Source organism: Lemur catta, chromosome 2 (genome assembly GCF_020740605.2).
Source record: "Lemur catta isolate mLemCat1 chromosome 2, mLemCat1.pri, whole genome shotgun sequence".
Classification (NCBI taxonomy): domain Eukaryota; kingdom Metazoa; phylum Chordata; class Mammalia; order Primates; family Lemuridae; genus Lemur; species Lemur catta.
This window is the reverse complement of record NC_059129.1, coordinates 33,850,370-33,921,510: the sequence shown is the minus strand read 5'-3', so window position 1 is coordinate 33,921,510 and position 71,141 is coordinate 33,850,370. Positions and strand designations below refer to the sequence as shown.

The window sequence follows — 71,141 nt, the reverse complement described above, 5'->3', positions numbered from 1 at the left end:
ATAGCCATCACAGCACGTGGTTAAACAGCAAGTCTGCAACGACTACCATGTGAAACCACAGGCCTGGGACACTGCAACCTGTGCTCCGGGATTTGGCGGGAGCCTGGGGCACAGAGAGGGGGCCTCGGGTGGGGCCTGGGACGTGGCAAGTACCTTGTCCAGGCCTTGGAGTATCTGCTCCATCTCAGCCTTGGTGAGGAGCCCCGCCTTCTCCAGGCCCCTGCTGTAGGCCTTGCTGCCCTGCACGTCCGCCTCCCACAGGTGCCGGTCGTAGGCGATAGACGCGTTGAACTTCTCCATGATGGGGTCCACTGCGCCCACAAACCGGCCACCCCACAGCTTCCCACTCTGCCGGGAGAGCAGCAGCAGTTAGTCTCCTCCCACACCCCAGAACAGTGCCTCTCACAAAGGGCCCTCAGGAAGGTGGACGGCAGTGGAGACCACTGAGTAGGATTATTCTAACTGGACAGACAAGGAAACTGAGGCTCAGAGGGTCAGGAACCTGCTCAGAGCCACCCCAGGAGTGAGTATGGGAATGTGGCTGGACACCGAGGTTAGGGTTCTTTCCCACCATGTGGCATGACTCCAGGGAGATGGTGGCAGGGTACAAGGCACCCCTGGGACTGCCACTGACCAAACTGAGAAGCTGCCCCAGAACACAGAGTTTGAATCCAGCTCTGATGCGCCAGTGATAATGGTAATGACACTGGCTAACGTGCACCACATTCTCACTGAGTGCCAGGTGCTGTTCTGACTGCTTAGCGTGTGCCTGTTATGAGCGTTCAGTTAGAAACATTTGTAAAGTGCACACATAGCACAGTGCCCGGGGCTCAGAAGGATTCAGGAAACACCAGCTGTTACTAAGGGAAGGGCTGAGGGCTGCCGGCCCAGGGTGTGTTTCAGCTCCGCTCCTGGTTCCTGTGTGCACCACAGGGACCTCCACAGTGCTCTGGCCCCGGACTGTGAGCTGACCCCTCAGCGCCCAACAGCCCCAGCTGCCAAAGGACTCTGCCCTGCAGAGGCAGCCTCCGCCCCCCTCAGCCTTTTGAGCTGGGCCTGCCCCTTACCCCTCAGCTGCCCCGCCAAGCCTAGATCTCCAGCGAAGCATCACGTGGGGCCCTGGTCCTGACCACTGGGGCCAGAGGGCCAATGCCAGCCGGTCAGAATCCGGAGCCAACCTGCCCCCAAGCCCCAGCAGGCACTGGGCCTCCCTGCCTGGGTTGTTAGTAACAACAACAACTACTTAACAAGCGGGGCTGCAGCCAAACCAATTAGTACCAACCTACAGGATGGCCGGGGGCAAGCTGAGGTCACCTGCAGCACTGGTCCACCTGAAGGCAGACCACTCTGCTCTGGGACCAAGCTCCTACCCTACTGGCAGGCGTAAAAGGACCCCAGAAGGAGGTCACAGTGAGGTGGAGGCTGAATGTGGAACAGAAGCCACCGCTCCAAGCCAGGCACGTCTGGGCCGGAATGATCCCCTCAGGCAAGGAGGCAGAGGCACTGAGTTGGGCTGGGTTGAATGAGCAACGGCCAAGCTAGAATGTGCGAGGGAAATAATACAGTATTGTTACGTTAGCCACCATTTACTGAGCACCTACTGCTGCTTGGCCCTGTGCTAGGGATTCTACACGTGCTATCACACCCTCCTGTGGGGGTGTGGTAGGGGCACTGTTACCCTTATTTCACAAGTGAGGAAAGAGATTCAGAGAGTTCAAGTGACTTTGGTGCTGAAACCAAGTCTGTTTGGCTCCAAAGTCCAGCTCTGCCCGCAGCCCTCCACCATGACCCAGAAGCTAGCAGGGAGGCATTCTCGTCCCACTCATTCGCAGGAACTGAGAGAGGAAGTGACTTGCCAGCTTCTGAGGGCCAGAAGGGACTGGAACCCAGACCGCCTGCTTCCCAGGCCCAGGGTCCCCTTCATCACCATGAAGCAAACAGCCCCTTTTACCTGAAGGGTTCAAAGCAATGACCTCATGTCCAGTACCTTACAGAGGGAGGCAGACAGCTATTATTACCCCCATCTGCTAGATACATCAACCGAGGCCCAAGGAAGGGAACCTCTGTCTTGGACTCCCGCCACTCAGTGGTCAGGAAGAGAAGCCAGGAGTCCCCGGCCCTAAGGAGCAGAGCCCAGTGAGACCCGAAGGGGCCAGGTACTGGGGCCACTGGATCACAGGGAGATGTCCCCACCTCCTGACTCCACATGCCAGCGTGGAGGACAAGGATACTTTGGGGGCTGAGCCCTTTTCTATACACAGGGACAACTGCTGGGCGGGAGAAGGGATGTGGTGCGGGGTGGGGGCTGACAGGAGGACACGTGCGAGAAGGAACGAAGAGGTGAGGGCCTGAAGGCGCAGGCAGCACCTGTCCCGGCCAGTCAGGCGGCACTGTCGGGTCAGGTCAGGGCCACCCTTCCCCAGTAGTGTGGGCCGGTGGGTCTGCCCCACGGGCCGCCTGGGGACACCTGTGAATCCGGGTAGCGATCTCTGCCGGCGCTAGCAGGTGCGCCGGGGGGTGCCGGCCGCCCAGAGCCAGCAGGACAGTTACCAAGAGGGACACTCCGCCGGGAGATCCGGTGCGCAGGTCGCTGCCTCGGCCGGCGCCCGGGGCGCCCCTCCCCCCTCGCTCGGAGCCTCGGAGGACCGGCGTCCCCCACTCACCTCCGATGCCATGTTGGGCGGTTCCTCGTCGTCCCGGAGCCTCAGTCCTCCCGGTCTGGAAGACAAGACAGGACTGACACCTCCTTGGCCCGCGGGGTCCCCCGGGGCGGGCGTCTCCGAGCTCGGGCCCCCGCGCCCCGCCGCGCGCAGCCCTCGGGGAGGCGGACGTGGGCAGCGCCCAGCGCGCGCCACGGTCCCCGGCGTCCCCGGCGTCCCCGCCCGTCCCCGCCCGTCCGGCCGCCGCGCACTCACCACCGCCCGGCCACGCCGTCCGTCTTCACCCGCCACCTGCTGGGGCCTTTCTGGCCCGGATGGCGACAGCGGCGGCCCGGCCCCGGCCCCGCCTCCCGCGGCGGCCGCACCAATCCGCGGCGGCCCTTGCAGGTGGGCGTCGCCTGCGCCCTCCAACCGCGGCTGCGGGCGGGGCCCCCTGGCGCACCCTCCGGCCAAGCGGCCCGAACCGCGACGCGGCTGAGGGTGGCGCCCGCGTCGGCACTCGCTCGGGTCCGCAGACGCGCCGGCCGCCCAAGACGCGGGCCCAGGTAGAACGAGTGCCATCAGGCCCAAGCCCGGCGAGTCCACAGGATACGTAAAGGGAAGTGGCACGTGCACTCATTCGTTCGTTCAGCATTTGGCCCCTGTGTGTTGCTGGGTACTCAGGAATGTTACCTCACGTTTGCAGAATGCCAGTGGCTTTCACACTCGGTCTCCCAGGAAGGGATGCCAAGCCTCAGACATTAGCTCATAGATCCCAGGGACTTGCCATTACACTTTGTCATTTTTCAGGAACAATGGCTTATGACTGGCCTCACAGTCTTTCTTGTCCTCACTGTGGCCTGCTGCAGCCCCGTTCTGGGGCTTGTGTGGCAGTGCCAGGTGCAGCGTTAGACACTGAGCAAAAAGCAATGCGCATGGGAAATGACGACGGCCTTCAAAGTCCCCACAAAGTGTGGACGAACCGTGCCGGAAGCACAGAAGCAGGCGTCTGTCCTGGGTACTCAGGGAAGATGTCCTTGATAAGATTGGTTAGCTGATTACTCAACAAAAATGATGGGCTGGACTCTGGGCGCTGGAGTACAGCCGCAAGCTTCTGCCCTGAAGGGGCTTCGAGTGAAGATGTCTCCTGAGTTGAGTCTTAGAAGACGGGGAGAGTTTGCCCAGCCCAGAAGGGAAGAAGAACACCGAGGGCAGAGGGAGCAGCCTGGGTGAGAGGCTGTGAATGGCCTGCAGGGAGAACAGGAAATCATCAAAGTGGCTATAATGAAGGGTCAGGGGCCAGGCAGGAGAGGTGGGCATAGGCTGGGGCAAGATCGTGAAGGGCTTTGAACGTCCAGGGAGGCAGTTTGTTCTTGGTCCTATAGGTCATAGGGAGCCAATTGATTTTAAAATCAGGGGAGCCAAATTTATTTCTTAGAAAGAGAAATCTGGCAATATTACTGAGGATGGAATGGAGGGGAGAAGAAGAGACCAGGGGCTGGGATGCCCTGAGAGTTGAAGATTTTTAGCCCTTGCCCAACTCAAGAGTGGAATTTATTGGAGTTTCCAGCATGTATCAGGCTGTTTCAAGCCTTCTTAAATGCTCTTCCCTGTGCCTGAGATGCCCTTCTCTCAGTCCTGCCACCTCCCATTAGCCAAGCATCATCAATGTCAGGTTGACTCCCGGCTGATCCCAGTGTCCAACTCTGGGCTCTCATGTGGTCCTGGGGCATAGCAGCATCCAGCAATCTTTTCTTAAATTGAGAGCACCATCGTAGTTGCTTCTAGGTCTTCTCCCCAACCTGAGTGCATATGCTTCTTGGGAGCAAACTTTATCCACTACATCTCTGTCACCTGACCCCAGCCCTCTCCTATCTTCTGCCACAGAAGCCCCAGAACTGGGCTGCAGCAGGCCGCAGTGAGGACAAGAAAGACTGTGAGGCCAGTCATAAGCCATTGTTCCTGAAAAATGACAAAGTGTAATGGCAAGTCCCTGGGATCTATGAGCTAATGTCTGAGGCTTGGCATCCCTTCCTGGGAGACCGAGTGTGAAAGCCACTGCCATTCTGCAAACATGAGGTCACATTCCTGAATACCCAGCAACATACAGGGGCCAAATGCTTTGGCAAATAAATTGAGGCTAGGATGGGAGCTGGGGAAGGTGTTTGAGAGCAGGGCTGTGACCACAATACCTAACATGGGTGACTCACCAGGTGCCAGACTCTGTGCTAAAGACTTCACAAAATTAATCTCATTTCATCCTCACCACAGGCTTGTTTACAGATGAAGAAACAGAAGCTTCAAGGGATTAGGGGTTAGAGGACATGCCCATGGGCTCCCAGGTAGAAGGGGACAGTCAGTCTGGCTGCCCGCCTGACAGAAGAGAGACCGTCCAGTCCAGGTGTGTTTGCAGCAAATAGCAAGCTTGGCCTTTGTGGAGGCCACTCCGTAGCCATAGGGAATGGAACTCAGGAAGAGGAGGAAGACAGGGAGGCAGCATAAAGGCTTGTGAAGGAAAACAAAACAAAACAAAAAAACCAAACAAGTCAAAGAAGTCTGCAGCTGAGTCCCGGACAGCAGACACTAAAGTGGACATGACCCATGATTTTGAGGAAGCATCCTTGGCATTACAGAGTCATGGGAGCAAAGAGCCAGGTTCTCTCTAAAAAAGCTGAGATAAAACCCTATGGAGGTTTCCCTGCCTCCCTGAGGAGGCAGGAGTGTGCCTGCCATTGGTTAGTCTGTTACTAGTGCAGGGAAGATGGGTAAGAAGAACAGGTCATCTCTAACCACCAGGAAACCACCCTCTGCTACCTGTAGTCCATAAATAGGTTGGAAAAGGGCTCTGAAGAGTGACTACCCCAGACCTTTGAGAGGGAACATTCAGCCCATACTACCATCTAGCAGGTCCTTCCCCAAGTGGGAGGTCTGGGTGGACTATTCCTCCCAATGCGAGCACCACTGGAAGGAAGACGGGGCTTTGGGTCACTGTGGAGAACAGCTGCATATTCCTCATTCTCAGGGGCCTCTTTCATCACCGTCAGACTCAAATCCCCTACAGGATTCCAGGATAGGACTGTAGGGACTTGGGGATGGGGTGAGCCAATTCCCAGGAAATTGCTAGGATTGTTTCGATCCTGTAATGCAGTGGAAATAGTGGGTGGGATTGGATCAAATTTTCAAGCCTTGTTAAATGAAAGGTGCTCAAATTCATTGCCAGGAGACCCAGGCTACAAAAAATGCTAAAGATGTTCTTTAATATGAAAGGAAATGACATCAGATGGAAGTTTGGGTCTACAGAAAGGAACAAAGAGCACCAGAAATGGTAACTATGTATAGAAGACATTTTTCTCTCTTCTTAATTTCTTTTTTAAAAGACAGATGCCTATACAAAGTAAAAATAATAACAATGTATTTTTAGTTTTATAACAAAGTGAAGGAGAGGCTAATGAAATTATACTATTGCAAGTTTTTTACATTAGACATGGAGAGGTGTTCCTAGTTAAGTGTATCCTAGTTAAACTAGGATAAGTTAAGAATTCATATTGTAACCCTTAGAGCAACCAACTTTAAAAAAGAGGTACATCTAAAATACTAATAGAGAAGAAAAAATGGAATGCTAAAATATAGTCAATCCAAAAGATGTCAGGAACAAAGCACAGACAGAAAAAAATAGCAAGATGATAGATGTTAACAACTATATCAAGGATTACATTAAGTGTAAATGGGTTAAATACTCCAATTAAAGGCAGATATTGTCAGAATATATTTTTAAAAAACCAAGATCCAACTATATGCTGTCTACAAAAAAAAAATCCATTTAAAATGTAAAGACACAGACAAGTTAAAACTAAAGAGATAGAGGAAGATGGTGGAGTGGGTGTCACCAGAAATCTGTCTCTCCACCTAGACGACAATTATACTAGCAGAATGTAACTTTTGTCTGATGTAACTCTTTTGGTACTCTACAGTCGAAGGATTGAAACGTCTAGGGTAAGGCTTGGATGATAAGTCCAATTAATTTCCATCCACTTTAGCTCTCAGCACTGTAGCAGCTACCCATGCCCAATCTTCATCCCCATGGCAAGTAACCATGTGAGGGTTCCTGTGGGCTAAAAGAACCTTGTCCTCCAAACATGGGGAAATGTGCTCTGATTACTGATTGCTGCTTCTGATCAAAAAGGTGCAAAGAGGCAGGCCATTGTTGTACCCTTCTTCCCATCCTTGCAACTCCTCCCCATCTGGCTTAAGGAAATGCCAGGGTATTTAAAGTGCCAGTGTCCTTTTTTAATCCCCTTTTGAGAGCTAGACATTAAAGATGGAGACATCTAAAAGCAACTACATATTGGAAAAATTAGAAAGTGACCATGCAGGCTCAGGTGAAAGCTCAGGCTCAGAAAAGATCTGAGAAGACCTTAAGTTTACACCTCAGGCTGATCCTTGTCACAGAGATAGCCTACAACAATTTTAAAAAAATAAAATCAATTTTTAAGGCCGGGCGCGGTGGCTCATGCCTGTAATCCTAGCACTCTGGGAGGCCGAGGTGGGTGGATCGCTCGAGGTCAGGAGTTTGAGACCAACCTGAGCAAGAGCGATACCCCGTCTCTACTAAAAATAGAAAGAAGTTATATGGACATCTAAAAATATATATAGAAAAAAAAATTAGCCAGGCATGGTGGCACATGCCTGTAGTCCCAGCTACTCGGGAGGCTGAGGCAGAAGGATTGCTTGAGCCCAGGAGTTTGAGGTTGCTGTGAGCTAGGCTGACGTTGTGACGCCATGGCACTCTGGCCAGGGTGACAGAGCGAGACTCTGTCTCAAAAAAAAAAAAAAAAAAAATTCAATTTTTAAAAACAATGTCAAGATATAAGCTTGTGCTAAAAAAAGAAAAGTTAAAAAGTTAAAAACCAGCAAACTCTGGACATGGGGAAAATTTTCTTTCTAGAAACACTATGTTATTAAATTCAAATGTCCAGTTTTTATTAATAACAACAACAAAAATCACAAGGTATACAAAGAAACAGAAAAGTTGACTCATTTAAAAGGAAAAAATAAATCAATAGAAACTGTCCATGAAAAAATAACTGATGACAGATCTACTAGACAAAGAGTTTAAAACAACTATCTTAAAGATGCTCAAAAGACTAAAGGAAGATATGGAGAAAGTTAAGAGAATTATGTATGAACAAAGTGGAAATATCAATAAAGAGATAGAAAACCTAAACAGAAATCAAGAAGGCCAGGCGCGGTGGCTCACGCCTGTAATCCTAGCCCTCTGGGAGGCCGAGGCGGGCGGATCGTTTGAGCTCAGGAGTTCGAGACCAGCCTGAGCAAGAGCGAGAACCCGTCTCTACTAAAAAAATAGAAAGAAATTATCTGGCCAACTAAAATATATATAGAAAAAATTAGCCGGGCATAATGGCACATGCCTGTAGTCCCAGCTACCTGGGAGGCTGAGGCAGTAGGATCGCTTAAGCCCAGGAGTTTGAGGTTGCTGTGAGCTAGGCAGATGCCACGGCACTCACTCTAGCCCGGGCAACAAAGCGAGACTCTGTCTTAAAAAAAAAAGAAAAGAAATCAAGAAGAAATTCTGCAGCTGAAAAATACAATAACTAAAATGAAAAATTCACTAGCAGAGTTCAAAGGCAAATTTGAGCAGGCAGAAGAATCAGCAAGCTTGAAAAGAGGATAATGGAAGTTAATGAGTCTGAGGAACAGAAAGAAAAAAGATTGAAGAAAAGTGAATAGAGCCTAAGAGACCTCTGGGAAGCCATCATGCAGACTAACATACACACTGTGGGAGTCCAAAGGAGAAGAGAAACAGAAAGGGGCTTGGAGAATATCTGAAGAAATAATAGCTGAAAACTTCCCAAATTTTATGAAAGACATGAATATAAAAATCCAAAAGCTCAACAAACCGCTAGTAACATGAACTCAGAAACCCATACCAACACTCATTATGATTAAACTTTTGAAAGCCAAATATGTTCTGGGTAACAGTTAAAATATTATAGAAAATTAAAAAAAAAAGATAAATTTTTTTTTTTTTTTTTTTTTTTTGAGACAGAGTCTCACTCTGTTGCCCAGGCTAGAGTGAGTGCCGTGGCATCAGCCTAGCTCACAGCAACCTCAAACTCCTGGGCTTAAGCGATCCTCCTGCCTCAGCCTCCCCAGTAGCTGGGACTACAGGCATGCGCCACCATGCCCGGCTAATTTTTTCTATATATATATATTTTTTTTTTAGTTGGCCAGATAATTTCTTTCTATTTTTAGTAGAGACGGGGTCTCACTCTTGCTCAGGCTGGTCTCAAACTCCTGACCTCGAGCGATCCACCCGCCTCGGCCTCCCAGAGTGCTAGGATTACAGGCGTGAGCCACCACGCCCGGCCAAGATAAACTTTTGAAAGCCAAAGAGACAATCTTGAAAGAAGCAAGAGAAACACAACTCGTCACATACAAGGGATCTTCAATAAGATGAAAATCAGCAAGTTTCTCATTATAAACAATGGAGACCAGAAGGCTGATATATTCAAAGCACTAAAAGAAAAAAAAATGTCAACCAAGTATCCTATATCCAGCAAAACTGTCCTTAAAAAGTGAGGGGGAAATTAAAATATTCCAGATAAACAAAATCTGAGGGATTTTGTTACCACTAGACCTGCCCTGCAAGAAATGCTCAAAGGAGTTCTGCAGGGTGAAATGAAAGGACACTGGACAGTAACTCTAAGCCATATGAAAAAATGAAGATCTCAATAAAGATAAATACATGGGCAATTATAAAAGCTAGTAGTATTTTAACATTTGTAACTTAACTTTTTGTTTTCTACATGATTTAAGAGACCAATATATTTTTTAAAAATCAATTATTAGTCTAAAACCTAGTACTATTGTAACTGGTTTGTAATTCCACATTTTGTTTTCCACATAATTTAAGAAACTAATGCATTTAAAACAATTATTGTTTCATATTTTGGGGCACACAATATATAAAGATATAATTTTGTGACATCAACAACTAAAGGAGTTGGGGAAAGAGCTGTAATAAACACTTTTTGTGTTATTGAAGTGAAACTGCCACAAATTCAAATTAGACTGTTATTACTTTTGGATGTTAATATGGTAACCACTAAGAAAATAGCTATAGACTATACACAAAATGAAATGGGAAAGGAATTTAAACATTTCACTACAAAAAAAAATCAACTAAACGCAGAAGACAGTAACACAGGAAATGAGGAGGGAAAACTATAAGACATATAGAAAACAAACAGCAAAATGACAGGAGTAAATCCCTCCTTATCAGTAATTACTTTAAATGTAAATAGATTAAACTTTCCAGTCAAAAAACAGATAATGGCTGAATGGATAAATACATGGATCCAAATATATGCTGTCTGGCTGGGTGAGGTGGCTTACGCCAGTAATCCTAGCCCTCTGGGAGGCCGAGGCGGGTGGATCACTCGAGGTCAGGAGTTCGAGACCAGCCTGAGTGAGACCCCGTCTCTACTAAAAATAGAAATAAAAAAAATTATCTGGACAACTAAAAATATATATAGAAAAAATTAGCCGGGCATGGTGGCGCATGCCTGTAGTCCCAGCTACTCTGGAGGCTGAGGCAGTAGGATCGCTTGAGCCCAGGAGTCTGAGGTTGCTGTGAGCGAGGCTGACGCCATGGCACTCACTCTAGCCCCGGCAACAAAGTGAGACTCTGTCTCAAACAAAACAAAACAAAACAAATATATGCTGTCTGTAGCTCCAAAGACACAAATAGATTGAAAGTGAAGTGAAGGAAATTCTGACATACGCTATAACAGGAATGAACCTTGAGAATGATAGGTTAAATGAAATAAGCCAGACACAAAAAGGCAACTACTGTATGACCCCATTTATATTAGATACTTAGAGTAGTAAAATTCATAGAGACAGAAAGTAGAATGGTGGTTGCCAGGGGCTGGGGATAGGGAGTAATGGAGAGTTATTGTTTAATGAGTGTTGAGCTTCAGTTTTACAAGATGGAAAGAATTATAGAGATGGATGGTGATGATGGTTGCACATTATGAGTATTTAATACCACTGAACTATACTGTTTTTTTTTTTGAGACAGAGTCTCGCTCTGTTGCCTGGGCTAGAGTGAGTGCCGTGGTGTCAGCCTAGCTCACAGCAACCTCAAACTCCTGGGCTTAAGAGATCCTACTGCCTCAGCCTCCCCAGTAGCTGGGACTACAGGCATGAGCCACCATGCCCGGCTAATTTTTTCTATATATATATTTTAGTTGGCCAGATAATTTCTTTCTATTTTTTTTTTTTTTTAGTAGAGACGGGGTCTCACTCTTGCTCAGGCTGGTCTCGAACTCTTGACCTTGAGCAATCCACCTGCCTCGGCCTCCCAGAGTGCTAGGATTACAGGCGTGAGCCACCACGCCCGGCCTGAACTATACATTTTGAAATGTTTCAGATGGTGAATTTTATGTTATGTGCATGTTATTACAATAAAAAATGGAAAAAGAAGTAAACAATGAAAATATATATACCATATAAACACTAATCATAAGATCTGGAGTGCCTAATTCATATCAGACAAAGTAAACTTTAAGGCAAGAAATATTACCAGAGATAAAGAGGATCATTATATAATAAAGGGTCAATTTATCATCAAGAGCTAACAATTCTGGCCAGGTGAGGTGGCTCACGCCTGTCATCCTAGCACTCTGGGAGGCCGAGGCGGGTGGATCACTCGAGGTCGGGAGTTCAAGACCAGCCTGAGCAAGAGTGAGACCCCCTCTCTACTGAAAATAGAAAGAAATTATATGGCCAACTAAAATATATATAGAAAAAAATTAGCCAGGCATGGTGGCTCATGCCTGTAGTCCCAGCTACTCGGGAGGCTGAGGCAGTAGGATCACTTAAGCCCAGGAGTTTGAGGTTCCTGTGAGCTAGGCTGACACCATGGCACTCACTCTAGCCAGGGCAACAAAGCGACACTCTGTCTCAAAAAAAAAAAGAGCTAACAATTCTAAGTGTATAGGCTCCTAATAACATAGCTTAGCAGCAGTCCTCAAACTTTTTGTCACCAGGGACTGGTTTCATGGAAAACAATTTTTCCATGACCAGGGGTGAGGGGTTGGAGTGTTGGGGGTGGGGTGGAGGGGGTGGTGCAGAGCTCCGGCAGTGATTTGCCGCCCATTTCCTAACAGGCCACCGACCTGTGCCAGGTCACAGTTCTGGGGGTTGGGGACCACAGAAAAGTATATGGGAGAATGTGCATAGGTTATATGCAAACAGTATGCCATTTTATATCAGGGACTTGAACATCTGCAGATTTTGGCATTCACAAGAGGACCTGGAACCAACCCTCATGGATACCAAGAGATGACCGTAAATTACTGATGCCTTGCAAGCAGCAGAATGATGATATTTTTTTACATTTAAAAAAGACCCTTAAAAGATATTACAATATATGCATACCATGGAACATAACTCAGCCATAAAAAGAAATGAACCATTGATATGTGCAATAACTTGGATGAACGTCCACGAAATTATGCTGAATGAAAAAAAGCTAATCCCCAAAAGTTACATATTAAATAATTCCACTGACACATTTTTGAAATAACAAAATTTTATAAATGGAGGACAGAATAACAGTTGTCAGTAATTAGGGATGGGAGAGATTTTTATGAAAAAACAACATGAGGGATCCTGTTGCATTGGAACTATTAAGTATCTTGACTGTGGTGGTGAATAGATGAACCTACACAGATGATTAAATTATTGAGCTTCATGCACACACAAACACACACAAATGAGCATAAGTAAAATGGGGAAATCTGAATAAGATAGGTAGATTGTATCAATGTCAATATACTGGTTGTTATATTATACTATATTTTTGCAAAATGTTACCATTGGGGAAACTGAGTAAAGTATAAAGGGATGTCTCTATATTATTTCCTACAATTGCATGTGACTCTAAAATTATTTCAAGAAAAATTCAATAAAAAATATATTATGACCAGGTGCAGTGTCTCAGGCCAGTAATCGTAGCAACTCAGGAGGCTGAGGTGGGAGGATCACTTGAGGCCAGGAGTTCAAGGACAGCCAAGGTAACATAGCAAGACTCCATCTCGTAAAAAAATTAGTCAGGCATGATGGCCTGTGCCTGTGGTCCCAACTACTTGGGAAGCTGAGCGGGGAGGATCGCTTGAGCCCAGGAGTTGGGAGGCTGGAGTGAGCTACGACCACACCACTGCACTCCAGCCTGGGTGACAGAGTGAGACCGTGTCTCAAAAGAAATTAAAAACCACTGACAATCCCATTGTTAAAACCCCAATGAACCTAGATATATGTGTGTATCAGTTTTACTGAAATATAATTGATGTACAATACAAAATTTAAAGTGTATAATGATAAACTTTGACATATACATGCATGCATGTAACCACACCATAATCAAAATAGTGAGTTTATCCATCATACCCAAACTATCTTTGTGTCTCTTTATAATCCTTTCCTCCTGCCTCTCCCCATCCATTGCCAAGAAAACATCAATCTATTTTTTATAACCCTAGAGTAGTTTATATATTTTCTATCCAACATCATTTGTGGAAAATGCCATCCTTTCTTCACTTTATTACCTTTGCAAGTTTATCAAAAACATCTGAGAATAAATAGAGTTTTCTTCTTCTTTTCCAAATTAAATGTCTTATTTTTTTAACCTCATTGCACTAGCTAAATGTCTTTTTTTTGTGTGTGTGACAGAGTTTCACACTGTTGCCCAGGCTAGAGTGCCATGGCGTCAGCCTAGCTCACAGCAACCTCAAACTCCTGGGCTCAAGTGATCCTACTGCCTCAGCCTCCCAAGTAGCTGGGACTATAGGCACACACCACCATGCCCGACTAATTTTTTCTATATATATTTTTAGTTGTCCAGCTAATTTCTTTCTATTTTTAGTAGAGACGAGGTCTCGCTCTTGCTCAGGCTGGTCTCGAACTCCTGAACTCAAACAATCCACCCACCTCGGCCTTCCAGAGTGCTAGGGTTACAGGCGTGAGCCACCGCATCCGGTCAAGCTAAATATCTTGTACAATGTTGAACAGAAGGGATGAGAGCAGTCTTTAATTCACCAGTGTTTTCTTCCACAATGTTTAATCTGTTATCAATCTAATTTACTATATCAGAACTTGTAGTTTTCAACTCTACAGGCTTGATTTGGCTCATTTTTAAATCTTCAATGTCTCTATTTAACTTTTTTTAATTGCACAAGGTGATAATTTTATTTTCATTTTCATAATATTTTAACTAATTATTGTTATTGTATAGAAATGCTATTGTATACAGGCATACCTCAAAGATATTGTGGGTTCAGTTCCAGACCACCACAATAAAGTGAATATCTCAATAAGTGAGTCACACAAATTTCTTGGTTTCCCAGTATACATGAAAGTTGTTTACACTACACTGTAGTCCATTAGGTGTGGCAATTGCATTATGTCTAAAAAAAGTACATACTTTAAAAATAATTTATTGTTTAAAAATGCTAACAATCATCTGAGCATTCAGCAAGTTATAATCTTTTTGCTGGTGGGGGTTGATGGCTGGGGACTGATCGAGGTGGTGGCCGCTAAAGCTTGGGGCGGCTGTAGAAATTTCTTAAAATAAGACAACAATGAACATTGCCACATTGATTGACTCTTCCTTTTATGAAAGATTTCTCTGGAATATGTGATGCTGTTTGATAGCATTTTACCCATCATAGAACTTCTTTCAAAATTGGTGTCAGTCCTCTCAAACACTGCCACTGCTTCATCAACTAAATTTATGTGATATTCCAAATTCTTTGTAGTCATTTAAACAATATTCACAGCATCTTCAGGAGTAGATTCCATCTCAAGAAACCACTTTCTTTGTCCATCCATAAGAAGCAATTTCTTACCTGTTAAAGTTTTATCATGAGATTGCAGCAATGTAGTCCCATCAGCCAGCTCCTCTTCTAAGTTTCTTGCTATTTCCCTCACATCTGCAGTTCTTTCCTTTAGTGAAGTCTTGAACCCCTCAGTGTCATCCATAACAGTTGGAATCAACTTCTTCCAAACTCCTGCTAATGTTGATATTTTGATCTCCTCCCATAAATCATGAATATCCTTAATGGAATGTAGAATGGTGAATCCTTCCTGGAAGGTTTTCAATTTACTTTGCCCAGATCCATCAGTAGAATCACTATCTGTGGCAGCTATAGCCTTATGAAATGTATATTTTTTCAGAGACAGGGTCTTGCTCTGTCACCCAGGCTGGAGTGCAGTGGCACAATCATAGCTCACTGCAGCCTCAAACTCCTGGACTCAAGCAGTCCTCCTGCCCTAGCCTCACAAAGTGCTGGGGTTACAGGCATGAGCCACGGTACCTGACCAACACCCCTGGCTTTGAGACGCCTCTCCATCTCATTAGTCATTCCCTTCTCTGCCCCATCGCGTCTAAACACAGTGCATTTTAGTTATTTATGTCCAGAGCTGGTTCCCCAGCTAGGATGTCAGCTATCCAGGGCAGAGGGTGTGTATTACTCAGCACCCAGTGGGCCATCACTACATGTTTGTTGAGTGAATAACACGATGAACACCTTTAAGGGCTTCTTTGTGGGGCCTGCTCTCCTCAAGGGAAGAACAGGAGACTCTCCAACTTTTTGGCTTTTTGATTACTTGTTGCTTTTTAAAATAAATTAGTTTCTTTCAAAAATATTTTTGTAACTTAAAATAACATCTTCATTGAAAAACATTTTAAATACATAATGTATAAAGTTGAATGTCAAAAATCCCCCTACTTCTCTTCCAATCCATTTCTCAGAGGCAACCACCAGTAAACAATGTTTAACAGCTTTATTAATATGTAATTCATATACCATACAATTCACCACTTAAAGTGTACAATTCGATATGTTTTAGTATATTCATAGGGTTGCAATCACCACTATCTAATTTTAGGACATTTTCATTTCTCCAAAAAGAAACTCAGTACCTATTAGCAGTCACTCTCCACCTTCCCCCAGCGCCCCCATCCCTCTCCTAACCCTAAGAACCACTAATCTATTTTCTATACCCACTGATTTGCCTCTTCTTGGACATTTCATATAAAATGAATCATACAATATATGTTTTTTTTTATGTCTGGCTTCTTTCACTTATCATAATGTTTTAAGGGTCACCCATGTTGTAGCATACATCAGTACTTCATTCCTTTTATTGCTAAATATTCCATTGTATGAATAAAGCACATTTTATTTATCCAATCATCAGTCACTATTTAATATGCCTCTTGTATTTGTTCAGGTTGCTTGGGGTTCAATCCCCACTCAACAAGTTCTTAGATGAGTGACTTCTAGTAAATCATAATCTCCCCAAGCCTGCCTCAGTTCCCTCAAATGTACAATGTGAATAACAATGGAATCTACCACATAGAGTGTCATGGTTGTACTGCTATAGCAATTAAAATTTGTTGAGCAACTTACCATGTGCCAGGTACTTTATGAGGATTACCTTAACACATTTAAGATTTACACATTAGGGAACTGAGGTTAGGAGAAGTAATCTCCCCAAGGTCAAACAGCCCTTAAGAAGGTGATGGAGGTAAATGGATCACAGGCTGTCTGACTGCAACGCTTGCACCATTAACTGCTAATATCACAGAATAACAAAGTGTTTAGTAAGGGCCTTGTGAAAAGAATGGGCTTAGTAAATAACCGATAGAACATGGAGTACAAAAAGCAAAAAAATTAGCAAATGACTCATCATACAAAGACAACTGCCACAGATAATATTTTGGCACATTTCCTTCCAGTCTTTAACAAATACTTCCAAATACCAAAAAGTATAGAAGATAATAGACATCAATCCCACCTGCCTCCCAGGCCTGTTTTTTAAAAGACATAAAATGTAGTAAATCAGGTGGTTCAACCTCCTATACCCTTAGGTATATTTTCCTATGCATTAATTTTCTCTAGGTCACACCACATCATTTTGTGTCTTTTAAAAATCCTATCTTGGCCGGGCGCGGTGGCTCACGCCTGTAATCCTAGCACTCTGGGAGGCCAAGGCGGGTGGATCACTCGAGGTCAGGAGTTTGAGACCAGCCTGAGCAAGACCTTGTCTCTACTAAAAATAGAAATAAATTATCTGGACAACTAAAAATACATGTAGAAAAAATTAGCCGGGCATGGTGGTGCATGCCTGTAGTCCCAGCTACTCGGAGGCTGAGGCAGTAGGATCGCTTAAGCCCAGGAGTTTGAGGTTGCTGTGAGCTAGGCTGACGCCACGGCACTCTAGCCCGGACAAAGTGAGACTCTGTCTCCAAAAAAAAAAAAAAAAAATCCTATCTTGAGGCTGGGTGTGGCAGCTCATGCCTGTAATCCAAGCACTTTGGGAGGCTGAGGTGGGAGGATCACTTGAGGCCAGGAGTTCAAGGACAGCCTAGGTAACATAGGGAGACATCTCTACACAAAATTAAAGAATTAGTTGGGCATGGTGGTGGCAGTGTGCCCCTGTAGTCCTTGCTGCTAGGGAGGCTGAAACAGAAGGATCCCTTGAGCACAGGAGTTTGAGGTTGCAGTGAGCTATCATGACGCCACTGCACTCTTGCCTGGATGACAGAGTGAGCCCTGTCTGAAAAAACAAAACAAACAAACAAAACAACCCTATCTTGAGTAATTCCCCAGCATAGCAAATACGCTGCATTTCTCATGGCTGCATCCATTACACTGTACGGTTGAAAACTGACTATCAGTTCCCCATTGTTGGGCACTTGGGCTATTTCCCAGCAAAAACATCACTATACGAGGATCTTTCTTCAGGCATTTGATAATTCCCTTTGGTCAAATTCCCAGAAAGGCCCCAAGGTCAGACAGTGAGCCTGTATTTAAAGCTCTTTATACTTTTTTTTTTTTTTTTTGCCAAACAGCTCTCAAGGAAGAATGGGAACATGGAAAAGGGGGCTGAGATCTTTTTTTAACCTTTTAACGACGACTTCTTCAATTATAACACACGTACAGAAGAGTGCACATAAGCGTACAGCTCACTGACTTTCATGAAACTTGCAAACAGCCGCCGATCACCGAGATCACGGACCGAACGTTTCCAGCGGTCCAGACGCCGCTTCACCCTCCCTGCTCTTCAAGAGTGGGGCTTTAACGCCGCCAAGGCCTAGTAAAATCACGTCTTCGGAATCTTAGCTTATCCACACTTTGATAAAACCTGGACTGCGAAATCAGGAGGTGAGTTCTGTCTGCAAACGCTCAACAGTCTGAAGTCCGGCTGCGCGAAGCTCACGGGGACCCAGGACCCGCCCGCGCGGACGCCCCGGGCCGCCGAACTCCCGGCGTGCAGCGCGGCGATCCCGGCGTGCACCGCGGCGCGCGGAGCCGGCGACCGGGCGGCGGGAGCGGACGGCTGCGGCTTCGCCGGCGGCTGGGGTCGTCAAGGCGGGGACGACATGGAAGTGTAAGCGGCCCGGGCGCGTTCCCGGCTTTGGGCCGAGAGGCGTGGAGACCGGGCGACCCCTCGTAGCTCCCTGGTCGCGGTGGGTGGGCAAGGCGACGGCCCAGTCTGAGAGGGTCTGGAGGGCCGCGGAAGGAAGGGGCCCTAGCTCTGCCCTTCCGAACCTTAGCTCCCCGCCACTGCCGCGGGCCTGGGACGCGGGGCTGCCTGTGAACGCGCCTCCCCTGCCCTCCCTCTTTCATGCCGTAGCGTTCCTGGGTCACAGTGGGGAGGGGAGCCTGGCCTGGTGTCCGACCAGGACTTAGGGACGGATGAGGGCCGGGATAGAACTGTACTTGCAGGGATAGAACTGACTTCCGAGCTGCTGTCCGAGCTTGATGGGGAGCAGTTAGCTCTGTGAGGGAAGGGGCGGGTTTTCTGGGATGAAGTAAATGAATGAACCAGGACTGCGAAAGGAGAAACATCATTGGGCTCCTGGATGTGTGTGTGTGTGGAAGGGGGTTAAAGCCGTTCTATTGGGAGGCTGAGGCAGGAGCATCGCTTGAGCCCAGGAGAGTTCGAGGTTGCAGTGAGTTATGATCAGGCCACTGCACTCTAGCCTGGGTGACAGAGAAAGACTCTGTTTCCAAAACAAAACAAAACAAAAAAAAAACCGCCATTCTGTTTAACTCCATACGGTCCTCTCGATGTTTGCTCATTGTGCCGCGTGCAGATGGTAGTTTTTGCATCCACTTTGTATGCTTTTTTGTTTTTGAGACAGGGTTTTCGTCTGTTTTCTGAGCAAGAGTGCGGTGGCCTTATCATAGCTCACTCCAACCTCAAACTTCTGGGCTCAAGCAGCCCTCTTTCCTTAGCCTCCCAAGTAGTTGGGACTACAGGCCTGCACCACCACACCTGGCTAATTTTTTTATTTTTAGAGAGCGGGTCTTGCTGTATTGCTCACGCTGGTCTCCAAACTCCTGGCCTCAAGCAGTCCTTCTGCCTTGGCCCCCAAAGTGCTAGGATTAGAGGTGTGAGCCACCGCACCTGGCATGCATGTGGGTTTTTACATGATTGACACTAACTTGTAGGCATTACCTATCTTGTGTTCTCTGGGACACTGATTATTTAATACATTCTTGCTTATGTTCTTTTGCCTAATGTTTAATGGTTGTATGTACTACTATTCTACAGATTTTTTTGACTTAACAGAATATGTATATGTAACTGAAATGAAAAGCTCATGAAGTAATACCTTTATGCAGTACACTCTGATATTGTCTATTCTGTTTTACTAAAAAGAATATTGACACACTAAATTAATTTTGTAATCCACTGATGGGGTTTAATCTGCAAATCAAAAAACACTTGTATTAATATATGTATTACTCTAGCCCAAGCCATCATCATCAATTTTTCTCCTTTCACTAGAGCATTTCCTGTTGGCACACAAACCTGCTTTAATTTAATCCATCTTAAAAAAAAATGAAGAAGAATCTGTACAAACTGGCCTTGCTGGTTTCTGCACTCAGTCTGTTAGTATTAGATCACACTCTTTTTGTCCAGTCATATTTCTAAGTGGTTGTCCATGCTTCAGTCATGCCTATCCAATGAAGTCTCCGTAAAAGGCCCAAGAGAACTGAGTCCAGAGAGCTTCTGGGTAGCTGAACACCTGGAAGGTGTTGTGCCAGGGAGGGCATGGAAGCTCTGTGTCCCTTCCCCCGTACCTTGCCCTATGCATCTCTTCATTTGTATCCTTTGTAATATCCTTTATAATAAACCAGCAAGTGTGTTTCCCTGAGTATTGTGAGCCACTCTAGCAAATTAATCAAGCCTAACGAGGGGGTCTTGGGAACCCCAACTTGAAGCCAGTCAGTGAGAAGTTCTGGAGGCCTGGGTTTAACTAATGGTATCTGAAGTGGGGGCCGTCTTGTGTGACTGAGCCCTCAACCTGTGGTATCTGACACTATCTCAAGGTAGATAGTGTCAGAATGAATGGGATTAGAAAATGCCCAGCTGGTATCAGCTACAGAATTGATTACTTGCTTGTTGGTGGGGGAAAATCCCTATACGTTTGGTCATAGAAGTCTTCTGTGTTGATTGTTGTAGGGGCGAGCAGAGGAAAAACAGTTTGTTTTTCAACCAACTTATAATATGTAATACAGTGTAAATACTATGTAAATAGTTGTTATACTGTGTTATTTAGGGAATATTGACAAAAAAAGAAAACAGTCCGTACGTGTTCAGTACAGAGGCAACCATCAATAGGTGTTATACACATTAACAACAATGTAACATTTTCTTGGATTTTTTTTCTTTATATTTTCTTTCGGAAGTTGGTTGAACCCAAGGACGTGGAACCTGAGGATACAGAAGGCTGATTGTATAAATTAATCAGCTATCATCCTAATTGCTGGGCATATAGATTTTCTGATTTTCCTAAGTGAAATGGTTTGCGTCAAGGGTTTTTACTCCTGTTAACAACCCATCCACTTCTCCCAAGGAGTTAGCGATGTATTGAAACCAATCAAGAATTTTGCAGCTAGCAATTTGTGGGAAAATGAGGATTTCTGAGGTAGACATGTGATTTGAGAGTGGATGGACCCCCGGAGTGGAAGGTCTGGAGGCCTAACTTCTAGTTCCTGCCTGGTCTCCAACATGAGGTCTGACCTCTGGCAATCTGGTCCTTAGGATGTTTAACAGAACCCTGAGTCTCTGAAAGGGCAAACACAGTTGATCCTTCAACAACATGGGTTTAAACTTCAAGAGTCCACTTATACATGGATATTTTTCAGTAAATGCAGTCGGCCTTCTGTGTCTGTGGGTTTCACATCCACAACCAAACACGCAGATTGAAAATACAGTACTCGAGGGATGTGAAATCTGCATATATGGAGGGCCACTTTTCATAGTTGCAGGCTCCACACAGCTGACGGGGAGACTCGAGCATGTAGGGATTTTGGTATATTGGGTGGAGGCAGTGCTGGAACCAATCCCCCTCAAATACAGAGGGATGACTATGCTGTACCTCTATCAGGTACTCCTAGAACCTGAAGTGAGGAGGCATGGATGAAAAACTCCTCTAAGTTTTTACTACCTTTTCTCTTCAGTTATCAAGAAAATACCTACTAAGTGAATAATGCATGTGGACATACACCAGAAATTTCTTAAAGGGGAGGAATATTTATACTTTATTTGATTGACTTACAGAACTTAAAAACTTCTTGACCATCATTTGGGAATTTATTTTCTTCAAGTAAAAGGACACAAAATATTCATAGCAAAATTAAGTGTTTCTATATAGAAGGAAAAGGGACACTGTTGTCTGTACCATCTTTTTGAGGCAGTGTCAGGGGATTCCTTTCATTTTACAGCTGGAAATAAATACTGAGATTTAGAAAATTATGTACTAGGTACTATAAAATCCAGTAACAAGACTGGGAAGAGGATACTTGTTTCCTAGCTCCCAAGAGAATGATACAGGTTATATTGTTCATTGACTTCAAAGGCTGCCCAGTTTTCTTGTTACCAGAGTTTAGTTTTTCAGAACATTATTTGAATTGATAGCGTAGGTTGAACATAGGAGAATTTGAGCAATTCCATTTGTTATTGCTTTCCTAAAAGTTAACTGTGTGGCAATTAATAGACGGTGTTTGTGTGGGCCTTTTTGTGTATGCATGTGCGTCTGAGGTAAGCCAGTCAATAGATCATTTTGTTCTGTTTATTCAGAATTTGGTTTTCCAAATTTGGGTTTCCACAATAGTTGTTTATGTCCATTAAATTGACTCAGCAAGTTAAGCAAATTTTACAGGTTAAATTTCAAATAGTCAACGTCAATCAGCTAATTCATTACTTAAGGAAATTAAGTAATTGCCTGCCTGTAGTATAGATTCAGTCTATAAAATTCACTTGGACTATTTAAACACCTGTAAATAAAATCATTACTGCACTATTCTAACTCCTACAGGAGAATATGAAGTTTTGTGTAGGTGGGCAATTTCTTAAAAGTCTGATTGCATTTGAATGTATTATATTAAAGTGTTAGGTAAAGAGCAGGCGGTTCCTGCTCTGTAGAGAGAAACAGCTTTTAAATGTACAATTGACAGATGTGTCAACTGACAGATTGCAGTAGCTCTAAAAACACTGAAGGAAAATGTATTTTATGTCCTCAATTATATCTTATAGTAATATCTTCTTTTTTTAACCTCATGGAATTGTTTATTTTAGTTTTACATTTCCATTTTCCTCAACTTTTTAGCTTGAGAAATTTCAAACCTTTGGAACAGTTGCAAAAAGAGCACCACAAATACCTGTATACCCTTTACCTAGCGTCACCATTTGTTAACATTTTGGTTTAGATATTTGCCTTATTTATTTTGTACATGCATGAGCTTTCTCTCCACACACACATACGCATACATTTTAATGAACCATTAGGGAGTTGTAGTTATCATGTCATTTCATGCCTTCTTGAAAAAGGAACATTCTCTTTTATATCTACAATACCAGTATCACACCTAGGAAACTTAGCACCGATATAACCATTATTAAAATACAGTCTATATTCAAACTTCTTCAGTCGTCCCAATATTCTTTTAGCTGGGTTTTTCCCCACAGTTTTGGATCCAGTGAAGAATTGCACAGTGCATTTAGTTGCCAATTTTCTTTAATCTCCTTTACTCTTAGCCTCCTTTTGTGACATTGGCATTGTGACAGATGACATTGATATTTGAAGAATCTAGGCCAGTTGTTTTGAAGAATGTTCCTCAATTTGGAATTGTCTGTTTCCCCATGACTGAATTCAAATTAAACATTTTTTAGCAGGGTTGCTAGGAGGGATGTCTTTCTCAGTGCATCACATCATCATTATTGATGCTGTTAAATTAGATAACTTGATTAAGTTGATGTCTGTCTGATCTCACCATATCCTGTTCCCAACAACCTGTCATTAGTGGTGATTACAGTAACTTCTTGAGGATAAAAACTGCCTTTCAAGGCCGGGCACGGTGGCTCACGCCTGTAATCCTAGCCTTCTGGGAGGCCGAGGCGGGTGGATCGCTCGAGGTCAGGAGTTCGAGACCAGCCTGAGCCAGACCTCGTCTCTACTAAAAGTAGAAAGAAATTATCTGGCCAACTAAAAATATATATAGAAAAAAATTAGCCGGGCATGGTGGCGCATGCCTGTAGTCCCAGCTACTGGGGAGGCTGAGGCAGTAGGATCGCTTAAGCCCAGGAGTTTGAGGTTGCTGTGAGCTAGGCTGACGCCACGGCACTCACTCTAGCCTGGGAAACAAAGTGAGACTCTGTCTCAAAAAAAAAAAAAAAAAAACCTGCCTTTTAAAAAATTTCCCAGTACATACAACTCATTTAGGACTTCATAAAAGGTAGATACTGGCTGATCTGAGTGCAGTGGTGTTTACAACTAATTGATCACAGCCAGTTACACAGATTCCTTTGTTCCTTCTCCACTCCCACTGCTTCACTTGACTAGCCTTTAAAAAAAAAGGTAGATACTGTACTTATTGACATTATCGAATAAAGAAAGGCCCTAGAATATATTAATAGGTTAGTATTTGTGTTTAGATGAGTAAAAAAAAATTCATCTTTCTAGTAAAAGAAAACCAATGAATAAATCAGCTTCTGCCAGCCAGAGCCCTCAAGATACAGCACCTGTTTAAACCTCCGTTGTTCTTCTGATCCCCAAACACAGATTCATTAAAATATACATGAAACAGAGTTTTCTTCTTTTGTATGCTGGTTCTAGAAAAGGCAGGTAATCTTTGGATTCTTGCATTAACAATATCAACTTGAGTGTGGGGTAATAACTTGGAAGGGCCAAGGACAAGGACAGATTTCCCTGGGTGTGGAATATTCTGAATGACAGAGAAGGTGCCATGATTTGGAGATGAAGTTGTAACATTGGCACCTGGGATGGATCCTTTGGCTCTGAAGAAAAATAATATTTGTATTTTTTCCCTAGTCAACCCTTCCTGGAAGGGATGTCTTAGTGCCTCATATTTTAAAGACCACAGGGAGTTGTAAACTCAATTTCAGGCAAAGATAGGAGGAAGCCTTGTGGGCTGACTTCCTAATTAAGTAAACAAAGATGACATGTGGTTTGATTTGTCATTTTCAATTTTATTTTATTTTTTTGAGACAGTCTTGCTCTGTCGCCTGGACTAGAGTGCTGTGGCATCAGCCTGGCTCACAGCAACCTCAAACTCCTAGGCCCAAGCGATCCTCCTGCCTCAGCCTCCCAAGTAGCTGGGACTACAGGCATGTGCCACCATGCCTGGCTAATTTTTTCTATTTTTAGTAGAGACGGGGTCTCGCTCTTGCTCAGGCTGGTCTCGAACTCCTGATCTCAAGCGATCCTCCCACCTTGGCCTCCCAGAGTGCTAGGATTACAAGCTTGAGCCACCTGGCCCATTTCAATTTTAAATGAACTGTATCAGATACGCTAATTCTGCATTGTCCTTCCTATGTTAGGTTCTGTTAAAATCTATTCTTTGTGACCTGAGTGCACTTGTAATTGTTCGGGCAAAGCAGCATTTTTGTGAAATCGTAGCTATTTGTTGAATCACTAGTAACATTTGGTAAGTTTCAGAAGCTTATTTGATTGTAGTGCTGACATCACTGTGCTGATGTGCTGAAGACCTATGACCTAGGTCCATCTCTGGGTTAACCACCTGCTGGTTTTGCTTTGTTTATTGACTGGGGAAATCACCCATTTCTTTGGCCTATGTTTTTCAAATTTGGTATCATCAAGCGCCACTCCTGCTTTAAGAACATACAGTAATCTTCGTTCCTCATTATGTCAAGTTCAAACTCCTCTCCCTGAATTTTTAGGATTGTGCATTATTGGTTTCCATTCATCCAATCCAGTCTCATTTTTCAGAATTCCACCTCAGGCTTTTTACTGTGTGATGTGGGGCAAGTTATTTGATCTCTCAGCCTTACTTTTATCATTTATAAAGTAGCAATCATACTAACAGCTCCTACATCACACGGTTTTTAAAGAGGAATGAGATTAATATATGTAAAAAATAATAAACTTCATTTATGGAGATCTTAAGTACCAAGACCTATGCTAAACTTTTAAAATTTGTTGTCTTAATTCATTGTAACAGTTATATGAGCTGTGGAGAGGCTGTGGTAGGGATAGTAGCACAGGTGTTAGTAATGACAATGGCATTTAATGAGCACTTACGGTGTTACAGGTACTCTACATGTTTCAATTTAATCCTGTAAATGATCTTACAAGGTTGATACTGTAAATTGCCATTTTACAGATAAGGAAATTTAAGCATGGGGAAGTTAAATAACTTGCCCAAATTCACACAGCTAGTGTATGGTGGAGCTGGGTTTAGAATCCAGGCTACACTTGTAGATTCTAGTTTATCCCCATTTTTTGTTTTAGAGGCGTAAGCTGAGGGAGTAATTGACTCACACACCTTGGGCTGGGCACAGTAGCTCAGGCCTGTAATCCCAGCATTTAGGGAGGCGGAGCCTGGAGGATCTGGAGGATCCCTTGAGCCCAGGAGTTTGAGACCAACCTAGGCAACATGGCGAGACTTCGTCTCTACAAAAAAAAAAAAAAATATCTTGAGCATGGTGGTGCAAATGTAGTCCCATAGTCCCAGCTACTCAGGAGGTTGAGGTGGGAGGATCGAATGAGCCCAGGAGTTTGAGGTTACAGTAAACTATGATCGTGCCACTGCACTCTAGACTGGGCAACAGAGTAAGAACCTGTCTCTAACAAACAAAAAACCCTCACATACCTTATAAGTGGCAGAATATGAACCCAAATCTGTCTGATTTCTAAACTGTGTTCTTAATTGTCATACTGCCTCCCCATTGCTAAAAGCAATAAATACTTTCTGATGTGATACTGTAGAATCGATCGATTATGATTTAATATAAATCACATTGCTGTGTCCTTTCACACATGATATACAAGGGCTGTCCAGAAAGTATCCAGCCATTGTTAGTATAACATTATGCTGATAATATATATTATATTGTAATATATTGTCTTGATTGTTACACCAAGCTTTTGACCACTGCTTAACACATGAACTCTACCTGTTGAGTTGATATAGAAGATGAACACCTTTGGAGTTTTGTGGATATTTGGCAGGATTCTTGGCCATTGTTGGAATTCCCAGTGGTGATGTTAGTGTTAAGTAAACCATATTTGTTGATTCAGTAGGAGGACTTGGCTGCCCAAGATGTCAGTAGCTTATGGGAGACAGATGGTAATGGGGAGAGGACATGGATATAAGAAGGGACAGCACTTTGTTTCTCCAATTATTTCTACAATCTCATTCTGTTTATTGGCTCTTCCACTTTGTGGTTTTGTCCCCATGTTCTCCCTGTAACTAACTTCTCCCAGATGTCTGACTTCTCTTAACTTCTACCTACGTAGGCTTGGGATAACTATACCATTTTAATCACCTACCTGGTGATGGGTGTGTGGTATGCTTTGGCTGTAAAAAGCAAAGTCTGCTCTCAGATTGCCCACAGCTAGCTGAACCATGTAAGACTTAGGACATTTCTCGGTTTTAATATACAGTCCCCAAATTCCTGACCTGGACTACTAGATCTTGACAGGAATTATTTTATGGATATTTAATACCTAGAAAGAGATGGAAGAGTCTGGACTGATGATAGCTTACTCTTCTTTTGCAGGAAGGATGCTAATTCTGCACTGCTCAGTAACTACGAGGTAAGTAGCTTTGAAGTTGGCTGTTGTATTTTCCTCTCTGATAGTTTGCCCTTTGCTTCTGAGGAGTGTTGAATTAATTTTGGTTAGAAATGACTGAACTCATGTGGATTTCCACTTTAAAATAGGACAGATGGCACCATCTGGTGGACCTTGGACTATTCTAAGCTTGGTAAATTATTCAGAGTACTTCAGGGAAGCTGGGAAGACTTTAGTTTGTAGTAGGCAATCTTCCCTAAATCCTAAAGATTCTAGATCATCATTTGGGATGCCTTCATGGGATGGAAGCATCTGTTTTAGAGCCATTTCTGTCTTTAAAATTTCCTATTAAAATACTTGTATCTTTTCCTAATCACCACCCTTTACCTATAAAATGCTTTTATACTTTATTATTTTGATCCTCAGATAGTCTTGTGGGTATTAACATCCTCATTTTGAAAGTGAGAGTTTTGTTGACTCGCCATTATGAATAATTTAATAGGAATTAACAGATTGATACTTTTGAGGGTTTGGGGGTGGGGTTGCTGGGGAAATGGAAAGAAGGAAGGAGGTTGGTGAGAGAGGAGGTATGTCAGTATATTTGTCTATCTCTTATTTTGCCTGGGTCCTGTTAGGTACCAGCAAAGCCATCTGATAAGTTAACTCCAGATGTAGAAAGAATAATTTATACATTGACTGTCAATTTTCCGTATGCCAGAATCTAAATTCACAAATACTTAGAGGAGGTCTGGGTCTCCATTGTGTGTTATATAGAAGGTAGTAGAATAAACACAGTTGGTCATGTTCCTTCCTTCCTAAAGTTTCATTATAAGTGGTTGCTGCTCATAATAGGAAAGAAATGGTTTTTGGGCAAACCTTTGGCTTTTAGGAACCTCCTTGTCCAGTTTGGACTTTGCTAGGTGTTTGGGTATTTTATCCATTGGGGAAGCATTGCATTCATTGGGTCTCATGCCACTGTTTCTAAAAGGAACAGCAAATGGGTTTTGGATTGTATCTAGTAGCAGTGTGTGAGCCTATATTTCCTTCAATTCTCTTGGTAGATTCTCTAGAACAAGAACAAGATTCCTCCCTCTGTACCCCCAGCACTAATACACATATGACTTTTGCTTTCAGGGAGAAGTTGGCTTTCTTTCTTTTTTCTTTAATATATTTTTTGTTTGGTGGTTTTGTTATTTTGTTTGTTTTGAGACGGTCTCATTCTGTTGCCTTGGCTAGAGTGCAGTGGCATGATCATAGCTCACTGCAACCTCAGACACCTGAGCTCAAGCGATCCTCCTGCCTCAGCCTCCTGAGTAGCTGGGACTATAGGCACCACTATGCCTGGCTAATTTTTTAATTTTTTTGTAGAGATAGCATCTCGATATGTTTGTTACTCAGGCTAATCTCAAACTCCTGACCTCAAGCCATTCAGCCTCTTCGACCTCCCAAAGTGCTAGGATTACAAACGTGAGCTCACACCTGAGCCAACACTCTTGGCCAGGAAAGTTTCCTTCTAAAGATCTGTAGTACTTTTGCTTTCTTTCTTTCTTTTTTTTTTAATGAGACAGGGTCTCACTGTGTCACCCAGGCTGGAGTGCAATGACATGATTGTAGCTCACTGTAACCTTGAACTCCTGGGTTCAAGTAATCTTCCTGGTGCAGCCTCCCAAATAGCTGGGACCACAGGTATACACCACCACACCCGGCTAGTTTTTTTATTTTTTGTAGAGATGGGGGTTTCACTATGTAGCCCAGGCTGGTCTGAAACTCCTGGCCTCAAGTGATCCCCCGCCTCAGTCTCCCAAAGTGCTAGGATTACATACGTGAGCCACTGTGCCCAGTCTCCTTTCTTTTTTTTGTGAACTGTATTTTATCACTTGCCTTATAGTATTTCTTTTCCAGAAAGAAATTATACTAGATTTTCATATTAGAGAAGCAGAATCGTCTTTAAAAAATATTTATTTTAGGAAAATTTACTGTCAAATACTCAGTATATTTTTCATACCAGAGGAGATTAGTGGTAACGGTATATATTGGTAGGAAACATTTGAAATATTTTAAGTAAATTAATAAATTGGATTATTTTATTTAAATAAAAGAACATTTTTTAAATGTCACATGCTTTGGGGGCTCATTTGCCCAAATCCAAGAGTTGGAAGGTGAATTTGTGGGAAGAAAGTAGGTACTACACTTTTCCTATGTATCCTTCAAAACCATTGATCTTGGAATAGATACATTTCTCAAACTTATTCATAAAAATTTTTTCTGTATCTCTTCCTAGGTGTTCCAATTACTAACTGACCTGAAGGAGCAGCGTAAAGAAAGTGGAAAGAATAAATACAGTTCTGGGCAACAGAACTTGAATACTATCACCTATGAAGTAAGCCTGGGCTTCTGGCGAGCCTACCTAAACTACCAGCAAGAAATGTTGGTTTATTTTGCCGATGACTGGCCACCAAAATCAAGATTGCCTCTTACCTAATTTGGATAGTTTAATTGTAACCCAGTTTTTATTCTGTTTATAAAAGTGGGAGGAGCTTAGCCAACTGAAAGGGTTAGCCAGCTATAAAGTTAGAAGGAATACTGCCCTCACTTCTAAAAGCCAGTTGCAAGTTTGGGAATCCGCACCCTGAACCACCCTCAGGTTTGATAATTCACTAGAAGGATTCACAGAATTCACTGAAAACTGTTACAGTCACGGTTATAGTTTATTGCAGGGAAGGGATACAGATTAAGATTAGCCAAGAGGGCAGGGTGTGGTGGCTCACGCCTGTAATCCTAGCACTTTGGGAAGCCAAGGCAGGAGGATTGCTTAAGGTCAGGAGTTCAAGACCAGCTCTGAGTAAAAGCGAGACACTGTCTTTACAAAAAATAGAAAAATTAGCCTGAGTTGGTGGTGCACACCTGTAGTCCCAGCTACTGGGGAGGCTGAGGCAGGAGGATTGCTTGAGCCCAGGAGTATGATGTTGTAGTGAGCTATGATGACACCACTACACTCTAGCTCAGGCAACAGAGCAAGATTCTGTCTGGAAAAAAAAAAATAGTCAAAGGACAAAGCAAATAGGGCAGAGTCCAGGAGAAATACCAAATGCAGAGCTTCCATTTTTCTCTCCCATGGAGTCAGTACACATTACTCTTCTGAAATTGATGTGTGACGGTACTCGTGGAATATTGCCAACCAGGGAAACTCAGCTGAGCCTCAGTATCCAGAGTTCTTACCCATGACCAGCTGCTAACCTGAAACTGTGGATGGGGCCAGCTCTACCCTGCCTTACATTGTTAAGATTATCCAGTGTGACCGGAGGCCTCAGCCAAAGATATTCCTCTTCAGCATAGCATTCCAAGGGCCTGGAGATTACCTCCCAGAAGCCAAGGGCAAAGGCCAAACATTTTTGGGGGGCAAGGCCAAATTCTTTATTACAGAAAAAGTAATAACTTTTATCGTAGAAAACATAGAAAGTACCAAAAGTATAAAGAAGAAAGCAAAACTAATTCGTAATCTTAATATCTAGTTGACATTTTGCTGTGTTCTTTCCCAACCTTATGCTTTGTCCTTTAAAAAGAAAGTTTAAGCCATTATATGTGTTATATGTGATGTTTGATTTTTATGTCATTTTAATTTAATGCTTTCTTGCTGTTTCCTTTCAGTTCTGATTTTTTGCCTCTATAGAGGATTTGGTTTTAATTGTCTTTATCTTTTTAAAGACATTATTAAACTTAAGTTATCATAATCCCTTTTATGGAAAGTAAGGGATTTAGCATTTTTGTCACCATTCTTCCCCATACAATTTTGTTCATTTAATCATGTGTTTAAAACCCGATTATTTCTTTATTCATTCATGTTCTTTTATATTATTTAGTTCATCTCTTTCAAAGAAGAAAATATTTGTTGGTAATTAGTTTTGCAACCAAATTTCAAACTATCACGTACTTTTAACTCTATACACTTAATTAGTTTAAGCTCACTGCCACCCTATTCTTTCTTAAATTCTTTTAATTCATAGTACCTCAAGCAAAGTTATTGTGGTTTTAAATATTTTGAGATATTTTATACCTGAGGATATATATTTCTAGTGTTCTATTTATTTTATTTATTTTTTAATTTTTTTAGAGACAGGTTCTTGCTCCGTCCCCCAGGCTGGTGGAGAGCAATGGTACGATCATAGCTCACTGCAACTTCGAACTCCTGGGCTCACACAATTCTCCCACCTCAGCTTCCCAAGTAGCTAGGACTACAGGCACATTCCACTATGCCCAGCTAATTTTAAATTTTTTATAGAGATGGAGTCTCACTATGTTGCCCAGGCTGGTCTCAAACTCCAGACTTCAAGCATCCTCCCGCCTCAGCCTCCCAAAATGCTGGGATTAGAGGCGTGAGCCACTGCACCTGGCCTTCAGTGTTCTTAATGTGAATGACAATTTGTCTGAAATGGAGTTACAGAGTTTTATTCTGTAGGGCTCTATAGATGTTTCATTGTCTATTAGTATTTGTTAGTATGATGAGTCTGAGACCAACCTGATGTTTGCACTTTTGAGAGACTCTTAATTTAGATGCTTAAGGTTACTGTTTATTTTTCAGATTTGAAATTCCTCCCAAATTATATCTAAGTGAGGTTCCCTCTTAAAAAAAAAATAAAAACATTTTATTTTGAAATAATTGTCCTCTTACAGAAGAGTTGTAAAGACAGTGCTGGGAGTTCCCATGTACCCTTCCCACAGTTTTCTTTAATGTTAACATCTTATATAACCTTTGTATAATTATCAAAACTAAGAAATTAACATTGGTACATACTGTACTAAAGATTTTATTTGAATATCTCATTACTGTCCTGTTTCTGTTCCAAGGTCCAATCTAGGATACCATTTTGTATTTAGTTAACGTCTCCTTAATATCCCTCAATGTATGACATTTCTTTACTCTTTCCTTGTCTTCCATGACCTTGAGACTTCTGAAGAGTACTGGTCAGGTAGTTTGTAGAAAATGTCCCTTGATTTGCATTTATCTCATGTCTTCTTGTGATTAGACAGGATTGATGGCTTTTAGGGAAGAATACCACCGAGGTGATCTGCCCTTATTGTGTGGTATCAGAGGGTACACGATATCAACATGTCTTAATAACTGACGATGTTTACTTTGATCGTTTGGTTAAGATAGTATCTGCTTGGTTTCTCCACTGTGAAGTTACTGTTTTTTCCATTTTCATGTCCTATTATTTAATAATTAGAAAGGATTCACCAAGTCCAACCCACATTAAAAGGGAAGGGGGGCCCATCTCTTGAAGGAAGGGATATCAAAGAATTTCTTGACATAGGTTTAATTCACATAGTAATTAAAAAATATTTTGGAGGCCAGGCACCATGGCTCATGCCTATAATCCCAGCACTTTGGGAAACCAAGACAGAAGGATTGCTTGAGGCCAGGAGTTTGAGACCATCCTGGGCAACGTAACAAGATCCTGTCTCTACAAAAAATTAGCTGTGTGTGGTGGCTCATGCCTGTAGTCCCAGCTAGTCAGGAGGCTGAGCCAGGAGGATCATGTGAGCCCAGAAGTTGGTGGTTGTGGTGAGCTGTGATTGCACCACTGCACTCCAGCCCAGGCAACAAAGCAAAACCCTGTCTCAAAAAAAAAAAAAAAGAAAATTGAGGGGGGAGATGCTTTGAGGCCATGCAAATCTCCCACTTCTAAAGCTATTTATATATCCAGTTGTATATATCCATTATAGACTCATGGCTATTTTAGTCTTTGAGTTTCCTCTCTTTAAAATAATTGTTTGAAATTTAATAACAAAATTGTCAGAGTAAAGAGTTTTTTTTTTTTTTTTAAGATGAAAAATTTTCTTCTAAAATTTCATTATTCTTCCTGTTCTAGCTACTGATTTTCAGGAATTCCTATTAGATGAAGATTGGTTCTCCTGAAGGCATTTGTTTTATAGAGTGTTTTTAAAAACAAAATTTTAGAATACAAAATTAAAGCCATTGCCATCCCTTTTTCTCATTCAGGTTTCTTAGTCTTATGCTTGCCTTTTCCTTTATTTTTTTGTTTTAGACATTAAAATACATATCAAAAACACCATGCAGGCACCAGAGTCCTGAGATTGTCAGAGAATTTCTCACAGCAATGAAAAGCCACAAGTTGACCAAGTAAGTAAAGATTATCTTAAGTAGGAAGACAGTGACAAGTGAAAATGATAGCTTAGAAAAGCCATCCTCAGCAACTATGTAATTTATATTTAGTTGGATTTTATGTTTCTAATTAATACACAGTGCTCTTTTAAAGAAAGATTATGGTATTGTATGGCCGGGCACGGTGGCTCACGCCTGTAATCCTAGCATTCTGGGAGGCCCAGGCGGGAGGATTGTTTGAGCTCAGGAGTTCGAGACCAGCCTGAGCAAGAGCGAGACCCCATCTCTACTAAAAATAGAAAAAGAAATTATACGGACAGCTAAAAACATATATATAGAAAAAAATTAGCCAGGCATGGTGGCGCATGCCTGTAGTCCCAGCTACTCGGGAGGCTGAGGCAGTAGGATTGCTCGAGCCCAGGAGTTTGAGGTTGCTGTGAGCTAGGCTGACGCCATGGCACTCACTCTAGCCCGGGCAACAGAGTGAGACTCTGTCTCAAAAAAAAAAAAAAAGATTATGGTATTGTAGATGAGACAACTGAGAGTTAGACATAGAGACCCTTCTAGAGTGAGGAACAGAACTTAGTGGGCTTTTTCTTTATCCCAGAGTCTTTTCTTGGAGTTATAGTTCATATGATCTATCCCATCACCCCTTCTCAGCATCCAGACCAAACTGGATGAAAAGTACGGTTCATAGATAAGGTACTTTTTATAAAGTTGATCATTGATGTCATTTGACATTTGTGTTTGCCTAAGACAAAAGTGGCTTGATAATATTCTGTTTTTTAGTGCACAATTACATTTCCTGGTAACTTTCTAGAATGAATTCAACTTGTAAAAAGTAAAAACATCATAGATCAAGAGTTTACGTGAGAACCTAGCCCAAGTCTTTTAGAATCAATACCAGAGCTGATAAATTCCAAAAGCTGTTGTCATTTTGTTCAGGATAATCAATAATTTTCTTTTGGAAGAACCATTTGGTTTTATTTCAGGTACACAGTTGCTACACAATCAGTAAACTTAATGTACCTCTCCGCCGGCCCCTTTTCTCCAAATGAACTCTGAAAACAAACATCTTCCGCTTGCGTGCCCGTGTGTACACACGTGTGTGTGTGTGTGTGTGTGTGTGTGTATGACATTTTGTTTTTAGTTGTGGTAAAATACACATAAAATTTACCATCTTACCCATTTTTAATTATACTTTTTTCAACATCATTCTGGCTTTTATAGTTCCTTTGCCTTTTTATATAAATATTTGAATTAGCTTCTTGATATCTGGAACAAATCCTATTGGGATTATGATTGGGATTGCATTACATCTCTAGGTCCGTTTTGGGGGAGAATTGACATTTTAAGAATATTGAGTCTTCCGATCCTTGAAAACTGTAGCATACGGGTCCTACACGATTTATTTTATTTTATTTATTTTTTATTCTTTTTTTGTCTGCATGATTTTTTTTAGGTTTATACCTAAGTATTTCATAATTTTTTGGTGCTGTTGTAAATGGTACTGATTTCCAGTTGTTCATTGCTAATATGGAGAAATACAGCTGACTTGTTTGTATGGATCTTATGCCCTCCAACCTTGCTAAATTGACTTATTAGTTGTAGAAGCCTTTTTAGTATATTCCTTGGGGTGTTCTGTATAGACAGTCTTTAGTGTTTGCATACAGAGTTTTATTTCTTTCTAATCTGGATGCCTTTTTTTCTTTTTCTTACCTTATCACACTGGCTAGGGCCCTCCAGGATGATGTTGAATAGGAGTAATGAGAGCAGGCATCCTTGCCTTATTCCTGGTCTTAGAGGAAAGCATTCAGTTTTCACCATTAAATATGATGCTAGTTTAGGTTTTTCATGGATGACCTTTACCAGGCTTAGGGATTTCAAATTGCTAAGATTGGATGTTGAATTTTGTCAGTTGCTTTTTCTGTATACGTTGAGATGTTTATATGGTTCTTGTTCGTTTGTTTTGTTTTGTTTTGTTTGTTTGTTTTGAGACAGAGTCTGGCTCTATCGCCCCAGGTAGAGTACAGTGGCATAATTGTAGCTCACTGCAACCTCAAACTTCTGGGCTCCTCCTGGGTGCTCCTCCTGCCTCAGCCTCCAGAGTAGCTGAGACTACAGGTGCACACCATCACATCTGACTAATTTTTCTATTTTGTGTAGAGCTGGAGTCTTGCTCTTGCCCAGGTTGGTCTCAAACTACTGGCTTCAAGCAATCCTCCCGCCTTGGCCCCTCAAAGTGCTGGGATTATAGGCGTGAGCCACTGCTCCCAGCTTGGTTCTTGTTCTTTAGTCTACAGAGTTGTATAGCTTTTTGGCTATATCTTTTCGTATATTTTTATTTTTAGTGGTTGCCATAGGGATAACAATATACATAACTAACCATTTATAGTCCAGAGTTACTATTTTACCACGTAAGTAAAATATACATAGGTCCCTTTACTTTCTTTTGTTATAGTTGTCATATTTATGACATGCAATCTACATACATTGAAAATACAATTTGTTGGCTGGGCGCAGTGGCTCACGCCTGTAATCCTAGCACTCTGGGAGGCCGAGGCGGGTGGATTGCTCGAGGTCAGGAGTTCGAGACCAGCCTGAGCAAGAGCGAGACCCCGTCTCTACTAAAAATAGAAAGAAATTATATGGCCAACTAAAAATCCATATAGAAAAAATTAGCTGGGCATGGTGGCGCATGCCTGTAGTCCCAGCTACTTGGGAGGCTGAGGCAGTAGGATCGCTTAAGCCGAGGAGTCTGAGGTTGCTGTGAGCTAGGCTGACGCCACGGCACTCACTCTAGCCTGGGCAACAGAGCGAGACTCTCTCAAAAAAAAGAAAAAAAAGAAAATACAATTTGTTTTCTAACATTTACTTTCTATACTTTTACATATTTTCAAGAACTTAAGAGAACAAAAGCATATTTCATGTTTACACAGGATGTTACCATTTCTTTTGCTCTTTATTCCTGAAGTTGCCTGTTTCCCTCTTATCATTTACTTGACCTGAGGAACTTCCTTTAGCACCTCTCTTAGAACAGGTCCACTGGCTACAGATGCTCTTGTTTTCATTCAACTGTTAATGCCATATTGTCTTTCATTCCTGAAGGATAATTTCACTAGGTTGAGTGGTCTTTTCTTTCAGCACTTTCAAGATGTCATTTCGGTGTCTTTCTGGCTAATCATGGTTTCTGATCACTCAAATTCATAATGTGTAATATTCCTCTGGCTTTTTTCAAGATTTTTCTTCTCTTTGGTCTTCAAAATTTGATTAGGATATGTTTAGGTTGTTTGTTTTTTAATTTATCTTTGATGAGCTGCTTAATTATATAAATTTAGTTTCTTACTAAATTTGTGAAGTGTTCAACTATTCATTCTTGAAATATTTTTTCTGTCCCAATCTCTTTCTCTTCTCTTTCTTGAACTCTAAAACCACAACTATGAGACCTTTGATGCTGTCCTACAGATCTCCAAGGCTTTGTGCCTTTTTTTCCCTTGTTCAAATGGGATAATTTCTATTGATCTGTCTGTAAGTTCACAGATTATTCTGTCATCTCCATTCTGTTATTGAGCCTACCAATGTAGTTTTCATGGCAGATATTTTTCAATTCTAAAATTCCCATTTGTTTTTTGTAACTTCTATTTCTTTCCTGAGAACTTCTATTATTCCATTCATTTCAGGAATGTTTACTTTTACTCTATGTTGTTATAATAACTAAAGTCTTTGATAATTCCAACATCTGGGTCATCACAGGCTTGGCATCTGTTGATTATCTTTTCCCTTGAGAATGAGTCACATTTTCCTGGTTGAAATAATTTTAGATTGTATCCTGTGCATTTTGAATATTACATTGTTTAGACTCTGGTTCCTGTTTAAAGTCTCTGGTTAATGTTGCTTTTTTTTGGTTTTACCAGGCAATCAGCCCAGTTAGGTTCAGACCTCAACTCAGTCTTACCTTCCAGGGACAAGGATTTCACTGTCAGTTTAGTTTTTAAAACCTTGCCTTATGGCTTTGGGTCTTTTCTGCATATGATGCTTGAGTGGTGGTTTAACTTACTTCTCACTCTCTTTACTGCCTTGAGTCTGTTTGATGTTTACTGTTTTGGGGCCATTCTGCACATAGATACCTCAGGGTGAGCCTAGGATTTGCGTTGACTGGTACTCAAATTTAGAGGAGTCCCCTTTTCTAGCTCTGCTCTCTGGGATTACCCCACACTCTCTGGCCCACATGGGACCCGTTTTTGGCCCTCTAGGTACAAGTACTGGGTTTTTCTCAAAAGTTTTAACTGCCTGTGTGTGTGGTGGTTACGGAGCTGCCCTTGGGGCAAAGCAGGGAGAGAAAAAAAGGGATATTTTGGTACTCTTTGGACCAGAAGGCTCCCTTCCTGGCTACACCTGCTGCTAGTCTCCGCTGGGAGCGGCACTTGAGCTATGAGCTTCACCTGGTTCTCCAGGTTTCAGGGGCCTGCTTTCTCATCTGGCCAGGAAGATGGGGTTTCCGTTGGGGTTTAGCCGCACGGAGCCACCGCCACAACTCTGCAGAGAGCTCGCCCCGAGCTCAAGGTCCTGAGAGAAAAGCGGTGAAAAAAATCCCAAGAAACTCACAACCATCCTTCATCCCAGCTGACTCTTCAAGTTTTGTTCTCCCTCCTCAGTCCACCTACTTTTTTTACTTTTCAGAGGCCTCAGTTATTGCTTCTGTATTTTGTCCAGAGATTTTTCATTGTAATTAGTGGAGAGATAGGATTCAGTGGATTTACTCCCAACTTGTCTGCAACAGAAGTCCTAATGGCTGATTTTTTTCTTTAAGACAGGATCTTGCTGTGTTGCCTGCAACAGGGCTAGAGAGCAGTGGTGTCGTCGTAGCTCATTGCAGCCTCAGCCTCCTGTCAAGCTGGGTGTACAGGCTCACACCCCGACGCCTGGCTAATTTTTCTGTGGGACAGGGGTCTCTCTATATTGCCCAGTCTGATCTTGAACCCCTGGCCCCAGGCAATCCTCCTTCCTCTCCTTGGCCTCCCAAAGTGCTAGGATTACAGGTGTGAGCCACCATGCCCACCCCTTAATGGTTGATTCTTAAGGCCTCTTTTCAGCTATTTGTCTGGGCTGGTGTATTGCTTCCTAATCCCTATATCTTTTTCACTACAAATATGGACCTAGCTATTACTGTTCAAGAAACCTATTATACAAATAGGAATTGTCTTGCAAGCTGATTCATAATGGCCATAATCTATATAATTTTAAAGCAGACTATAATGTTCAGAGAAGTATGAATTTCAGCCCCCCTTTTCCATTTGTGATCCTCAAATTGAGGATTCATAAAGTCCTCTGGGACCTTTTAATCTCTCTACTTTTCATTTTTTTTACTTCTAAAATCATTTATTTTGCAACTTTATTGAGGTATAATTTATGTACCATAAAATTGACTTATTTATTAATTTATTAAATTCAGAATATTATGGGGGTGTGCCCCCATTTTGGTTATGTATATTGCCTTTGCACCACCCAAGCCAGAGCTACAAGCCTGCTCATCCCCTAGACAGCGAGCTCCGCACCCATTAGTTGTGAATTTACCCATTCTCTCTAGCCCCCTCCCACCTACCTGGCACCCAGTGAATATTACTTCCATGTGTGCACCTAAGTGTTGATCAGTTAGTACCAATTTGATGGTGAGTACATGTGGTGCTTGTTTTTCCATTCTTGTGATACTTTAATTTGAAGAATCTAGCTTCATCCAGGATAATACAAGAGGTGTTAATTCACCATTGTTTTTTATGATTGAGTAGTAGTCCATGGTATACATATACCACATTTTATTAATCCACTCATGTATTGATGGGCACTTGGGATGTTTCCACAGCTTTGCAGTTGTGAATTGTGCTGCTATAAACATTCAAGTGCAGATGTCTTTATTATAAAATGACTTTTTTTTCTTTGGGTAGGTGCCTAGTAGTGGGATTGCTGGATCAAATGCTAGTTCTGTTTTTAGTTCTTTGAGGTATCTCCATATTACTTTCCATAGGTTGTACTAATTTGCATTAAATGGTTGGATTCATGACTCTGCCAGGAGTAAAAACTGCAGGCAGTGTTCTACAACAGTCAGTAGAGGGAGCTGGCAGGCTTCTTTCACTGTGGCTGAGGTCTGGCGCTCTGGGAGTTAGCAGCCCATGTCCTCAGTGCCTGGTGACTCAGGGCGCTGCTTGCCAAATACCATCAAGACCTGGACCATTTTGTGCTAACCAGTGCAGTTTAAGACAGGAATCACATTTATAAAAGGAACTACTGGAGTGCTCTTTAATCCTTGTATTTGAATATCCCCAATAGAATTTTTCTCTACCATTCTCCCAGGCAGAGGAGTTTCAAGAGAATAGCCCTTAAACTGGTCCAGTTCTATCAGTGCAAATTGGACCTCCATTCATTTGCTTAACTACCTCCACTACTAGAATCTTTAAGGGTAGGGGAGGAATCATGTCTTGTTTGACTTCATACCCTTATTCAGCAGAATGGTAATGTTGGGACTCAATGCTAAGACACTTGGACACTGTGTCCCATGTCATTTTTACTATAGCATGTTACTTCCCCCAAAGCATTTGGTTCTTTAATCATTCTGATTTTTGCTTGAAGCACTTAGTTCTCAAGGAACTACAGCCTGACTGGTAGCCCCAGCTCTCATCCTGAGATATCCTCCCTAAGATATACAGTGGTGCCTTCAAGGCTCAGCTTAGGTGGGTTTGTAAATAACTTGAAGTCCCTGATGGAATTCTTCTGTGTACAGACTGCTCTTGGCGTTTGATGCCGTATTTAGGACATGTGCCTCTGGGACCAGCAAAGCTCAGTAGATGGATGGGTTGTCAGGTTTCTCTAGTATCTGGAGTCTGCTTACCGTGTCTCCCCAGAGTTCTCCACTTGTTTGTCCCATGAACTTCTGGATGACAGTGCTAGGTCCCTAGCTCTTTCTTTAGTGTATCCTTCATTACATTTATGTCATGCTAGCTTTGCCTCAGTTGTTGGGGTGCGAAGATGAACACAGTGTAAGTGCTACGGTAGCAGGGACATGGTGCAGAGACACCGAAGCACCAGAAAACACTGTGTGCTAAGCAAGGCCCAGAATCAGGAAGTAGCCTGGTGCTTTTCTGTATAGCATTTGCAGTTCGGTTTGAGATATGGGTGCTTAGGGAAAGTAGAGTCACCTGAAGCTAGAGAGACTGACAAAAACCAGCTTTCAAAGGGTTCTGGGGGCTGAACTAAAGAAATTGAAGTTCAGACCAAAACCTGCGAGGACAGTGGGAGGATTACAAGCAGGATAATGAGATGACCGGACTTCCATCTTTTAAAAAATACTTTATTTGTAAGAGTGAAGGTAGACTGAAAAGGTGGCAGGCCTCCAGGGGGTGGGGGGAAATTATCTTCTAACCAAGAGGTTGAAATGGCCCCTAGAAATGGTGAGGAAGGGACAGAGATCTTGGAAGAAATATAACCAGTGATACCTGGTGACTGACTATGGGCAGTGGGTGAGAGGGAGGAGTCAAGGGGACCCTCAGCTTTCTGGCCTGGGTGTTTGGCTCTTCACCAAGGTGAGAAGTACAGAGAAAAGTGCTGGTTTCTTGGGAAGGACAGTCACATCACTCTGGGGTGTGTTGAGTTTGAAGTGTATCTGAGATGTCGAGGTGGAGATACCTAGTAGGCATTTGACTACAAAGGTCTGGGGTGCAGCTCACATAGCACAAAAACATGGATTTCTTGGTTAAAGCCTATAGTAACAATTGAGATTGTGAGGTTTGGATGAGAAACTCAGTCAAAGGGTCAGAGGATGAAAGATGGCACCATGGGAATGCAAGAGGCAAGCAGAAGGAAAAAAACTGAGATGGAAAAGGAATAATCAGAGAGATAAGAGAACTGAGAAGAATGGGGTGTGGAAGCCACGAGGGCAGACAGTGTTAAGGAGGGCGTGATCAGCAGTGTCAGATGCCACAGAGACGGTAGAATCGGACAGAGAAGCATCCACTAGTTTCCATGTGGAGGGCACTGGGCCCTTCAGCAAGAACGGCTTTGTTGGTCACTTGGGGCGGGAGTTGAGAAGCCAGGGGAAAAGGCAGAGACAATGAGACAAGCTTGGTCGTGACGCCTGCAGGGAGTGTTTGTGTCCCCACCACACCCCCCAGACTGGAGCACACACAGTGTGGGAGGGTCTGTGTTTTACTTAGTCCCCTCCTCACCAGATAGCCCTCTTCACACGGAGACCCCCCAGTGCTAACTTCACTTCTGCTTCACCGACAAAACTCTTCTCCCTTCAAACCCTCTCAAATTTGCTTTTTCTGCCCTCATGGCTGTGGTCTCAGTGGAACGTGAGTCCCTTCACTGGAACTTTGGACCACGGTTCCTGAGGGTCTTTCCTTTTCCTTCTGTAGTTTCAGCCTGTCCACGTGCTTGTCTCCCCAGCTGGCAGATGCTCTTCACTCTCCCTCTGGAGCCTGTTTCCTCCACCGTCACCCGCAGTCCAGCTGTCAGCACCACTGTCGTCCCACTGAACTGCCTGCACAGGCCACCAGTGAACTCTTCTGTGGCAAATCCAGTGACTTCTACACTATCAGCCTACTTTTCTTCCCTTCCCTCCCCCCAAATCTTTTATGCTTTTTATGTCGTAGCCAGTGCAACAAGACAAGACCTCTGTCCTGGAATTTCTCCTCTCTTAGTTTCCCTAACACTATTCTCCAGGTTTTCTTTTTCTCTCTTTGCTCCTTCTCCTCCTCTGCCTTTTCTCCTGGCCCCTTAAGTGGAGGTGCCTGTGGTGCTCTGTCCTGGGTCTTCAGGTACTCTGCAGTTGGTCTCTGGGTTACAGTACTCCCTCCATGGTTTCACATGGGTCCTTACAAGTAAATCTAGCTCTGTTTTCTTCTGTAGTTCTAGACCAAATTAGAACTCAAACTTTTTAACAGAAACCTCTTTGTAGTTACAAAAGTACTGCAAACTGAGATTTGATTTTGAACAATGTATTTTTTCTAAACGCTCAGGCTAATGTCGACACTGTCTGTTCCTTCACTCCACTTCCCTCCCACCCAAATTAGGCAGTTGTCAGGTCCCGTCGACTTTACCTGAGGGTGGCTGGGAGCATTTCACATGCCCAGGCTCTTATCGCCATCCCTGCCGCCGCTGCCCAAGTTCACAACCTCTTTTTCTCTCACCCAGGAGTAGCACAGTGCTTTCCTCACTTTCCTGCATTTTCTCAGATCTTCCAGAATTGCTAGCCGTACCAGCCAGAGCTTCCACTCTTTTCCTTGGTTGCTCTTTCTACAGAGTAACATCCAGCCTCTTGATGGGGCCCTTTACTCTTGTCCCAGATGGCTCTGCCACCTCTCATCCCACACCTCTCTATTTCCTGAAACTCCACGAACTTCTGTTCCTGCAGGTGTTTACTTGTGTTGTGCGTGCCTTACTGCCCATTCCTCCCATTCCTTTTCCCTAGAAAATCCTTCGTGGCCCAGAACAAGGGTCATCTCAATGAAGTCTGCCTTTTCAAGTCTAGAGTAAACGTTTGGGGGATTATGAGACGTAGAATTTGTCTGCAACTGCCTTAGCAATGACTACTGTTTACGAAGAAACTGCTGTGGGCCAGACATCACGATGAACGCTTCCCCTCCCTTACCACGTGTATACCAGCAGCAGATGGTCAAGAACATGAGCTGCCATGCGGAGCTCCAGCTCGGCCATTTTCTAGCTTTGTTAGCTTGGACAAGTTATTTACTGTCCCAGCATCAGCTCAGTCTGGGGGTTAAATATGCTTTCCACGTGGAAGGCATGTAATATTGAATAAATGGTAGCTTCTGCCACTATAAATAGTAGATTTTCATCCCTCGTAATCCCCTCATAAGATAGTAAGTACTATTATTATTCCTGTTTTGCAGGTGATGAAACTGAGGCTTAGGGAGACTGGGTACTGCTTCCCCAAACACAAGGCTGTGGGAATGGTGGCTTATTTATCTTTTTATTCCAGAATGCCTTTAAACTTACTGAACTGAATTGAAAGATGGATCTGGAGCTCCAGAGTAAGACTGAGAGAGAAATTTAGAATTTGTCACCTGCACGGGGGTAATGATTGGAGTCATTCTCTTACCTTTGAAGTCCTGTCATCTTTTAGGGTCCACACATTTCAACCACCCTCTCAGCAATGAGCTATATGTTTCTTTGTGGCAGATAATTATGTTTAACTGTTACTTAAATCTTTTGTTGTGAAAATCTGCATGTATTTGTCTTCCTTCCCCAGCTGATCGAAAGCTTTTTGAGGCTGGGGACTGGACCTTGTGCTTCCGTGTATTAACCTCTGCCCCTTTAGTCCGTTTCGTTTACTGAGATAACAAGTCAAACTTGGGTAACATTTAATCTTAATCTCAGAGAAGAATTCACCCATTTCTAAGCAATGACCAACCAACCAAGGTGATTTTGTTAATCTTTACTTTCTGTAAGTTAGATTGAGAAAACATTATTTTCTTCATATTTCCCAAACAAAACGTACTGTGTCAATGTCAAATAAGTTGTTTAAAACTGCACCTCTACTGCTGCTCCAGTTCTTACAATCATGCCTCTATACCCTTTAGGATTCTGGTACACATCTGTACCCTTGGGTAAGAGTCACTGACATACATTCTCCTGTTTCCATTCTCCCATTTTACAGTTGAAGAAACTGAGTACTATGTTCCAGTGTTTCTCCATTTTTGTTTTTGTTTTTGAGACAGGGTCTCACTCTGTCACCCCGGCTAGAGTGCAGTGGCATCATCACAGCTCACAGCAACCTCAAACTCTTGGGCTCAAACAGTCCTCCTGCCTCAGCCTCCCAAGTAGCTGGGACTACAGGCACTCCCACCATGCCTGGCTAATTTCTGTATTTTTTGTACAGATGGGGTCTCACTTTTGCCCAGGCTGGTCTTGAACTCCTGACCTCAAGTGATCCTCTTGCCTCAGCCTCCCAAAGTGCTAGGATGACAGGCGTAAGCCACTGCACCCAGCCTTCCATTTTTTTTATTTGACAAAATATTCTCTAAACAGCTTGGTCAAGACTCGAGATCCTTAGGGGTGTGAGAGTTTTAAATGCTTTGTGCTTTTCTTTTGACAGAGCTGAAAAGCTTCAGCTGCTGAATCACAGGCCTGTGACTGCTGTCGAGATCCAACTGGTGAGTAAAGGCCTCCTGAGCTTGAGGAGCTGTTTTCTGGGGCTGAGATGGAGAAAGGCTGTGGACGGTCCAGGCAGGAACTGCCCTTGTCTGAGGAGCCTGCTCAACCACCCCGCTGTTTAAGAGAAAGGAGACTTTTAGCATGGACTTACGGGAAGAAAAGACTGGAGGAAATTTAATTCCTCCCACAGGGTTTGGGCCTGTGACTTGGCAGCTCTTGTCTCCCCTGACGTCCCGGGCCATTCTGGCCATTGCTTCCCAGTAGGTGTCGTTGCCAACCAGATGTTACATAAAAACGTTCAACTAACGTGTCTCTGGTGCAGCTTATCTCCCACACTCCCACCCTTCGCCCCGCTCTTCCCTTTCCCCCTTCCTTCGTGAAGGGAGCACGTGTGCACTTTCCCACACGTTCTTCCTCTCACACCCTCCTGCCTGGTCTCCCACGCCAGAAACCTGAAGTCATTCTCTTCTTTTATCTCCTATTCAGTCGGTCTCCAAATTCTGTTCTCTCTGTCTCATATTCTTTCTTCTCTCTTTACTGCACTGCTTTGATTTCTGTCGTCATTTCTCCACACAGCTCTTACAGTTGTCCTCTGACCCTTCTTTCTGCCTCCAGTCTGGCCGCTCCAGTCCACTGTCCACCCGCTGTCATAGTCACCTCCAGAACCACAGATGTGGTCATCTCGGTTTCCTGCATAAAACCACCCCGTGGAGGCCCATCATTTGTAAAATCCACGTTGCAGTCCCAGGATACTGCTTTAGAATTGGGGAGGGCAGCCGGAGTAGAAGGCCTAAGATGGTGCAAGGGGAATGTAAAAATGAGGTCCAAGAATACAACTTTGCCACCATATTGGCAGGCACACCATGGCAGTTTCCTTCTTTTTACAGGGCAGAGAACATCAGTAAGCTACAAATATTAAGCAGGCCATCTAACAGGCAGTTAAAAATTTTTTTGTCTGGAGAATTAATAAAATGAAAATAAAGCTCTTTCCAAAGTCCATTTTAGAAATATTTAGCTCTTTGTCAAACTTCGTTTAGAAAAATATGGAAGAAATTGGTCAAAAATACCTATGATCTTTAGAATTGGCTTATAAAAAAACTTTTTAAAGGCTCATGGGATATTTAATTTTTGACTAAAACTGTCATTGTCTTCGTAGAGTTGTTTCTGCCTTTTTTTTTTTTTTTTTTTTTTTTTTGAGACAGAGTGTCGCTTTGTTGCCCTGGCTAGAGTGAGTGCCGTGGCATCAGCCTAGCTCACAGCAACCTCAAATTCCTGGGCTTAAGCGATCCTCCTGTCTCAGCCTCCCAGGTAGCTGAGACTATAGGCATGCACCACCATGCCCGGCTAATTTTTTCTATATATATTTTTAGTTGTCCAGATAATTTATTTCTATTTTTAGTAGAGACGGTGTCTCGCTCAGGCTGGTCTCGAACTCCTGACCTCGAGCGATCCACCCGCCTCGGCCTCCCAGAGGGCTAGGATTACAGGCGTGAGCCACTGCGCCCGGCCCTGCCCCTCAAAATGCACCCAAAATTAAATTAGAAAAATTTCTTCCATAAAAGGTGTTTTTCTGGGGGAACTGACTGGCCTTTAGGCTAAATAGAAATCCTTTTTTTTTTTTTTTGTATCCTCATCATTCTGATGCTTTACACTGTGCTGGAGATCCAACTTAGAGGAGAGAAAAGAAACAAACAAAACGGCAAGAAACTAATGCCTCTCCCTCTGGGTTAGAGATCACATGTCATGTCTCCTCTAACTTTAATCAGCAGCATATGTTATCTGTGGCTTAATGACAGATGGAGAGAAGAGATGAGGAGGATTAGTGTGACCTCATCCCAGAGCCTGTAGAAAGTGCTATCATTACTTGGGAAGATGAGCTGCTCTTAAGAGTGCCTGCTTATGCCAGGCGTGGTCTCGGGCTTTGGTCGTGGTGCCAGTCATTGCCTGTGTAAACTCTTAATGCCCTCACCCTGGCACGTATTCTCTCCATGTTAGCCCAAAGGGCTGGTGAGTGGCTGATTTGGGTGTATCTGATTCAGATGCTTTACTTTCTTCCTCTAAGCCATGTACTTTTCCTTGGTAAGAAGAAAGATGTGTGGTATCCCCTTAGATTGTTCTCTTAACCTTCCTACAAATTAGGTAGGCTTTGATTTAAAAAAAAAATTATATTTGTTTCCCAGCAGTTAGACCATTTTATTGCCAGATTTTCCCGCCCTGGGATTTGGCTACAAAGTTATTTACCAGGGTTTATAGCAGCATCCCCCTCTCACCAGAGAGGGATAAAAAAATGAGGGTTTCACATAGAGTGACACTTGCAAAGCGCTTGAAAAGTTCCCTGTGGTAACCTCACAGCCATTTATTCTCCCTGAGTCCAGAAAGCAGTCCCAGCATCCAGCATTTGTTGGTATCTGGTTGGGAGCCAGGTTTTGGAGGCCGAAGCTTTACCTCTTTGGTTGTGCCTCAGCTGTGATTTGTTGTGATCCTCTGGTGACTGCCTGCTGACTCAGGGGGTCTGTGTGGAAAGGAGGCTGGCTACCTGGATTGTGACCTCTGGCATGCCTGGTTGGCTGGCCCTTTAGAACTATTTGGGAGCCCCCTGGCCTCAAGACAGGTCAGTGAACCCTGTGACCTCATCAGCCACTGTCCTGAATGATACTAACATCTATGCCTGTTAGTAATTTAGTGATTATAAAAAGTCTTGAGTTATAGAACCTATTGCTAAGAATACACCTGGCTGATACTTGATCAGTGTTGCAACTGCCAGACCCAGAGATTGGGGTGCAAGGGGTCCTCTCTGGTTTTCTAAGAAGACTCCTCAGAGGTCACACAACCAAACTGTCAAGCCAGTGGATGCTGGCTGCCGTACAGCATCTTTGGGAGAGGAAATGATGGAAGCCTCCTGCTGGAAGGCACGGTGTTCTAGGAGCCGGGATTCCAAGTCGGAAGGCCTTGTCCCCACTTCCTGTGAGACTCTGTTCCCCTTAGAACACCGAACCTCCACTGGCTCACCTGCAGATTGTTCTGGCTCTATGTACTGGGCTCTTAGAAGCCCTGGTCGCAGTGATTCCAGAAATCCCCTCACAAACTGTGGAGCGCTGCACAAGTACTGGTGGGAGGTTGTCTGTCAGCTGCTTATACTGATTATTCATGAACTTGTAGACATTCTTAAGTGAAGATCATCTTTTCTCTGTATTAAATAATAAAATTTCAGATATGTCCCTTCTTCCTCCTGTGTTCTTTGGGGGCAGTCTGTTAGATTATTGCTTTTTACAGACCCTAACTTTGCATGTCTGATTTTAAAACTGGGTTTTTGAGGATGGTTTCTTGTATGGTAGAGAATTTCCATTTTACAGAGCTCTTGAATCTTTAGAAAATGGTCACTTTGTTTCACAGCATAATGGAAAGTAACCCCCATTGGCTCACTCAGGATCTTCCCTATCCTGGAACGCCCAGGATCATTATCTAGTTGTGGAAACATTCTTGGGCTGAAGTGAATGAGGAGACCAGTGTTTTGTCAGGAGTCTGTGGTATGATCTTAGACTTACCACTTGACTTCTTAAACTTCTGTACTATCATCGTCTGTAAAGCAAGGCGGTCGGACTGAGGTCCTTTTCAGGATTGCAAACCTAGCCTGTCATCTTGTTTTACTTAAATCTTCAAGGGTTTCTTTCAGAACTTCTTTTGATTCCATTTGCCAGATTTCAGCGATTGCCATGGGAAATGCTATAGACTAGGGCCCCACACACCTTTAGCTGAGAAAGGTATTTGCGATAGATGTTAATGCCACCAAGTGAACACAGGTAACTTGACTGCCTGCATGCTGCTCTTAAAAAGGTGGTTGACTACATGATCTAGAATTAGACGTGAGTGTCGTCTCTGCATTCAGATTTCTGGGACCACGCCAGAAACCAGGCTTTATGTGGGCTGTTGAGGGGCAGTGTGGGCTTGTTCCCCAGCCGGCATTCGTCAGACCCCTGTCCCGCCCTCGCAGGAGATGACCATGGCCACACGGAGCGTGTTCCCTTGTGGGCTTTAGACCTGGGCAGGCCTGGCTTGGATTCCAGTTCTGCCCCTCGCCAGGATTGTCGCGAGGGGTAAAAGAAGTAATGGATAGACCGCAGGGTGCAGCTCCAGGCACGTGGGGGGCCCTCTCTGTAGGGCTGTTACCAGCGGTAGTGAGGATTAGATGGGTATAGACCATTTGGTCACCAAATGAGTTGCTGATACAGTTCATTAAATTACAGATGTGCTTGCTGTGAAATACAAAAGTTTATAAAGTGCCATTTCACTTCCTAGAGGTGAGTTTTCTTTGTGTATACAACATAGTCACATCTGCATATGGATGTGGGTGGGTATAGAACTGTTCAGGCTTTTTTTAAAGAAAAATGCTGTCCTGCAAGTCAGTTTTTTCACTGACCCACTTTGAGCAGGCACGCTGGCTCAGCAGGATTTGAGCTGGCTTTTCACGCTTCCATCTGGAAGACGGGGAGGACCTGGGGCGGCTCAGGACCCAGGTCTGTGTGTCCGGAGGCTGGGGTGGGACCGGGAACAACGCGAGCAGGAAGGGCCAGGACGGACCAGGGCTGTGACGCTCATTTGTAACCCCTGGGAGGGTTTCTTTCTTCTGCAGATGGTAGAAGAGAGTGAAGAACGGCTCACAGAGGAGCAGATCGAAGCTCTTCTCCACACAGTCACAAGCATTCTGCCCGCGGGGCCGGAGGCTCAGCAAAAGACAAACATCAGCAGTGACGTGGCAATGGATGAAGAGGACCCGGCATAGAGGAGTGCAGCTGGCCGGCATTCGTGAAGACCGAAGGCCCAGCAGCCATTTCCTGGACTTTGAGAGGATTGTTGATTTGATTTTAGCCTCTATCCCAACAGGCCCGATTTCATGGTCAGTTGGGTAAATCACAAAAATAAGCCTTTCTCAAAAACAAGCTGAACAGAAATATTTGTGCCTCTGGGAAAAGAAACATGGTGAAGACAGGCTAAGGTTGTCAGGGCAGAGAGCTCAAGAGCAGAAGACGATGACTGTGGACCCCTCTGTGGTAGAAATGTTTCCTCTATGGCCTTTGCCCCAGTTGCGGCGAGGTCTCTGTACACAGCGGGTGAAATGCTGTGTTTCCGTTGATAGGCTGTGTCCTAATTAGTTTCATCTGCTTCCCTGGGAGCCTCCCAAGCAGAGGCTCAGAGCTGCTGGGATGAGAGCTGGATTAGGAGAATCTGCTTAGATGACTGAAAACTCCCACAGCTGCAGATAGTTGCTCCAGGTTACAGTGAGCCACTGACCTTGGCTTACCTTAGAGGAATTTCCTCGAGAACAGCAGAGATAAGAAAAGGCAGGCCTGGCCAATTCATCAGCTCTGAATGCCCCTTTCCTCTGCTGGCATAGGCTTTGTTTAGTCTTAAATGTTAGGGACCAGCTCATGCCAGTTGAAAAATTGGAAAGCGGCACTCCAGGCTGAATGACAGTGGCAACAGAAATGCAGTATTGTCTGCCTTCCTGACTGCCCTCAGTTTCCTTCCCTGAGACAGCAGCCCAGGGCTGGTGCCGGCTGTGGAGACTGGGTGAGCCTCATTTGCACAATGGGCAAATCATTTACATCTCTAAAGAGGGCACAGTTATATGTAGCTCTTTCCATGGACAGAATGTGTAAGAACCAGAGGTTGATTAGTAAGAATTTGAATTTGCTGGCTGTTGCATTAGTTTTTGAATTTAAAATATTATGATGAGTAGCATGTGAGGACCTTTTTAATATTCAGGCTTTGGAAAGTTTAGTTGCTACAGGAATGTGGTTGCTTTAGGTCCTAGGAGTATTGTTAAAAATCAGATTTACCATATTCACTCTGTTCTCTGTTTGGGGAAAGAAAATGGCCATAGACATTAGTTTTTTCAAATTGGTACTCATTTTGTAAGACGACACATCTTCAGTGCTACTGTTAATTGGATAATTTTTCCCGCCCTTGCAACTCCTACACCCCAGCTCCCAACTGATTGCAGTTATATTCATCTGAACTTTATCATCCAAGGATCACCTGAAATCTGTTTACAGGCAACACTGAAAGTAACAGCTTGTCTTTTTAACTCTCCAGTGTTGGGAATTTGACCAGGAGCTGTTGATTTAGTTGTCAGGGCACACAAGTGCCTATCTCATTTGTATGCCATTTCTTTTTAAGTGCGTTAGGTGGTTTTTCTTGATGGATTGAGGGCTTCCTCTAGTTAATAATAAAGTTTTTCCCAGGTGATTGTCAACTTGTGACATCTTACAAATCTTTGAAGAATTTGTATTGTCATGGGTAAAGTCAAATCTGACTTAGGCTAAATTATGTGATTTTTTTTTTAAGGTTGACTGACTATTTAGATCTAAAATTTTTATTGGATTTCAAGAAAATTTTCAGTTTCTATATTTGGGACCTGAATTTAGCCTCAGTTTTTTATTAAACCAGGCTCTGGAAGACATAACCTTTATAAGAAGTGTATGTTCTGTGTAAAATTCCTATCACCTTAATAGCAAAACATTTCAGGAAAAAAAGTCATAATTTACACAAAAAACCACAATCACGTCTGGGGGTGAGAATTGGGAGTCTGTGAGCTTTGCTTTTCATTTTATATCCTTCTTTATGGTTTTAATTTTTGACCATGTGTCTGTTTCATTCCTTAAAAAGAAAACAAGTGTATTTGTTTGCATGTTGTCCTTGTAGTCGGCAGTTTAATTATGTCCCATACATGGAGGCGGGGCCCAGTCCTGTCACTCTTACTTCCAGGAGAGGCAGCCCTGAGAGGGGCTGGCGCAGGCTCTGGAGCAGGTGAAGAAGGCAGTTTTTAGAACCCGCGCCAGCATCTGGCCCATTGATTATAGCTGGGTGTTGTATCTTTACGTCTACCAGCTGTGAACTAAAATAAAATCCTAAGCTCCTGCTGACTGAATGGATCCCCTCTTAGCCAAGAGGACCCCAGAAAAAAAAATTGAGTTCTTGGCCAGGAAGGGAAGGAGAGGTCAGACACACCTTGTTACACTTCCTCCTTTTTAAAGTTTAAGGTACAGTTGACCAGCATTAATGTTAAAACAGAGATCATAAGACTTACAAAACAGACTCTTTGTGACAATAAGATACTAAATTATTAACAGGACTTAAGGCCATGCAAGGCAAAGGCTAAATCACACGCAGGCTGAGTCAGTGTACTGTGACTTTCTGATTTAGCAGACTTCCTTATCTTAAAATATCCCAAGCTTTTAGACAAAGTTTTATTTCTTTAACCAATTTCAGATCTAAGAGTCTTTGAACCCACCTATAACCTGTAAGCCCCCACTTCTAGATGTCCCACATTTTCAGGCCAAACCAGTGTATTTACCTGCAATTCCTGTCTCCCTAAAATATAAAACCAAACTGTAGCCCTATTGCCTTGGGACCAGTCGCTCAAGACTTCTTGGGCTTGGCTCCCCAGGGTGCAGTCACACATACTTGGCTCAGAATAAGCCTCTTTAAATAATTTTACAGAGTTTGGGTTTTTTTTCCATTAACATAGCCTTCCTTTATTATTCCTGACTTTTGTGGTCTTCTTAGTTCACCAGCAACTAGGGTAAAGAGTAGACATGTGTTTGGGGACTTTTTGGTGGGGAAACCTCTGGTTTTTAACATGGAGAAATTTTTTAGGAAGGTACTACTAAATTCTTGAAAAATTAAATAGATACCCAGTTTGAGGTTTATTGAAAATTTTTCCTTGCCTCTTTTGCTTAAAAGTCACATTATGACCTGCTGCCACCTTAGAGGGCTTCCCATTTATTCAGGGCTCATTCGTGAATTAATAGGTGTCATTTCCCTAATCTATTGTGTAGCCACACTAGCTCTCAAGAATTTATAGCGTAGTGAAAGGTGAGTATTAGGGTTTCCATATACCTCTAGGAAGACATTTATTATGTTATGGCTCACATGATCGTAGAGGCTGGGAAGCCTGCAAGCTAGAGACCCAGGAAAGCCCGTGGTATAATTTGAAGGCCTGAGAGTTGGAGAGCCAGTGGTGTGGATTCCAGTCTGGGTCTGAAGGCCTGAGAACTAGGAGCACCATGAGCAGAAGATTGATGTCCCTGGGCTCCAGTGACCCTCCTGCCTCGGCCTCCTGAGTAGCTGAAACTACAGGTGCACACCACCATGCCTGGCTATTTTTAAAAATTATTTATAGAGACAGGATCTCACTGTATTGCCCAGGTTGGTCTTGAACTCCTGGCCTCAAGCAAACCTCCCGCCTGAGCCTCCCAAGTTGCTGGGATTACAGGTGTGAGCCACCGTGCCCAACTCCTCACAGTTTGTTTAGATCAGGAGTCAGCAAATCTTCTGTAAAGGACCAGCAAGCGTTTTAGGTTTTGCAGATCATATGATTGCTGGTATAGCACAAAAGCAACCATATACAGTACATAAACAGATGAGTTTGTGTTCCAGTAAAACTTTATTCCCCAAAATTAGGCAGCAAACTATAATTTGCTGACCGCTAATTTAGAAGGTTCTAGAGTCAGGAAGAGAGCTTTCCTCCACAGGGTCCTCAGTGTGGCCTACTTTTCTGCAGATCATTTAGGCTCTTTCCATGGGTGCTTTAAGAGCTGGCTTAGCAAATCCCGGTGGGGTGCGGCCCTCCAGCATGACGCAGAAGTCTCACGGGGTGAACTTAGTCCTGGCCGCCTCACCTGCCGTGCAGTGTGCGCTACGTTGAGGATTCTGTGTTCAGTCACTATTACTACAGTTTTGGGTGTCCTCAGCAACAAAGGTTTGTTGAGCACATGGTATGTGCCAAGCTCAGTGCAGTATACTTGGACCACAAAGTCAAACCTCAGATTGCATATGGCCTGTGTGACGAGACAGGTTAGTTGATGCCAGCACTGTTTCTTCTCTGATCCATTGTGCACCCTGCCCATTCTTAATACCCCAGAAATACTATCTATCCTCAACTCAAAAAAGGCTTCCTATGGCATTAAGAAAAAATCTGGATACAGTGACATCAGCAAAATGGCAGACTAGGAGACTCAAAGCTCTTTTTCCCCCATGGAGAGACCAAAAACAACCAAACACTGGCTTAAGTGTTGTGGAGCTCAGGAAAACAGTCAAATGTCGACAGTATCCAGATGAACGGCCGATCAAGAAAAAGCCATATGCAAAGCAGTTGGAAAGGTCGTGGCATTTTTGCTTACCTTGCTCTACCACCTCCTCAGCATGGCACATTCTTGGTCTGGAGGAGGCCATAGTGCGGTCCCCAAATCCTCCCTCAAACTGGAGGGAGCAAAGCAAACCTTATCTGCAGTGTTCTAACTTGTCGGGGGGGCTGTCTGCAGGGCTAGTTTCTACCTCCCCAGCTGGAGCTCTGAAGGGCGCAGGGGTGGGGCACAGTGCGAAGTGGTAGGCGCTGCCTACCAAAGCTACAGGAAGACGAGACCTGCAGACGCCTGGGCAAGACTGTGGGTGGAGACACCGCAGACCAGCTAAGGCCTCAAGGAGAAGCTGGCCTGAGACTTTGAGAAATTAAGACATGAAAGCAGCCGTGTATAGAGGGGACTCAAAAAGGCCACATAGGCCCAAGTGAGATACATGCTCAGAAAATACACGAGAAGATTTAGTGCTATGGTTGAATGTTTTTGTCCCCACCAAAATTCGTGTGTTGGAAACTTAATCCCCAGCGCAACAGTGTTGGGAGGTGGGGCCTCATAGGTGCTTAGGTCGTGAGGGCTCCGTCCTCGTGAAGGGATTAATGCTGCTGTAAAACGGGCTTGGGGAGTGGGTTGCTGGGGCCAAGGAAAAAGTTCCCCTTTGCCCTCTGAAGATTGGTTGTGAAATAAACTCACAAAAGGTAGATTAATAGGAAAAACGGCATACAAATTTATTACCACACACGGAGAAAATCAGTGGTTACCCCACTGTGCAAATGCAGATGGTTATACACCCTTCTTAGGGGAAAGGGAGATGGGCAGTGTTGATTTTAGGCAGGTAGTGAATGATTTTTAGGGGAACTCAGTGGGCTTGAAGAACAGTACAATGAATGGCCTGGGACAAAGTCTGTTGGGCCCGCAGGGCAGACAATGGTTTGTGACAAAAGTCTGTCTGGGTGCACTGATAGACTTCAATCTTTCTTCCCATGACATGAGTTCAGTTAGTGAAAACTCAAGGAAGGGACTAGTAATTGTTTTCTTGTTTGGCAGGTGCAGACTTTAGGCAGATACGGGAACTTCAGAGGGTAACTTCATCCTATGCTTTGGGAGAAAGAATTGAGAGACGGGGGATGCCGGTGAAGGTCAGAGAGACCTTGAGAGGCCTGTTCTTCAGTTCAGTGTATCAAAGTGCCGTATTTTGGGGTATTGGTTTCTGAGCCCCGAAAGTGTTCTCTGCTCTTCTGCCATATGAGGACACTGTTTGTCTCTTCTCTCTCTTGGCCCTTCTGCCTTCCACCGTGTGAGGACACAGCCAGAAGGCCCACACCAGATGCCGGCACCTTGATCTTGGACTTCCCAGCCTCCAGAACTGTGAGAAATAAATTTCTGTTCCTTATGAATGACCCAGTCTGTTTCCTTGTTACAGCAGCACAAAGTGGACGATGACAGAAACTGGTACCTGAGAAGTAGAGTGTTGCTGCAAGAAATATCTAAAAATGCAGAAGTGGCTTTGGAACTGGGTAGCAGGTAGAGGCTGGAACAGTTTTAAAGTGAAGGCTGGAAAAAACCTAGATTGTCCTGAATGCAGCACTAAGGGCAATTCTGGTGATGAAAAGAGCTACGGGGAAAGTCTTGTTCTTTTTAGAGATTACTGAAGTGGTCCTGACAGTGGAGATTATTCTGATGAAGTCTCGGATAGAAACAAGGAACAAGGTATTGAAAACTAGGGAAAGGAACATCCTTGCTATAAAGTAGTAAAGAACTTGGCTGAATTATGTTCATGTCCTAGGACTTCACAGAAGGCATAATTTAAGAGTGGTGAACGAGGGTATTTGGTGGAAAGGAACCTCTAAGCAGCAAAGTGTTCAGGGTGCTGTGTGGCTTTTCTTAACCACTCACAGGAAAGTGTGAGAAGAGAGAAACAATTTAAAGATAGAATTTAATTTATAACTTGTCGCGCCGCACTCGCCTGCAAGGACGACGCAACAAACTGGAGTTCTTCCAACAGCAGTTTAATGAGGCATCTAGTCTAGTTACATGGCGAGAGACCCCGAACAGGAAGGACAGTGGGCTTATATACCATTGCAGGTAGTCGTGGCGGGAAGTGATTGGTAGAGGGCCCTGACAAGGCTCCCAGCAATGATTCTATTGGCTATGTGCTCACCCGTAATCAGAGACCGCTCCCAACAATAACTAAAAGGGAAGTGGATCACAAAGATTTGGTAAATTCTTGGCCCGGCCATGTAAAGAATAAAAAGCATGGTTTTCTCTCAAGGGCAAGCCAAGGGTGTGGCCAAGTGACCATTTGATAAGGAGATGAATATGGATAGAAGGTAGCCTGGTGTTATTCATCAAGACAACGGAGGATGGGGCAAAACCTGGTGGCTCCTGTCTGTAATCCCAGCACTTTGGGAGGCCAGGAGTTTGGGATGAGCCTGAGCAACATGGTGAGACCCTATCTCTACAAAAAATTTTTTTTCAGTTAGCTGGGTGTGGTGACACGTGTCTGTAGTCTCAGCTACTCAGGAGGCTGAGGCAGGAGGACCGCTTGAGCCCTGGAACTTGAGGTTACAGTGAGCTATAATTGCACCACTGCTCTCCAGCCTGTGCAACAGTGCAAGACCCTGTCTCTAAAAAAAAGAAGAAGAGAGAAAAAAGAAAAATATATGCAGTGGGAGAATGACCTCAAAGGTATTTCAGAGATCTTCGAGGCTGTCCAGCGCCACCCCAGGTCTCTGCTCTGGCATCCAGTGCAGGGCTCCTCAGCCACCCCGCAGTGTGTGGAGGGTGCAGACCATGAGCTTGGGTGGCATTCGTGTGGCGCTAACTCTGTAGGCTCACGCAGCGCAAGAGCAATGGAGGCACTGCCCTCACCTAGAGTTCAAAGGGTGCTGTAGAGCACTCAGCAAAGCCATGGAAGCAGGACTGCTCAAGATCTTGGGGCCCAACCTTGGTCCCAGTGTGTCTGGAAGGAGGGATGTGGAATCAAAGATTATTCTCAAATCTTAATATTTAATGTTGTTTGCCTTGTTGGGGCTTTTTGTTTGTTTGTTTTTGAGACAGAGTCTCACTCTGTCACCCTGGGTAGAGTGCAGTGACATCATCATAGCCACAGCAACCTCAAACTCCTGGGCTCAAGCGATCCTCTTGCCTCAGCCTCCTGGATATCTGGGACTATAGGCACATGCCACCACACCTGGTTAATTTATCTGTTCTTCGTAGAGACAGGGTCTCGCTCTGCCTCAGGCTGGTCTTCAACTCCTGAGCTCAAGCGATCCTCCCACCCCAGCCTCCCAGAGTGCTAGGATTACAGGTGTGATCCACCATGCCCAGCCCCTTGTTAGGTTTTGGACCTCCTTGGGAACTGTTACCTCTTTCTTTTTCTCTCCCCCATTTCTCCATTTTGGAATGGGAATGTCTGTCCTATCTCTGTCCCACCATTGTACTTTGGAAGTACATAACTTGTTTGATTTCACAGACTCAAAACTGGAGGGAGGCCGGGCGTGGTGGCTCACGCCTGTAATCCTAGCCCTCTGGGAGGCCAAGGCGGGTGGATCGCTCAAGGTCAGGAGTTCGAGACCAGCCTGAGCGAGACCCCCGTCTCTACTAAAAATAGAAATAAAAATTATCTGGACAACTAAAAATATATATAGAAAAAATTAGCCGGGTATGGTGGCACATGCCTGTAGTCCCAGCTACTCCAGAGGCTGAGGTAGGAGGATCGCTTAAGCCCAGGAGTTTGAGGTTGCTGTGAGCTAGGCTGACACCACGGCACTCACTCTAGCCCGGGCAACAAAGTGAGACTCTGTCTCAAAAAAAAAAAAAAAAAACTGGAGGGAAATTTACCTCAGGATGAATTGTGCCTTGAGTCTCACCCATATATGATTTAGATAGGACTTTGGAGCTTAGACTTTAAAGCTGATTCTGGGGCCAGGCGCGGTGCCTCACGCCTGTAATCCTAACACTCTGGGAGGCCGAAGCGGGTGGATTGCTCGAGGTCAGGAGTTCGAAACCAGCCTGAGCAAGAGCGAGACCCCATCTCTACTAAAAATAGAAAGAAATGATCTATCTAGTCAGCTAAAAATATATATAGAAAAAAAAAATTAGCCAGGCATGGTGGATGGAACAGTTTTAGTCCCAGCTACTCGGGAGGCTGAGGCAGAAGGATCGCTTAAGCCCAGAAGTTTGAGGTTGCTGTGAGCTAGGCTGATGCCATGGCACTCTAACCAGGGCAAAAGAGCAAGATTCTGTCTCAAAAAAAAAAAAAAAAAAAGATGCTGAAACCAATCCTCCATGGATACAGAAAGATGACTGTATACACAAAATAATTGACAGCAGGTTCTTGAAGATATATTTGTATACCCATGTTCACAGCAGCATCATTCACAGTAGCTAAAACATGGAAACAACCCAAGTCTCCATCAGTGGATAAATGGATAAACCAAATGTGACATATAATACAATGGAATATTATTCAGCCATAAAAAGGAAGGAAATTCTGACACATGCTACAATATGGATGATCCCTGGGAATATTATGCTGGGTGAAATAAACTAGTCACAGAAAGAAAACTACTGTATGATTCCACTTATACAAAATACTTAGCATAGTCAAAATCATAGAGACAGAAAATAAAATGGTGATTGCCAGGGGTTGGGGGTAGGGAGGCTTAGGGAGTTATTATTTAATAGTTGTAGAGTTTCAGTTTTCCAAAATGGAAAGGTATAGATAGTAGTGATGGTTCACAACATTTTGACTATATTCACGACCACTGGCCTACACACTTAAAAAATAGTTAAGATGGTAAATTGTATGTGTGTTTTACCACAATAAAAAAGGGAAAAATAGATTGTTATAACCTTAGGATGTTATATTTAATATAATATATAATCCCTATGGTAACCACAAAGAAAACATCCAGAATATACACAAAAGGAAAGAGAAGGGAATTACAACATGTCACAACAAAAAATCACCTAAAGAAAAAGGACATCAGTAATGGAAGAAACAGGGACAAAAAAACCTAAGACATACAGAAAACAAATAACAAAATGGCAAAAATAAGTCCTTTCCTACTGGTAACTACTTTAAATGTAAATGGTTTAAACTCCCCAATCAAAGGGCATAGATTGACAGAATGGATTTTAAAAACATCATCCAATTATACACTATCTACAAGAGATTCAGTTTAGATCCAAGGCACAAATGGATTGAAAGTGAAAGGATGGAAAATATATATAGTTAAATTCATAAAGACAGAAAGTAGAATGGCAGGTGCCCACGGCTGGGAGAGGGAGAAATGGGGACTAATTGTTTAATCAATGCAGAGTTTGTGTTTGGGAAGGCGAAAAAGCTCTGGAGATGATGGTGGTGATGGTTGCACAATGATGTGAATGTACTTAATGGTTAAAATGGCAAATTTTATGTATATTTTACCACAATAAAAAGTTTTAGAAAACCAGGGTATGGAAAGGTAGAAGGAGCAGATATGATAACCAGGAATATTGGTCTAGTTGTTAAAATTGAGCTCCACTTTTTCTCTGGGATTCCTGGAATCCAGAAGAAACACTTATTCTTATCACAGTGCCAAGAACAGGTTGATTGGTTCCATTAATTTAATGAAAACTATTGTAGTGGTTTAAATTGTGACAGCTGAAATTCTGAACTGTATGTATACATACTTAGATCGTAACAGTAGAAAGTTAAATATTGAATACAAAAATATATGGGCTAAAATTCACAGATTATAATTTTTGATTAATAGAGGAAACAAGTGTTTTAAGAAAGCAGTATGTGTCAAACTCCTTTGGGATTAAAACAAAGAAAGCAGTATGTGTCTATAGTCTGCACTTTCTGTGGTACAGATCAGTGATTTTTGCCCTGTCTTCCATTCAGCCCTGGGATTACGGAGAGGACTTTGGGGGCCACTCACGCATCTCAAGGGCAGGCAAAAGGACAGCACTGCAGCCACCCACCCCAACCCAGTCAGATCAACCATGCTTCAAAATTTTCAGCAAAATAGGATGATGTTGCTGTGGATGCACTTTGCAACCCACTTACAGAGAATATGTCATTGAAATAAGATTCAAATATTATTACTTTTTTTTTTTTTTTTTGAGTCAGAGTCTCTCTCTGTTGCCCGGGCTAGAGTGAGTGCCGTGGCGTCAGCCTAGCTCACAGCAACCTCAAACTCCTGGGCTCAAGCAATCCTCCTGCCTCAGCCTCCCGAGTAGCTGGGACTACAGGCATGCGCCACCATGCCCGGGTAATTTTTCTGTATATATTTTTAGCTGTCCATATAATTTCTTTCTGTTTTTAGTAGAGGCGGGGTCTCGCTCTTGCTCAGGCTGGTCTTGAACTCCTGAGCTCAAACAATCCACCTGCCTCGGCCTCCCAGAGTGCTAGGATTACAGGCATGGGAGCCACCATGCCCAGCCAAATATTATTACTTAAGAAAATAAACGTTGATGTTCTGATGAATTTATTGTTAGATGATAATCTATTGATACACTGCCTACATAATATCAAAAATTTCAAATGTATGTATTTATTGGTATGTAATATATATGTCTTTGAAAAATATTAAAGGTATTTTATTTTGATATGTGACCAAGGTAAATTAAGACTTAGAAAATTATAGATTATTGTATCACTAATTCTAAAAATAGTTCAAGGCATATGAAATACAAAGATAATTTAGAGTGTCTCTGCTTTTAAAGGCATTCATAGTCCACTGGGAGAAAAACAATGTGCAAGCTCTTATAATATCGCTTAATAAATACCGGGAGAGAGGAAAGCAAACTTACTACGGAAACACACAGCAATCTCTCAGGATGGAAAGGGGAAGTCTCACAGAAACCTGTCGAATAAATAAAACCTCTGAACTGAATCTTGAGTGTCAAGTGGGAGTTAACCATGCTTTGCGGGCTGAATTGTGTCCTCCACAGAGAAGTTATGTTGGAGTCCTAACCCCCAGTACCTCAGAACGTGACCCTATTTGGAGATAGGGGTTTTTGCAGTGGTAAACAACTTAAAATGAAGTCATTTGGGTGGGCCCTAATCCATTATGACTGATATCCTTATAAAAAGGGGAAAGTTGGACACAGAGACATAGAAAGAAGACAATGTGAAAAGACATGTGGACAAGACAGCCAGGTATGAGCCAAAGAGAGAAGCCTGGAACAGAGCTCTCAGAAGGAACCAGCCCTGTGGGCACCTGTAAATTGGTGAATGTAACTGATTTTGGGATTGTAGAATCCAGACTAGAGACAATACATTTCTCTTGTTTAAAAAAAGAAAAAAAAAAAGACTAAGCATTTAACCCTAGCATTTTAGGTCATCACCATCTGGCTTCCAATAAAATTTCCAACTTTAAGTCTCTTGCAAACTCTCCATTTCAGCCCAATGAGTTCACTCATTCAGTTTCTCAAATTTTTATTGGGGGTCTACCATGCAAGGCTTAGGGGCCGGCAGTGACATGTGATATGACTCAGACAACCAGGGTCCCTGCCTTCAGGAAGCCTTACGTTCTAGGGGAGGAGACGCCAAATGACCAACTTCACCATTCACTGTTGAACTACCGCTATGGGTAGAGTTGCAAATGAGAGTGAGCTAAGAGCACATAACAGGGCACCTGACCTAGTCTCGGAGAAACAGGAAAGGTTTTCTGAGAAAGTAATATTTGGACTTGAAGGATGACAAGAAGTCAGTCAGTAGAGGAACGAACATTCCCTGAAGATATTTTTGTGTTTTCCCATCTCTATGCTTTAATGTGTACTGTGCCATCTGCTTATACTACATCCCTTTTTCCAGTATCCAAATCCTAACTTGAGATGTGCCTCAGATCCTCTCTTCTCTGCAAAGCACTTCCTGATCGTCCAGGCTGAAGTATTCCCTCCGTGTAATATACGGGACAAGCTTGTTAGTTATCAGCTATAAGCTATGCATGGCCTTAATGATGTTTTTGCAATTCTCACCTTGCCCTGTGATATAAATCCAGAAGTCACCTCGATTCCAGTTCCATCCAAAACATTAGGAAGTCACTTCAGTTTTATGTCCATGCAGAATTTTCTGGGAAAGCAATGATTAGAGGAATTGATTTGAAATATATATATTTTTTGAGACAGAGTCTTGCACTGGGTAGAGTACAGGGACATCATCATAGCGCACTGCAATCTCAAGCTCCTGGGCTCAAGTGATCCTCCTGCCTCAGCCTCCCTAGTAGCTGGCACTAAAGGTGCACACCACCAGCCTGGGTAATTTTTTTTTACTTTTTGTAGAGACAGGGTCTTGCTATGTTGACTAGGCTGGTCTTGAATTCCTAACCTCAAGCGATCTTCCTTCCTCAGCCTCCCAAAATGCTGGGATTAGGGTCCAGCCTTTTTTGTTTAAATATTACTGATGGATTTCAATCCATGCAAGTATCGTTCTTAGCATGGCTCAAATTGTCCTTTAGCCAGTAAGAGCCTCTTCAAAGTTAGCTCTTGAGTCCTTTTGACATAACTGTAGAAGTCTTTGAGAGCCTCCTGTGATCTGGTCTGACAAAGTTCCATTCCAGTTTCATCTTTTACTTCAGGGTTGGGGAAGCTTTCGTGTTCGAAGGCTGCATTAATTTAGCTGTAATCAAATAAGGCCGTATTTAGGAAACTTCAATTAGATATACTTTAAAATGTACATTATTTTGTAAAATAAAACTACCAGGCACTTAATAATTTCAAAAAATGAAAACTGTTAATTTTAAAGTTAACTAACCTTTTAATTACTTTGTTGTGTCTGCTTTTTGTTGGAAAGCATTTGAATATTTGGTTGCAGCATGGAGGTCTGCAGTTTCAGCTGATCCTCTAGATGGGCATCAGTCATTTGTGACCTTAAGGTCACCTGGATTTGGGTTATGTAGGAGAATGTGGATTCTCAGCAATAAGTGGTTGAAAAGAAGTAAGCATTTTTCGGGCATGTTGCCGAACATGTGGGTATTGTACTGCATTTTTCCATATTTCAATTGGATCTTTCTTAGCATCAAACAATGACTTTAAAATGTCACCTACTGAGAGCTCAATCAGTTCCATCTGCAGTTCTTTAGGTGCCTTGGTGATATCAAGTAGGTGAGACTGTAATGCTAATATGTGTGATATCATAATTCTCAAAGTCAGTGAACCTTTCCATTGTGTTCTCCAATTAATAGGTCTACAGCAGCTGTGTATTCTTCAAATGATTCACATATATCATCCTGCTCATCAATGACCTTTGCTAACTGAGGAAAATGTTCATTGAAATTTCCTTTTGAAGAATAAGTACATTGAAAAAAAATAGGTTTTTTTGAAATGCTTGAATTTTTTTGCCACATATCATATATAGACTTAGTTTTACCTTGCAAAGAAATATTCAGACATGATATCACACAGAAATGCTGCATTCCTATGGAAATATTCTTTTAAGAAGTTCACATTACTGATTCTGTTCTTCATAAAATTTAACTGTTCTTGCAGAGATAAAATTTTGGCTAACACCTGTCCCTGAAATAGCGAACACACTTTAGAATGATATGGCAAATCCACACTGAATACCTGATCATTCAACTTTAGCATTGTTACAAAACTGATGATGCTGTGTTACATTTGCACGAATATAGTTAACAATACTTACAACTTGTTACAAAGTGTCACTTAAAATAGTAGCTTTAGCAGAGACATTTTGCTCGTGCAAAACACAATGAAAAGAAATGAGAGCATCTGGATCTGTTAATACTTTTTTTTATCTGTGCAATAAACCCTTCATGTTTTCCTGCTGTGAAAGATGACCACCTGTACATACACTCGCTCCATTTACCAAATTCAGTCCAAACTTCACATTGATCTTGAAAATTGAAGATATCTCTTCCCCGTGTTCTGTTCACAAGAGTACCCAAAGTGAGTAACTCTTCGTAGCAAAGGAAATCTTCCATTATGACTCGAATGAAGTATAAAACCTGTGCCAAGTCAGTATATCAGTTGATTCATCTAAAGTGATTGAAGAATATATCTTTTCCTTTTGAAGTATTGCATGAAGTTGTTCTGTTAAGTTGAAGGCTAATTCATGCTGCTCACCTGTTATGGTTCTCCTTGGAAGAGGCAGTTGTTTGTACTTTGAAACATTATTGGGGTCTAAGCATCCTACAACTTCGCCAGTGCATTCTTTTGCAATTTCTACATCACTGAATGGCTTCCCTTTTTTCCCCGAGTGTATAAGCTACTGTATAAGTTGCTTCAGTGGCATTATTTCCATGCCTTATTGCTGCTTGAAAGAATTGTTTGCTTTTGATTTTCATCTTTCAATTTCTGCAATACAACATTTTGCACCTCTCCCTCTAATTTAAAATATCTGTGGTCCTTATGAGTGTTCTAATGCTGATGAGCATTGAATTTCTTTAATGTTGATATTGTATCACAAAGCAAGCAAATCATCTTATCTTTAGCAGAAACAAAATAATATTACAATTCCCAATCTTCATTAAAAAATCTGTTTTCTTCAGAGTTCTCTTGGTCTTCTTTGACATGATGCGCTGTTAAACAGACAGAATTTAAAAGGACTGCCGAGCTGTGCAACTATCACAAATTCCACTTCAAATAGAAACACAGTGCACCACTGTCAAAAGCTGGTAACAGGCTGGCATATTCGACCCCCATAAACTCTCGCCAACCAGCCTTGTGCGGTATGGCGCCAGCCAGGCGGGAGAAGCTAGAACTAAATCATGAGTGTAGCAGCTGTCAATTTAGCCTTTATGGCTTACTCTAATTGTGCTGGTCAACCTGGGAGGATTATTTCATTTAACCTTATTTTATTATTTGGCATTCTAAAAATAAAATAAAAATATAAAAGATGAACAAAAATGTATTAATAAAAATGAAAGAATTTGTTCTGTAAAATTTGGATTCAGTCAAAAGGCTATACTTAAGGACCTAGAAGGCCACAATTCCCCACCCCTGCTTACATTTACCCCATACCTGGAATCATCTATTTCTTCAAGAAGCTCTGGTTTCTTCTAGTGAGCAATGGTATTTCAGGACCTCAAGACCACATCTGGGCTGGGCACGGTGGCTCATGCCTGTAATTCCAGCACTATGGGAGCCAGGATGGCTTGAGGCCAGGAGACCCCATCTCTACAAAACATTTAAAAATTAGCAGGGCAGAGTAGCATGTGCCTATAGTCCCAGCTACTCAGGAGGCTGAGGCAGGAGGATCCCTTGAGCCCAGGAGTTTGAGGCTGCTGTGAGCTATGATCCTGCCACTGCACTCCAGCCTGGGAGAGACCCTGTCTCTAAAGAAAGATAAATAAAATACAAATTTAAAAAAAAAAAGACCACGTCCGCATTGTTATTGGGTCATTGTTTCTACGTCTTTTCAGTCAACAGCGCTAGGGACATATATATAAGCATACATACATATATAAATACATATGTCTTTCTAGGATTATATACAATGTATGTATGTGATATATATGTATACATACATTTTTAAAGATAAAGATACCTCTTGAGTTCATGCTAATACTACTTCTACTTCAAATTCAATGTTTTCACTCAAACCCTTCTGTCTGATAGAATCAGAATGTCCCATAATTGCTTATGTGCTTTATCCTGCATTACATGTATAGCAGTCTCAGAATAGCGACACTAATACTATCACTGCCAATATAATTCCTGAAAATAGTTTTTAAAAGTTTTTTATATATGTTCTCCCTATTCCCTTCTTTTTTTTTTCTTTCCCATTCATCTTGTTTCTATAATTCCCTTCTTTTTATAATAATCATTTTACATAGGCATGGTCAGAACATACGACCATTATACTTCCCTTTTAACTCTTATTGAGTCTTAGCGCTGTACCCAGCTGTGTGGATCTCCGATGCCCGTCACCGTGCCCGGCACTCACACGTGCTTCGCCGGTCACTCTGACTCTCCAGGGCTTGCCCTTCAGCAGATCCCTCAGCGAGAGCTCAGAGAACAACGCCCCCCAAGCTCCTGCGTGTGGATAATGGCCTGTGCTTGTGCGGGCAGGGCCCCGTGGCCCCTCCACCGGTGGCAACCTGGGGGGCTGATTGAAGAGATGTGGATGAGTATCCTCAAAAAAGAAAACAGAAGACTCTACACCCTTCTCATTGTTCAGATTCCTCTGGAATAAGCAGAATTGCAGATGAATTCAATGGAATTTTTTTCTGATCATTCTTACAGTGTCTGTTCTATGAGACAGCCAGACTTAAAATATTTTTACAACAAAGATGATGAGTCTGATACCAAGACGTCAAATGACTTGCCAAAACTTACAGATGGAAGCGAGGCCAGAAACAGAAATTGGAACTACCTGGTTCCCAGTGCTGTACTTAGCGTTCTAGACCACGCTGCCTTTCCTACAGAAAAATCTGCTGATGTTGATGTCTGTGATGAAGAACACGACTCCCCTCAATCACTCAAGCAGGGAGTCCTACGGAGAAGCTCACACGGCTGAAGATGCTCCAGTTGCCATGGATGCGCATGCAGTTTCCAAGGATCATCATATAGAGACAGAAAACAATTCCTCTGAGAGTCTCCAAGACCACACTGATGAAGAGCCAGCAGCTAAACTTCATAAAATTCTTTTTTTTTTAATTTCAAAATATTAAGGGGGTACAAATGTTTTAGGTTACATGGATCCTTTTTGTAATGCTTGAGGCCCCCGCTAAAGGTGTGCCTATCACCCAAATAGTGTGCACAGCACCCATCAGCTAGGTTTTGCCTCTCCGCTCCTCCCCACTCCCCCCTGGTTGACTTCCACTGAGTTTTACTTCCCTCTGTGTGCACGTGCTCATCGGTTCTCTCCAATTTAATAGGGGCTACCACTGGTGTTCGTTTTTCCATTCTTGAGATACTTCACTTAGGAGAATCGCTTCCAGTTCCATCCAGATGGTTGCAAATTCGCTGTTTTATGGCTGAGTAGAACTCCATGGTATACATGTACCTACCACATTTTATTACTCCACTCATGAATTGATGGGCACTTGGTAAAATTCTTGACAACAGCCAAGGTTTGAATGGTCTTTACTGACAGTTAGTAGCAGTGGCTTCCAAAAAATGTGAAGTTTCACAGCAGGTATTTTTCTGATTTAAAGCAGCATGTGATCCCGAAGCATTAACGTGCCGATTCAAATGCATGTTGAGTATGCAAGGAAATTTTTACTACTAACATGCTTCTGATGGAACATGCCAAACTATACTACATAAAGAGGATCCCTACAGTTGCAGTGATTGACTGTCTTAGGACAGTAATTTTTGAGAACCTCAGCCTGCATATTGCAGTCACCATTTTCGTGATCACATCTACTGGTGTGAGCAGTGTGAGGTACAGTCCCTGCAAGCAGTGAACACTACCTGCATTGCCCGGAGCACAGCTGTGATGAGCAGAACTCGTGTCAGTTCTGTGAACATGAAAAGAATGATCCAGAAGACTTGCATAGCCATGTGGAAAGTGAGCATCCATGTAAATTAAGGGACTTAACTGATAAGTATAACAATAAAGGACAGGGACAGAACAGCCTCTCAAGCAAAATTACCTTTGACAAATGTGAAAACTTCCTTGCATGTGAAGTATGTGGTTTTCAGAGTAGAATTCATACAAATGTTGACAGGCATGGAGCTATTGAATGTACTAAAGTTTTTCTCATGTTTATGATGACAGTGAGAAAAGTTTTTCAAGTATGTTAGAATATTGCAAGAATTTAAATTCACATTCATTTGAAGGGATTCATTTGTGTCAATATTGCAAATATTCAACAAGACAAATTGAAGATCTTAAAAGTCATCTAAATTTCAAGCATTTGGCTGACTTACCTCACAAATGTAGTGACTGCTTGATGAGGTTTAGAAATGAAAGGGAATTAATAATAAGTCACCTTCTAGTCTATGAGACAACTTGATTATTCTCTTTATTTTAACTTACAGAATGTTAATGTAAAATAATTAATTCAACTTTTTGAAGATGTTAAAATAGATGATTTTAATACAACTTACGAAATTTGCTTTTCACAAGTTTTTTTAATTGTCCAATTTTCTTGCCATTGCTCTATTTTTAAGTATATACTTGTAACGTAAATGTGGTATTTTCAATTGCATGATAGTTCATAGTTTTAACCACTCTTGGTGACTATTATCCTGTTTCTTGTATGTGCTCCAATTTCATGAATTGAAAAATAAATGTACTAAAGAAAGGAACTACAGTTTTCTTTCCTTAACTATAGGTGCTATTAACTTTTTCTTTTTTAAACTCAAGACAAGCTTAGTTTTCCATGCATAAAGTCATTAAATTATTGCACTGCCTGAACTAAAATGCAACGCAATATACAATAAAGTAACCACTGGATACTTCCATTAATAAGAAACCAGACATTGCTTTTCATTCCCCTAGGTAATCAGTGGATTTTGTGTGATTTTTTTTTTTTTTGGCATAATGCTCCTTCTTATTTGTATCAAAACTCATACCAAACAATGAGTTCTGGGTTGCAAAAGAGGATTTATTTTTTACACCTGTCTTTGTCCACAAGTTAAGCAAAAGCAAACACAGGTGCTGTGTCTGATTCTTTTAATAACACTAGGATGCCAGTATTATCATGGAAAGAAAAGATTTGGTTTTCTTATTTTTTTTTTTTTTTTTTTTTTTTGAGACAGAGTCTTGCTCTGTCACCTGGGCTAGAGTGCCGTGGTGTCAGCCTAGTTCACAGCAACCTCAAACTCCTGGGCTCAAGCGATTGATTCACCTGCCTCAGCCTCCCAAGTAACTGGAAGTACAGGTGTGAGCCACCACGCCTGGCCAAGATTTGGTTTTCTTGACAGTCTGTTTTAAAATTTTTTTTTCCTAAGCCTCTATCTATGTGTTGAAAATTTTTTTTTTTTTTTTTTTTGAGACAGAGTCTCGCTCTGTTGCCCAGGCTAGAGTGAGTGCCATGGCGTCAGCCCAGCTCACAGCAACCTCAAACTCCTGGGCTTAAGCGATCCTCCTGCCTCAGCCTCCCGGGTAGCTGGGACTACAGGCTTGCGCCACCATGCCAGGCTAATTTTTTCTATATATATTTTTAGTTGGCCAGATAATTTCTTTCTATTTTTTTTTTAGTACAGACAGGGTCTCGCTCTTGCTCAGGCTGGTCTCGAACTTCCAGAGTGCTAGGATTACAGGAGTGAGCCACCGCGCCCGGCCCTTTGTGTTGAATAAGTTAAGATGGGGTTGGGAATGAACTAGTAAAGGGTTACAATAAAAAATGTAACTATTTCATTTAAAAAAAGATAATAGTCTGTGCTTTTTATATTTGAAAGTCAGTTTTGCTGGATATAAAATCCTTGGGTCACATTTTTTTTCTTGAATATCTTAAATATATTACTCAATTTTCTTCTAGCGCAAGGCATTGTTAAAGTCTGGCAATGACCTCATTTTATTCCTCTTATAAGCCACTTGATAATTTTTTTGAGACAGGATCTTGGTGTCACCTAGGCTAGAGTGCAGTGATGTCATCATAGCTCACTGCAACCTCAAACTCCTGGCCTCAGGTGACACTCCTGCTTCAGCCCCATAAGTGGCTGGGACTACAGGCTTGCACCAACCACACCCGGCTAATTTTTTTTCGGTAGAGACAGGGGTCTCGCTCTTACTCAGTCTGGTCTCTAACTCCTGGCCTCAAGCGATCCTCCTGCCTCGTCCTCCCAAAGTGCTAGGATTACAGGAGTGAGCCACCGCGCCCGGCTGCCACTAGCTATTTCCAATAGATGCTCAAAGTATGTTTTTATCTCCTGAAAGTCTAGTTAATTTACTAGAATATTTCTTTGTATTGGTTGTTTGGGCCAAATGTTCTTAGGTACGTGGTGTGTGTATAGTTTCAAAGATTTTTTTCCTTAAATTTAGAAACTTTTTTTCATTTTTTGTTATACATTTCTTGATTTTATATTAAGATATATGTCTATATCTTGATTTTTAATGTCTTCTTTATTGTTATATTTATTCTGTTCACTTGCTTTAGTTCTTTACTTCAGAAACTTCTGTATTCTGTTTTGCCTCTTCTTTACTTGTCTTCTGTATTTGTCATTTTCATTCAAATCATTTTGCTCTCTTCTGCGATTTCACAGTGTAAAAATTTGTCCTCCCTTATTTCCCTTAAGACATTATTTATTGGGCCAGGCAAGGTGGCTCATGCCTATAATCCTAGCACTCTGCGAGACTGAGGTGGGAGGATCGCTTGAGCTCGGGAGTTTGAGACCAGCCTGAGCAAGAGCAAGACCCCTTTTCTAACAAAAATAGAAAAAATTAGCTGGGTGTGGTGGCCTGTAATTTTAATTATTTTTAGGTTTACAATTCAGTGGTATGAAGTATATTCACAACGTTGTGCCATCATCCCCACTGTATATTTCCAGAACTTTTTCAACATCTCAAACTGAAACTCCATACACAGTAAAGCAGTAACTCGCCACCCTCCCTCACCCCCAGCCCTGGTAATCTCCATTCTACTTTCTGTCTTCGGGAATGTACTTATTTTAGGTACCTTATATACCTGTAAGTGGAATCATAAATATTTGTCCTTCTGTGTCTACCTTATTTTACTAAGCATATTTTCAATGTTCGTCCATGTTGTAGCATTAGCAGAATTTCATGCCTTTTTAAAGGCTGAATAATATTCCATTGTATGTATATACCGAATTTTGTTTATCCATTCATCTGTTGATGGACACTTGGCCTGTGTCCACCTTTTAGATTGTAAATAATGCTGCCATGAACATTGGCATACAAGTTTCTGAGTCTCGGCTTTCAATTCTTTTGAAATTGGCTCTTGGCTCTAATCCTGTCTTTGATTAGGAATGGAACTACTGGATCCTCTGGTAAGTCCGTATTTAACTTTTTGAAGAACTGCCAAACTGCTTTCCGTAGCGGCCACACCATTTTTTATTGCTACCAGCAATGCACAATGTGGTTTCAATTTCACCACATCCTTGCTGACACTTGTTATTTTTCAGTTCTTGGTTTTTTGTTTGTTGGTTGGCTGATTTTTTTTTTTTTTTTTTTTTGAGACAGAGTCTCACTCTGTTGCCCAGGCTAGAGTGAGTGCCGTGGCGTCAGCCTCGCTCACAGCAACCTCAAACTACTGGGCTTAAGCGATCCTCCTGCCTCAGCCTCCCCAGTAGCTGGGACTACAGGCATGTGCCACCATGCCCGGCTAATTTTTTGTATATATATTTTTTAGTTGGCCAGATAATTTCTTTCTATTTTTTTTTTTTTAGCAGAGATGGGGTCTCGCTCAGGCTGGTCTCGAACTCCTGACCTCGAGCGATCCACCCGCCTCGGCCTCCCAGAGGGCTAGGATTACAGGCGTGAGCCACCGCGCCCGGCCAGTTGGCTGATTTTTAATAGTAGCCCTATTAATGCGTGTGAGGTGTTATTGCGTTGTGATTTTCATTTCCATGTCCCTTTTGATTAATGATGTTGAGCATCTTTTCATGTGCGTATTGGCCATATGGATATCTTTTTTGAAGAAATATCTATTCAAGTTCCTTGCCCATTTTTGAATCAGTGTTTTGTTTTGTTTTTTATTAGTAAGAGTTCTTTATATATTCCAGATATTGATCCCTTATCATATATATGAATTGCAAATACTTCCATCCTGTGGGTTCGTTTTTTTTTTCTTTTTGTTCTCTTGATAATGTCCTTTGATCATTTCCCCCCTTTTAATTAACAAGTAATTTATGGGGAGATACTGAAGATTATGTACATATTCTCTTCCTCATCAAATTTACACTCACGAGTTTTAGCATTTAGCGACGGTTCTTGATTTTTGAGCACCAACCACATTCCAGGGGCTGCTCTAGATGCTCCCGGTGCGTTGTCCCTGTGTCACCGGGGAGGAACTGGAGCTGAAGAGTGAAACAACAACGGC

General features: G+C 42.8%; 2 protein-coding genes and 2 pseudogenes across 3 annotated transcripts in view; 2 read left to right on the top strand and 2 right to left on the bottom strand.

Annotated features, from left to right (window-relative positions):
- ASL (argininosuccinate lyase) overlaps positions 1-3,000 on the bottom strand; it is a 9,029-nt gene extending 6,029 nt beyond the window's left edge. The window contains exons 1-3 of the mRNA XM_045543202.1: positions 2,916-3,000; positions 2,664-2,718; positions 154-348 (exon numbers count right to left, since the gene is read on the bottom strand). Of these exons, the coding sequence (XP_045399158.1) occupies positions 154-348; positions 2,664-2,675 (207 nt within the window). The 5' untranslated portion in view covers positions 2,676-2,718; positions 2,916-3,000. The remainder of the gene's footprint in view (positions 1-153; positions 349-2,663; positions 2,719-2,915) is intronic.
- Positions 3,001-18,005: 15,005 nt separating this feature from the next.
- LOC123632658 (CGRP receptor component) lies at positions 18,006-50,345 on the top strand. Of its 2 annotated transcripts, XM_045543200.1 has the most exons (6): positions 18,006-18,122; positions 26,790-26,826; positions 29,084-29,182; positions 32,850-32,944; positions 44,034-44,091; positions 48,723-50,345. In XM_045543200.1, the coding sequence occupies exons 1-6, from the start codon at positions 18,115-18,117 to the stop codon at positions 48,870-48,872; spliced, it is 447 nt and encodes a 148-aa protein (XP_045399156.1). In that variant the 5' UTR covers positions 18,006-18,114; the 3' UTR covers positions 48,873-50,345. The 2 variants fall into 2 exon arrangements, with proteins under 2 accessions (XP_045399156.1, XP_045399157.1); XM_045543201.1 differs by lacking the exons at positions 18,006-18,122; positions 26,790-26,826; positions 32,850-32,944 and having other exon boundaries at positions 29,102-29,182.
- Positions 50,346-52,866: 2,521 nt separating this feature from the next.
- Positions 52,867-65,881, top strand: LOC123632030 (annotated as a pseudogene).
- Positions 65,882-67,677: 1,796 nt separating this feature from the next.
- Positions 67,678-67,797, bottom strand: LOC123633782 (annotated as a pseudogene).
- Between the last annotated feature and the right edge of the window lie 3,344 nt (positions 67,798-71,141).

Bases quoted from the DNA above. Each gene is read 5' to 3' on its own strand.
- LOC123632658 (XM_045543200.1), top strand. The intron at 26,827-29,083 runs GTAAGTAGCTTT...ATCTCTTCCTAG, and splicing joins CACTGCTCAGTAACTACGAG to GTGTTCCAATTACTAACTGA. The intron at 32,945-44,033 runs GTAAGTAAAGAT...TTCTTTTGACAG, and splicing joins AAAAGCCACAAGTTGACCAA to AGCTGAAAAGCTTCAGCTGC.